Raw genomic sequence first — 72,089 nt, 5'->3', positions numbered from 1 at the left:
ATCTATTTAGCTCAAAAGATATAAATGAAGCACATAGAGTATTCTAATAAATTCCAAACAAGTGGGCTTCTCCCAAAATGTGTGTACAGCAAGGATAATTGTGGTAAACTAGAAATCAAAGACTAATATCATACAAGACGCTCCAAGCAAAACACATATCATGTGGTGAATAAAAATATAGCTCCAAGTAAAGTTACCGATAGACAAAGACGAAAGAGGGGATGCCTTTCGGGGCATTCCAAAGCTTAGGCTTTTGGTTATCCTTTAATATCTTGGGGTGCCATGGGCATCCCCAATCTTAGGCTCTTGCCACTCCTTATTCCATAGTCCATCAAATCTTTACCCAAAACTTGAAAACTTCACAACACAAAACTCAACAGGAAATCTCATAAGCTCCATTAGTGCAAGAAAAAAACCCACCACATAAGGTACTGTAATGAACTCTTTATTTATTTATATTGGTGCTAAACCTACTGTATTCCAACTTCTCTCTGGTTGATACCACTTAATACTAGCCATAGATGCATCAAAATAAGCAAACAACACACGAAAAACATAATCTGTCAAAAACAGAACAGTCTGTAGCAATATGTAACTCTCAAATACTTCTGGAACTCTAAAAATCCTTCCAAAATAGGAAGTCCTGGGCAATTTGTCTATTGATCGACAGCTAAAATAATCAATGCAAAAGCACATTTCTGTGAATTACTAAAATTATTTTCGTGCTCGCAAAGTTTCTGTTTTCAGCAAAATCAAATTAACTATCACCATAGGTTATCCTATAGGTTCTACTTGGCACAAACACTAATTAAAACATGAAAACACATCCAAACAGAAGGTAGATGGAAAATTTATTACTAAACAGAAGCAAAAACAAAAACTAAAATAAAATTGGGTTGCCTCCCAACTAGCGCTATCGTTTAACGCCCCTAGCTAGGCATAAAAGCGAGGATAGATCTAAGTAGTGTCATCTTTGGCACTCAATTCATAAGTAGCTCGCATGATAGATTCATAAGTAATTTAAATTTCTTTCTTCGAAAGTGCTGCATGCCTTTCCTTAATGGAAACTGGAATCTAATATTCCCTTCCTTCTTATCAATAATCGCACCAATCGTTCTAAGGAAAGGTCTACCAAGAATAATAGGACATGAAAGATTGCAATCTATGTCAAGAACGATAAAATCTATGGGCACATAGTTCCTATTTGCAACAATAAGAACATCATTGATTCTTCCCATAGGCTTCTTAATGGTAGAATCCACAAGGTGCAAATTTAAAGAGCAATCATCAAGATCATGGAAACCTAGAATATCGCATAAGGTTTTCGGAATCGTGGAAACACTAGCACCCAAATCACATAAAGCATAACACCCATGATCTTTAATTTTAATCTTTATAGTAGGTTCCCACTCATCATTAAGTTTTCTAGGTATAGAAACTTCCAAATTAAGTTTTTCATCATAAGATTGCATCAAGGCATCAACAATATGTTTGGTAAAAGCTTTATTTTGACTATAAGCATGAGGAGAATTCAACACGGATTGCAACAAGGAAATACAATCTACTAAAGAACAATTATCATAATTAAATTCCTTGAAATCCAAGATAGTGGGTTCAATGCTATTTAAAGTCTTGACCTCTCCAATCCCACTTTTACCAAATTTAGCATCAAGATCTAAAAACTCCAAATCATTGGGACGCCTTTTAACTAAAGTTGACTCATCTCCAGTCCCATCATTATTAAGATTCATATTGCAAAAAAAATATTTAATAGGGGACACATCAATAACCTTTAGATCTTCATCATTATTTTCATGGAAACTAGAAGAACACGCTTTTACAAAGCAATCTTTCTTAGCACGCAATCTAGCGGTTCTTTCTTTGCACTCATCAATGGAAATTCTCATAGCTTTGAGAGACTCATTGATATCATGCTTAGGAGGAGTAGATCTAAGTTTCAAAGAATCAACATCAAGCGAAAGTCTATCAACGTTCCTAGCCAAATCATTGACTTTAAGCAATTTTTCTTCAAGCAAAGCATTAAAATTCTTTTGAGAGATCATAAATTCTTTAACACTATTCTCAAAATCAGAGGGCATCTTATTATAATTACCATAAGAATTAATGTAGTAATTTCCATAATTATTAGGGGAATTACTAGGGAACGGTCTAGGATTAAAGTTTCCTCTATAAGCATTGTTACCAAAATTATTCCTACCAACAAAATTCACATCCATAGATTCATTATTATTCTCAATCAAAGTAGACAAAGGCATATCATTGGGATCAATAGGAGCACTCTTAGTAGAAAACAATTTCATAAGTTCATCCATCTTTCCACTCAAAAACATTAATTTCTTCTATAGCATGCACTTTTTTACTAGTAGATCTTTCGGTGTGCCATTGAGAATAATTAGCCATAATATTATCAAGGAGTTTAGTAGCTTCTCCTAAGGTGATCTCCATAAAAGTGCCTCCCACGGCCGAATCTAAAAGATTTCTAGAAGCAAAATTCAATCTGGCATAAAATTTTTGTATGATCATCCATAAATTCAAACCATGAGTAGGGCAATTGTGAATCATCAATTTCATTCTTTCCAAAGATTGGGCAACATGCTCATGATCAAGTTGTTTAAAATTCATAACATCGTTCCTAAGAGAGATAATTTTAGCGGGAGGAAAATACTTAGAGATAAAAGCATCTTTGCACTTATTCCATGAATCAATACTATTCTTAGGCAAAGACGAAAACCAAACTTTAGCACGATCTCTAAGTGAAAACGGAAATAACTTCAATTTAACAATATCATTATTTGTATCTTTCTTCTTTTGCATCTCACATAAATCAACAAAGTTGTTTAGATGGGTAGCGGCATCTTCACTAGGAATGCCGGAGAATTGATCTTTCATAACAAGATTCAGCAAAGCAACATTGATTTCACAAGACTCAACATCATTAAGAGGAGCAATCAGAGTACTAAGGAAATCATTATTATTGGTATTGGAAAAGTCACACAATTTGGTATTATTTGCGCCATCACGACAAGCAATCCAACACACAAGCAAACAAAAAGGCAAGCGAGAGATTGGAGATTGGGAAAGAGAGGGCGAATAAAACGACAAGGGTGAAGTGGGGGAGAGGAAAAAGAGAGGCAAATGGCAAATAATGTAATGCGAGGGAGATGAGTTTGTGATGGGTACTTGGTATGTCTTGACTTGAGCGAAGACCTCCCCGGCAACGGCGCCAGAAATCCTTCTTGCTACGTCTTGAGCTTGCGTTGGTTTTCCTTGAAGAGGAAAGGGTGATGCAGCAATAGTAGCGTAAGTATTTCCCTCAGTTTTTGAGAACCAAGGTATCAATCCAGTAGGAGGCTCCTCACAAGTCCCACACACCTACACAAACAAAGAAGAACTCGCAACCAACGCAATAAAGGGGATGTTAATCCCTTCATGGCCACTTGCGAAAGTGAGATCTGATAGAGATAATATTATAAGATAAATATATTTTTGGTATTTTATGATATAGGTTGGAAAAGTAAAGATGCAACTAAAAGTAGATTGAAAGCTTATATGATAAGATATAGACCCGGGCCCGTAGGTTTCACTAGTGGCTTCTCTCAAGATAGCATAAGTATTACGGTGGGTGAACAAATTACTGTCGAGCAATTCATACAAAAGCGAATAATTATGAGATTATCTAGGCATGATCATGTATATAGGCATCATGTCCGTGACAAGTAGACCGACTCCTGCCTGCATCTACTACTATTACTCCACACATTGACCACTATCCAGCATGCATCTAGAGTATTAAGTTCATAAAGAACAGAGTAACGCATTAAGAAAGATGACATGATGTAGAGGGATAAACTCATGCAATATGATATAAACCCCATCTTTTTATCCTCGATGGCAACAATACAATACGTGCCTTGCTGCCCATGTTGTCACTGGGAAAGGGCACCACAAGATTGAACCCAAAGCTAAGCACTTCTTCCATTGCAAGAAAGATCAATCTAGTAGGCCAAACCAAACTGATGATTCGAAGAGACTTACAAAGATAACTTAATCACACATAAAAGAATTCAGAGGAGATTCAAATATTTCTCATAGATAAACTTGATCATAAACCCACAATTCATTGGATCTCGACAAACACACTGCAAAAAGAGTTACATCAAATAGATCTCCAAGAAGATCAAGGAGAACTTTGTATTGAGATTCAAAGAGAGAGAATAAGCCATCTAGCTAATAACTATGGACCTGAAGGTCTGTGGTAAACTACTCACAACTCATCGGAAGGGCCTTGGAGATGATGTAGAGGCCCTCCATGGTCGATTCCCCCTCCGGCGGAGCGCCAGCAAAGGCTCCAAGATGGGATCTCGCAGATACAGAAGGTTACGGCAGTGGAAATAGTTTTTCGTTGTGCTCCCCGATGGTTTCAGGGTACGTGGGTATATATAGGAGGAAGAAGTAGGTCGGTGGACGCTCGAGGGGCCCACGAGGGTGGGGGGCGCCCACCTGTAGGGGGCACGACGGGCACCCTTGTGGCCGCCTCGCTTGTTTCTTGACTTCCACTCCAAGTCCTCTGGATCACTTTTGTTCCAAAAAGATCGCTCCCGAAGGTTTCATTCCGTTTGGACTCCGTTTGATATTCCTTTTCTTCGAAACACGGAAATAATAAAAAAAACAGCAATTTGGGCTGCGCCTCCGGTTAGTAGGTTAGTCCCAAAAATGATATAAAGTGTAAAGTAAAGCCCATAAACATCCAAAACAGGTAATATAATAGCATGGAACAATCAAAAATTATAGATACGTTGGAGACGTATCACTTAGCCTGGGGCTCAGCGGAAGAGCTGACAGGACTTCAGACCTGCGTCCGAAATATGATAAGCAAGAAAATCAAGCTCGTCAACGTAGTCCAGGTTATGCTCCTCCGCCGGATCCTTCCATGTCAGAGACGGGTTTACAATCTGTGGGAGTTTGACCCGGCCGAACACCATACGCTGCAAGAGCTCTTCGGCACGACGCACGAAGACGTCTGGAAGGTGCTCTTCAAGGCCACCAAGGTACCACCGCCCATAACCGAAGATCCCGGACTCAGTGCAAAGCGCCCAGCCAATCTGGTAAGTTTTCATACTTTGCAAGATATGCCCTTTACCAGCACATGCGCGGGAGGTATCTAAACCTCCATGACGTTTTACAGGCCTGGGTAGCAATAGCGGAGCAGATTGACTGTCCAGCTCCGCTACCTGAAGATCCAGAATCGCCTCTTCTGACGAAGATGCTGTTTCCGGCGCCCTATGAGGTGCCGGAGAAGAAGGCCAAGAAGAAGGCTGCGGGGACTAGAGAAGGTCTCCGCTGCAAGGTTATGTCGGGCGTGACGTCCGACGACGTCGAGACGCCCTCCTCCTCTAAAGACAAGGAGGAAGAAGAGGAAATCCCTCCGCCCCCACCTGGGGAGGAAGAAGAGGAAGGCCGCCCGCATGGGGAGGCCGAGGTGTCCAAGAAGGGGAAGACCCTCCTCCCAGACCATTCCACCACCGCCACCAATAGAGTCGAGGAGTGGGAGCCCAGGGACAAGCCCCTAGCTAAGTCGTAAGTATCCGGACACAATAGTATTTCCGGTATGTTTGTTTTATTGCTTCTTATCTTGCCAGACATGCACCTGCAGTCCGGCCAAGTCCAGCATCGATATATCCTCTTCGGAGGGGTCTCTGGGCCCGTCGGCGATGAACACCGATTCACTCCCGACAGCCTCCTCCCCCAGGCCCGCGGACGACACCGAGGTGTTGTCCCAAAGGATACCGGGCCAAGGGGAGACAGTTTTGGAGACGCCCCCAGGCGAAATTCCAGTCGTCGGGAACATGGGGGGAAGACCCCCATGGACTCCAATAATGGGGGCCGCAGCGAGTTTGGCCCTCAGCCGAATACGGCTCCGGTAACCCAAGTGGTTCCGAATCAGGAAGGCAACCTCTCTCTAAGGGGGACGAGCTGCCTGTATCGGCGACCTCTGTCCATCCAAAGGCACCGGACAACTTGCTGGAAGCGCTTCGCGGCGCTTCCATTGATGAAGGACACTGTACTCTTATGAGTACGGTGATTGAGAAGGTCCGGTCCGCCAAAAGCGGATTGACCGAAGCCTGTGCTAGCCTCCTAACAGGCTTTGAGGTAAGTAATAAAATTGTAAGAAAATATCACAATATAGACAGTAGCCCCTGATGCTCTGTTTCGTGTTCGAAAAGAAAGGCCGAACAGAGGATCAAATAACATTCGCAGGAGTCTAACAAAAGATGTCTATGTGAATAAGCAGGCATCGATGCTGGCTGCTGCCGCTCGTACTGCGGAGGTCTCCGGACTGAAGCGGGACCTGGACCGGACCGAGGGAGAGCTCGGCCTCGTGAAGAGGCAGCTCAAGGGAAGTTGATGTATGCAATACCCCGTCTGTATATTTATAAAGGAAAATGGTTTCTACTGATAGAAGCGTCATGAATTTTGGTAGGGGCCATGACTGAAGTGGCGGCCCTCAAAAAGGCGCTGGCCGAGGCCGAAGACGAAGCGGCCAAGGAGGGCGCTGAGCGCGAGAAGCAAGAGGTTCGTGTCAACGAGGTCCAGCAAGAGCTCCAGGATTTCATCCAGAAATACGAGTCCTTGGAGCGTGACTCTAAGACTCAAGAGTCCGAGCTTGCGAAGGCCCTCCAGAGTGCGCAAGATGCCGAAGCCGAAGCCCAAAAGGCCCTCCAGGAGATTCAGGCGTCCAAGAAGATTGCGGCGGGTAAGGCATTTGTTATGCAAAGCAAGCATGTGAAGGAGACTTTCCTTTTACTTACCCGAATTTGGAGCTCTCCAGGAGCGTTCGCAGATCTACTGCGTAGCATATCTGATGCCGCAGAGTTCTAACGAGCCGAGGAAGGGAGCTCGACGGAGAAGTTGTTCTGGTCTCAATATCTTGGGACAGAACATCTTATGCCTTCAGCAACCAGCTGAAGCAACTGGTCGAGCTGCACAAGGCAGCCGAACTGGGCTTGAAGGACCTCATTGTCCGGTTGTGGCCTGTCGAGCCTATGCCCAGCAGCTACTTCGGTCTCATGAAGCGGCTTGTGAGTGACTACCCACGGCTTGAAGTCATAAAGCGGTCAGTTTTCATTGAAGGTGCACGCATGGGCCTTTGCCCGCGCAAAAGTGCACTGGGCGAAGATGGACGCTGAAAAGCTGATGACCGAGGGGCCACCAAAGGGCAAGGAGCACCGCCGGCCCGAAAATTACTATGACAGTGTCCTGAAGGGCTCCCGCCTTGTGGCGGAGCAATGTTCTAAGGATGTAATCTTTGGGTGAGAAAAAATACACTCATTTTATCCTGTAATATGAAACAACTTCATTTGCGCAATATAACGCTTGTTGATTTAAAATTTTACCTCCTGTGCGGCCGCTTACAAAATCTGAGAGTTGGCCAGTCGTCGGCTTCTGTCCCCAGGTAACTAGTACAGGGGTGTTCAGGCTAAATCTAACGACTCTTTATCCAAAATTTTGGTCCTTTAAGGAGGTGTTTAGCGCAACAAACAAGGCAATCAGACTATACAGCTTTATCACTCTCACTTAGCCATAGAAGTTCTATAATTTTAAATTTCGGCATAGCCCCTGGTATTCGGAAGGCCGAACTTGGGGCGCTATACACGCCTAAATTGGACAAGGACTGATTCCTCACCTGAAGCGGAAAAAATCTTTAAGGATTTGAAACCTCTCGAACAGTGACCAGCTCTCGCTGCATCATGACAGTTAGTTTTCGGCCTTCTCTACTGAGGTGCTCGTCCGGAAGAACCGGGACACAATCGCAGTAGTTCTCCCTTTACTACCCTAGCCGATATAGTGGAACGTAGGGTAGCAAGCACAGGAGCCGGGCAACCCAACTATTGACCCAAGACATGATTCGGAGTTGATGCATGTCGGAGTAATGGGCCACGGGTAGGTTGACCCGGGACCCATGATCTTTCAAGACATCAGGGCAGGCCACGCCCCTCCAGCCGCGTCCCAGCTGGCGACCTCCAGAGAGGCCGAGTCCCAGCTGGCGATCTTCCAAGAAGCCAAGTCCCAGCTGGCGATCTTCCAAGAAGCCGAGAGCCTAATCCCAGATGACGACTTCAAGGCAAGCCGACTCCAAGATGGCGACCTCCAGGAGTGCCGACTACGGGAGTCGGCCCACGACACTCCACGAAGCCCGATGCGGGGTACGGTCGCGACGTGGCCGTCCCTCCCTGCCTACGAGGGACCGGCATGGCTACAGTGAGCCGTATCGCCGGGCGATCTCCGGCGAGGCGCGGCACTGTTGCCATGCCTGCCCTGACCTCAGCCATAGTGTGCGATGCACTGTGCCCACGACGCCGGCCCGTACGGCCCGACGGCCGCGGGGCCGCCTGTCAGTGGGTGAACCAAGGGCGGCCAGAGCGCCCGAAGACGGCCCTGTGGGAGTCGGCCTCCCTGGAGTCGGCCGTCTCCTCTCCAGGGCCCCACAAGCCATAAACCAGATTGGACGGGGAGTGGCGACAGTGACCGCCTGATAGACGGCGGCACTGTTGCCACGACCCGGTGACCAAGCCTGCGTCATCAGGAGCGCCGCACAGTGTCTGGCTTGTCCGCGGGACCCACCAGTCGGCGGGCCCCAGAAGCCGGCAGGAAGGATGGCGACATAAGAGACAGACGGCTGGGACCCACGCTCAGTTGGATTACCATTGTACCCCTGGGGGGTAGGCCTATATAAACCCCCCGGGGCACCCATGCAAAGGGTTCAGACCTTGATAGAGATAGACACATAGCCCAAGGAGGAGAGAACTAGCCTCGCTCTCTCCTGCCTCCCGATACAGCTCTAGGAGCACCATTGTAGTCATCTTGATATAGTGACCATGCGGAGACCCCGCAGAGTAGCAGTAGGGGTGTTATCTCCCCGGAGAGCCCCGAAGCTGGTTAAGATTCGCCGGCGAGCATGTCTACGCCTTATCCCGTTTCCAGGCACCGGCGACGTTCTACTCGCCCCCACCATGATAAGCCATCCTTTGGCATATGTCGCACCCAACCCCCGATATTTGGCGCCCACCGTGGGGCGAGGTGCACCGTCGTCCGGAGATCTGTTCTGGACGGGAACCCTCTTCCTCCCTGGCGAGCGCAGCCAGCCAGGCTCGCCAGATGGAGTCTGCATCGACACGCTGCGCGGCGCTGAGGCCGCGTGCGCCGCGAGCGGCCTCGCCGAGCTTATCAACGAGGTGCGCCTCTCCGACGAACCTGCATCTGACGCAGGCACGGGTGGCTCTGAGAGCCTTCTCGCGGGTCTCCTCGACCAACTCCATGTCGCCGACGAGCCTGTCGTAGATTTGGAGTCCGTAGGCTCCACCGACCCGATGCTGGTCGACTCCGACGCCGTGTCGCTTGACATCTTCCCCACCAACGTGGTGGTCTACGACGAGCCGCTTCCGTGCGAGGAGAGCGGTGGAAGCGCCGTCACGGAGGTGCTCGTCATCAGCCACGGCGAGCACTCCGGCGAAGAAGCCCAGGACCCGCTGCCAGCGGCCCTGCAAGACCTGACCGCGCCCATTCCAGAGGACGCGGATGCCGAGACGCTGGAGACGCTCCGCCTTCAGATCATCGAAGGTGCCAAGAAGCTGGCAAGCATGAGGCGCTTGTCAGAGGCATACCAGCGCGAGATGGATCGCGCCGTAGGCGGCTCGCCGGCTCCAACTGGGCCGAGCCATCTAGGTGCGGTTCGGCAGCGCGGCGCGGCCATCGCCGACTTGCTCGGGGCAAAACGCCCCGTGTACGCCACCCCAGTGGAGAACATTCGTGCCGCCCAAGTGGCTACTGACGAACTGAAGAACTTCGAGGGCGAAGAGCGCCGTGTGATGATGGAGCGAGTCCAGCAGCTCCTTGATGCGGTTGTTGTGCAAAACGCGGCTGGTGGCCGCGCAGATGCACCGCAGCAGCCGAACGACAACTTGCCTCCCCGCCGAGATCAAGGCGCGACCTCCCGAACGCCGACTGGCGGAGTCCGCGGAAGGAAAGAAAAGGAGCCGGCTGTCAGTCACAGTCGGACTCATATCACCATCGAGCGCGACCAAGACGGCCGCCCGAGAGCAGTAGAGCGGCGGGACGACTACCTGCTTCCCCCGCCCAGAAGAGAGCGGCGAGTTTCCCCACCGCCTGTTGAGCACCCGACTCTCGGAGGTCGCCTTGGCCGCCGAGAGGGAGTCGGAGAGAATGACGCCTGCCATCGGATCGACCGACTCCACCGATCCCTGGCGCTGGAAGAAGAAGACGAGTTGGGTCCGCCTTGCTTCGGGCCCCGCATCAGAGACGAGCCCTTCCCCAAAGGGTTCACGCTCCCCCGAGACACGCCCAAGTACACCGGCTCCGTGAAGCCGGAAGACTGGCTGATAGACTACTCCACAGCCGTCAACATAGCAAACGGCAACAAGCGAGTTGCCGTGGCGTACGTTCCTCTCATGCTCCAGGGCCCGGCCCGGACATGGCTGAACAGCCTGAAGCCCCGCAGCATCAATAGCTGGGTCGACTTCACCGAAGCCTTCATCCGCAACTTCACAAGCACGTACAAGCGACCTCCCAAGCCACGCCAACTCTCCTTGTGCGTGCAAGGCCCTGAAGAATCAACACGCGACTACCTCACGCGCTGGGGCGAGCTTCAAAACTCCTACGAGGGCGTGCACGAGGTGCAGGACATCGAGTACTTCACCGCCGGGTGCCGAGAGGGCACCCTCCTCAAGCATAAACTCCTCTGCGACGAGCCAGAAACCCTCGACGAACTGCTAGTCATAGCAGACAAATACGCCACGGCCGACTCTTCCATGAAGACAGAGATTCAAGTCAACGCAACTGGCAAGGTGACTCCCCAGGCTCCCAGAACTCCGGCTGGAGACGCCAGTCGGCGACAACAACAGAATGACAACAAACGCAAGGCCTAGCAGCCGACTTCCAACAGTCAGCAGGTCACGGCAGTCGAAGATCAGCAGCCGGAAGGGCAGCCTCCGGCCAAGCGGCAGAAGGGCGGCAAATCCAATTGGTTGCCAGCCTTCTCCTATGAGCAGACTTTGGATGGTCCTTGCAAGTTCCACAGCGGCGCGAAGCCGTCAAACCACACCACCAGAAAGTGCCACTGGCTCACCAGGATCGCCAAGGGAGACGGCCTCACTCCTCCACCGCCTGCTGGGCCGCCGCCTTCGCTGCCGCCCCAGCAGCCGGCGGCCCGGCCAGTCGGCGCAGTGCAGGACGAGTTCCCCGAAGAGCATGGAGCCTACATAGTGTTCACCAGTGTGGCAGATGACCGGCGCAGCAGGCGCCAACAGCAACAAGAAGTAAATGCAGTAGGAACAGATACTCCAGAGTTCATGCATTGGTCTGAGAGGCCTATCAGTTGGAGTCGAGCGGATCACCCAGAGGTGATGCCGAGTCCGGGCTCTTATGCCCTGGTCCTAGGTGCGACCTTGGCCACAGATAAGCAGGCCGCCCGTTTTTCGCGGGTCCTGATAGATGGAGGCAGCAGCATAAACATCCTATACAAGGGCACCATGGAGAAGCTAGGAATCAAGTGAAGACAGATGCAGAGCAGCCGCACCGTGTTCCACGGAATTGTACCCGGCCTCTCCTGCTCACCGATTGGCAAGATCCTGATAGACGTCCTCTTCGGAGACAAAGATCACTTCCACAGAGAGCCGGTCTGGTTCGAAGTGGTGGACTTGGAGAGCCCGTACCATGCTCTGCTTGGTCGACCTGCCTTAGCCAAGTTCATGGCGGTTCCCCACTACGCCTACCTCAAGATGAAGATGCCGAGTTCCAAAGGGATTCTGACCATAGCCGGCGACTACAAGAAGTCGTCCGCCTGCGCGGCCGAGAGCAGTCGGCTGGCCGAGTCCCTGGTGATCGCGGCCGAGAAGCGGCTCCTTGACCGAGTCGTGGCGATGGCCGGAAAGCGGCCAGAGATGTCGCCCGACCCCAAGGAGTCGGAGGCAGAAGGATCATTCAAGCCGGCCAAAGAGACCAAGAAGATACCCTTGGACCCAGAGCACCCAGAAAGGTATGCCGTCATGGGCACAGGCCTTGACGGCAAATAGGAAGGCGAGCTCGTCGATTTCCTCCGTGAGAATCGGGACATCTTTGCATGGTCCCCCAAGGACATGCCGGGTGTACCGACGGAATTCGCCGAGCACAAGCTACACGTCAGGCCAGATATGAAGCCCATCAGGCAGCCCTTGCGCCGCCTGTCAGAAGAGAAAAGAAGAGTTGTTGGAGAAGAGATAGCCCGGCTCTTGGTAGCCGGTTTCATCATGGAAGTGTTTTTTCCAAAGTGGCTGGCAAACCCGGTTTTGGTACTGAAGAAGAACAAGCAATGGCGAATGTGCATCGACTACAGAAGCCTAAACAAAGCCTGCCCAAAGGACCCGTTTGCTCTGCCAAGAATTGATCAGGTGATAGACTCCACAGCCGGATGCGAGCTGCTGAGTTTCCTAGACGCATACTCAGGATATCACCAGATCAAGCTGAACCCAGCGGATAGACTAAAGACCGCATTCATCACACCGTTTGGAGCCTTCTGCTACCTGACAATGACGTTCGGCTTGAGGAATGCTGGAGCCACCTTTCAGCGTTGCATGCAGAAGTGCCTCCTCAAGCAACTCGGCAGGAACGCCCACGTATATGTGGATCATGTGGTGGTGAAGATGGAGAAGCGCGGGACGCTGCTGGAAGACCTCAAGGAGACCTTTGCCAATCTGCGCCGGTTCCAGATCAAGCTCAACCCTGAGAAGTGCATTTTCGGAGTACCAGCCGGCCAGCTCCTTGGCTTCCTGGTCTCCGAACGCGGCATAGAGTGCAACCCCGTGAAGATCAAGGCCATCGAGAGAATGGAAGTACCCAGTCGACTGTTGGATGTGCAGAAGTTCACCGGCTGCCTGGCGTCCATCAGCCGATTTATCAGTCGGCTGGGCGAGAAAGCTCTGCCCTTGTATCAACTGATGAAGAAGACCACCTTTTTTGAGTGGAACCACAAGGCGGATGAGTCATTTCTCCAGTTGAAGAAGATGTTGACTACTCCCCCCGTGTTGGCGGCTCCGACTCCCAAAGAGCCCATGCTCTTGTACATCGCCGCCGCCAGCCGAGTAGTCAGCACAGTCATTGTAGTCGAGCGCAAGGAGGAAGGCAAGGCGCTCCCTGTCCAGAGACCGGTATATTACCTGAGCGAGGTACTGTCGACCTCCAAGCAGAACTACCCTTACTACCAGAAGATGTGCTACGGCGTGCATTTTGCCGCCAAGAAGCTGAAACCCTACTTTCAAGAGCATCCAATCACTATGGTTTGCACCGCTCCACTCGCCGAGATCATTGGAAGCCGAGATGCCTCCGGCCGAGTGGCCAAATGGGCTATAGATCTAGCTCCTTACACCATCTACTACCAGCCCCGCACCGCCATCAAGTCGCAGGCGCTGGCTGACTTCCTCGTCGACTGGGCCGAAACCCAGTACCTGCCGCCAGCGCCTGACTCCACCCATTGGCGGATGCATTTCGATGGTTCCAAGATGCGCACCGGCCTGGGAGCCGGCGTCATCCTCACCTCCCCTAAGGGCGACAAGCTCAAGTATGTGCTGCAGATCCACTTCGCCGCCTCCAACAACGTTGCCGAATATGATGCGCTCATTCATGGGCTCCGGCTTGCCAAAGAGCTCGGCATTCGCCAGATCCTGTGTTATGGCGACTCCGACTTGGTGGTTCAGCAATCATCCGGCGACTGGGACGCCAAAGACGCAAACATGGCGATCTACCGTTTCCTGGTGCAGCAACTCAGGGGATACTTCGAGGGGTGCGAATTCCTTCATGTGCCAAGAAATGACAATGATCAAGCAGATGCCTTGGCACGAGTCGGCTCCACTCGCCAAGCGATACCTTCCGGCGTCGCCCTTCAGCGCCTCCTCAAGCCGTCTATCAAGCCTTCACTAGAGTCAGACTCCATCTTTGTGCCGGCTCCTCCAGAAGTAGTCGGATCCGACTCCAAAGCCCCAGCAGGCAGCCCCAAGAAAACCACGGTTGAAACCGGCCCGGGAACTTTAGAGCCCAGCCCGGGGACTGCTCCAGCCGGCCCAGGGACTTTAGAGCCCGGCCCGGGGACTATGCCAATCGGCCCGGGGACTTCGGAACCCGGCCCGGGAGCTATGCCAGTCGGCCCAGAGACTTCGTCAATCCAGCAAACGGCCACGGACTCCAGCCCGCCGCCTCCCAGCCCAGCCACCCTTGTCCAAGTCGCTGTGGTAACAGTTGAAGAGATAGCAGCACCTTCATGGGCGCAGCCCATCCTCAAATTTCTAGTGAACAAAGAGTTGCCAACAGATGAGATCCTGGCTCGGCAAGTGCAGCGCCGAGGGGCAGCATACACCATAGTCAACAGAGAGCTAGTCAGACGCAGTGTCACCAGAGTCTACCAGCGCTGCGTAGAATCAGAACAAGGCCAAGCAATTCTCAGAGACATCCATCAGGGCGAGTGCGGCCACCATGCGGCTTCAAGGGCACTCGTCGCCAAAGCCTTTCGGCACAGTTTCTTTTGGCCGACTGCCCTGGAAGAAGCTAAAGAGCTAGTCCAAAAATGCAAGGGGTGCCAGATGTTCCGCTCCAAACCACTTCAGCCGGCTTCCGCGCTGAAGACAATCCCCATCGCCTGGCCCTTTGCAGTTTGGGGCCTGGACATGGTAGGACCATTCAAGACGGCCCGAGGCGGCCTAACTCATCTGCTTGTCGCGGTGGACAAGTTCACCAAGTGGGTGGAAGCAAAGCCCATCAAGAAGTTGAACGGGCCGACTGCAGTAACCTTCATCACCGACATCATGGTGCGGTACGGCATACCGCACAGCATCATCACCGACAACGGCACAAACTTTGCCAAAGGCGCCTTGGCTCGTTTCTGCGCGATGCAGGGCATCCGACTGGACTTAGCGTCCGTTGCCCATCCATAGTCAAACGGCCAGGTGGAACGAGCCAATGGCCTCATCCTGTCCGGCATCAAGCCTCGACTGGTTGAACCACTCGAGCGTTCGGCCGGCTGTTGGGTCGAGGACCTGCCAGCCGCCCTCTGGAGTCTGCGCACAACTCCAAACAAGTCAACCGGCTTCACGCCTTTCTTCCTCGTCTATGGTGCCGAAGCCGTCATCCCAACGGATATAGAGTTCGACTCTCCACGAGTCACCATGTACACCAAAGAGGAAGCTGAAGAAGCACGCCAAGACGGCGTTGATCTGCTGGAAGAGGGCCGACTGTTGGCACTCAGTCGGTCCAGCATCTACCAGCAGAGTCTGCACCGATATTACAACCGCAAGGTCAAGCCAAGATCATTCCAAGAGGGCGACCTTGTGCTCCGGCTGATTCAGAGAACAGCCGGCCAGCACAAGTTGTCGGCACCTTGGGAGGGTCCCTTCATCATCAGCAAGGTGCTAGGGAACGACGCCTACTATCTGATCGACGCTTAGAAGCCTCGATCACGCAAGAGGGACGACTCCGGCAAAGAAATAGAGCGCCCGTGGAACGCAAATCTTCTTTGAAGATTTTACAGTTGATGCAGTATGTATCACACTACCCCCTTTGTATTAAAAGTACTAAGACCTTAGGCCCCCCGAGGCGAGCTTGGGGACTGCCTTTTTGTTATCTGTATGATAAGATTCACGCTTCCGAACATGCTACTGCTTTTTATCATACCGTCTGGCACCGGGTCCGACTAGTCGGCCCAGGGACTTGCCGTCTTGTGCTATGAAATGCTTCCTGCAGTCGGACAAGTAATGTGTTGCGCTCAAGCCGTCTCCTGTCAAAAGCCGCAGGTCGCAGAGCGACTGCTGGCAGGCAGAGAACAAGCAAGAACGAGCGCGCACATGAAAAAATGGCTAAGGACCTAAAAGCTTATGCATAGCTCAAGCCGGCTACCAGCCTCCCCCCCCCCCACAGAGCCGACTCATGAGCAGTCGGCTCGTCGTCTCAGCTTTTATCAATGACAGCCGACTCTCGGATAGCCGGCCTGTTGCTTTCTAGCCAACTTGCTAAAGAAACTCTAAACGGCTAAGTACTTGCCTTCCTAACGTAGCCAAGCACTTGACCCAGCGACAGACCGCAGAGCGGCTGTCCAGCCGGCAAGGCAGCAACTAAAGGAAGACGGCAAAGGAAAAATTCTAAGGAGCAATAAGCAAGGAAAGGTGGAAATCAGATAAATATTTACATAGGCCCTCGGCCGAATATTCGAATAGAAATTCAGGATACACCCCGCGGGTGGAATTGTTCGAACCTAACAAGTCTTTCAAGAGATTACCAAAGACAGATAAACAGAAGTGGAAAAAGCAGTCTAGGAGGCGGCCTCCGGGGCCAGAGAGTCGGAGGTGACGGCGGCGGCGGGTGCCGGGGCAGTCGGCTGGGCAGTCTCAGTTCGGTCGCCTCTGGCAGCAGTCGCCTTGTCTCCGCGCGGCTCGTTGCTGGAGGCGCGGTCGGGCAGAGGCTGGCCGCCTGATTCGTCTTCTGGCGCCTCCTCCTCGCCTCCGTCCTCCGCCTCGTCCTCCTCCTCGGTGCTGGAGTCGATCACCTCCGCCGAGTCTTCGCCATACTCCGGGTTCATCCCGAACCAGTCCGGCGGCCCGCTCGGGCACGGAGACGTTGGTATCCGTGTACTCGGCGATGGCCGCCGCGCGCTCGACAAGGGCGCCCTCTACGGCCTCCAGCTCGGCCTGGGCCTCTGACCGGAACGCGGCCAGGCAGTCCAGGTCCAGCCCCGGATACCACGCCTTGACGAACTCCAAGGCCCGGCGCGCTCCGGCCCGGGCCGAGGAGCCCTTCCAAGCCTCAAGATGGCCGGCGGCGACTTCCAGCCAGGCGGCGGTCCGACTGGCGGTGCACAGAGCCAGCATGTCGGGCCACAGGGCGGCAACCGCTTGGGCGCCGGCACATTGAAGCCGGCGTAGCAGCCGGTGAGCCGGACGAAGACGAGCTTCAATGCTTAGGAGCTGCTCGTCGATAGTTCGGGGGGCATTAGCGGCGATCTCCTCGCCCTTCGCCCTTCGCGCCTCCCGAGCAGCCTCGATGGCCAGAGGGACTGCCTGTGAATAACCAGGAAAGAAGTCTGCCAAGACAAAAGAGAAGAAAGCCGGAAAAAAATCAGAAGCCGGCCTGACACATAGTCGGAAGCCCAAAGAAATGAAAGAGACTTACCATCGACGATGTCCTCAATCTCGTGGTAGCCAGAGGTCAGCATTGCCTCCCTATCAGTCCAGGCGGAGCGCTCGACCTCGAACTCGGCCATGAGGGCGGCCTCCCGCGACTTGGCCTCGTCCTGCGCCTTCTGGAGCAGCTCCTTTTGCTCGGCCAGCTGCGTTGCCAGCAGATCGCGCTCTTTGGCGAGCCTATTGCACTCCTCTTCCTTGGCATGCCGAGCAGTGTTGGCCTCGCCGTGCTGCTCCTGGAGGGCGGCATTGGCGCCTGAAGAACGAAGAAAGAGATAAGAAAGTCATCAGTAAATTAGATCGCCGGGGAGATCCGGCCCGACTGCTCAACAGTCGGCCCGAATCTCGGGGACTACAGCCCGCGGGTGCGCCAGCGCGCCCCCGCGAAGAAGGAAGAAAAGAGCTCACCCCGGCTTTCCGCCAAGTCGGTGGTCCGCTTGTTCAGCTCCTCGACATTGCGGTTGAAGGCAGTGGCGCGGAGGTTATGATACTCCTACAAAAAGCCGACAAAGGCAAAAGTTAGTATTCGGAACTCGCCGGAGGGAGTCCCGAACCGCCTGCTCAGCAGCCGGCTCGGAACTCAGGGACTACACCCAGTGGGTGCGCTGGCGCGCCCCCACAGAGAAGGACAAGAATCAAAAAAGAAGAAAGAGACATACTCGGACGGATGTCCGCGCGGCCAGATGCGCTCTGGTGCAGAGTTGGAGGGCGTCGCTTTCCGCGCGCAGCTTCGCCTGGACGTCCAGGAGGGCTTGGTTCAGCGGGCCGGTGCCGCCTCCGCGCAACCACCCGGTGGGCGCGGCACTAGAGGCCTCGATGTCCAGACTCGCCGAGCTGGCTGCGCGAGTCTCCCGAGCTCGCGGCGCCGAGCTCGTCCTCTCAAGCCGGCGGCGCGCCGGCGCGGCGACTTGAAGAAGCAGCTACGCCTCGGCCTCATCCGAGATTGGCGGATCCAATGGGCCCACCGGCTGTTTGCCATGCGGCCTCCCAGACGGTGGCGGAGGCGACGGAGGCGGCGCGAGGGTGTCCGAGCCCGAAGCATCGCCGCCTTCCTCCGTGAGGGGGTTCTCGGCACCGACCTCCCCGGTCTGCCCCGTGAACTCCGGAGCCGGCGGCGCCGACGACAACGGAGGGACGAGCATCGCCGATCGGTGACGCGCGACCTCCTCTGCACGCCGCCTCGTTGCTGTGGTGTTTTCGGCCTCCTCCAGCTTCTTCTGGGCGTTGGCGGCCGCCTTCTCGGCCTGCGCCTTCTCCAGGCGGTCGGCCTCCTCCTCGTCGCGCTACTCCCGTGCGTTTCGCTCCATCGCCTCCCGAAGGTCGGCAGCGGGATCGACCCGCCGGGTGTTGGCGGACGTCTCTGCCAACCCCATGACAGAGGGGACGGCGACTCTCTCGAGGGAGAGGGGGGCTCTGGAGAAGAATGGAGGGAAAATCAAAGAAGACTCAGACAAGATCCAACAAGAAAATAAAAGAGCGTAAAGACTTACGCGGAAACTAACGGCGGCCTTCTCACTTCCATTCGGAAGCGGTTGGCCTTCGCCGCCGCCTCCTCCCGTTTGGTCGCAGCGGCCGCCCCCTTGAACTTCTTCGGCTTGCCCCCAGGCACGCTCGGCCCGGCGAGACGCCTCTTCGCGCCGCCTTGACCGGAGTGGCCGGCCCTCGGCTGGGGGCGTGGGACGACTTCCACGTCGGCGTCGTCTTCAGGCCAGTCGGCGAAGGTGGCCGAGGGCCTGAAGCTGTCATCTGCCCCGTCTCCGCCGCCTTCGGCATCAGCCTCCACCGCCGCCGCCCCCAGGTCGGGGTCGTCGACGTTGCTAGCCTCGCGGTCGGGGACGTAGTCGCGGGGCTCTCTCATGGCGCCGGCTGCGGGCTCCATGAGGGGGTTCTGCCCAGAAGGAAACAACAAAGATTAGAAGCCGGAGTCGGCTGCAAAAAGACCATACTGCATGAAAATGCGACTTACCACTGGAGGGGGGTTGTCGCGCGAGTACGGCTCCTTGCCGAACTGCCAGTCCTCCTTGAACTCGCAGTGTGCGATGTGGTTCACCAAGTTAGCCACCTCTCTGCGAGGCATCTCCTTGGTGCACAGTCGGCTCGGGTCGTGGCAGCCGCTCATCTGGCAGATGAGGTGAGGCCGGCCTTGGAGTGGGAGGACGTGGCGCGCCACGAAGGTGGCCAGAAGGTCGGATCCGACAAGGCCCTCCGACTACAGCAGAACTCGGAGTCGCGCTATGGCGGCGGCTCCGGAGGGAGTCAGCGATTTGGACCGGTGAGACCAGCTGGGGAGCCTCCCAGTTAGGGGGGCCGGGTTGAAGGGCGGCAAGTTGACCCAGTCATCGTCGGTGGAGAGTTTCTTCACGTAGAAGTAGGAGCACTGCCACATCTTCACCGACTTTATCAGCGAGATGGGAGGGAAAGGATTGTCGGCCGTCGAGCGCCGCACCGCGATGTAGGTGCCGCACTGAGCTGGCGTGCCGGCGGCCTGTGTGCCAAGCTTCGAAGAAAAGAATTCTCCCCACAACTCGAGGGTGGGGAGAACACCGAGGAAGCCTTCGCACAGAGTGGCGAAGGCGGAAAGCAGCACCACCGCATTCAGGGTGAGATGGTGCGGCTGAAGATTGTGGAACTCCAGGAACGAGCGGAAGAAACCGCTCGCCGGCAGCCCCAACCCGCGCATGAGGTGCGAGCGGAAGACGAGCCGCTCGCCCTCCTCCGGCGCAGGCCGGATCTCTCCCTCCGGCGCGGGACGGGCGCGCACGAGGTCCGCGCTGGGGAGACGGCGGGTCCGGCGGAGGAACTCGATATGTTCCGCCTCCACATCCGAGCCATCCCACACGCCGGAGCGCGAGGCAAGGGGCGCGGCGGAGGAAGAACTCATCGCCGGGGTGAGAGGTGCTCTTGCTCGCGGCGGAGGAAGAACTCATCGCCGGGGTGAGAGGTGCTCTTGCTCGCGGCGGAGGAAGAAGAGAAGCCAGGAGAGTGGGGGAGAGGATGCGGGTGCAGTGCCGCCCCACTCCTCCCCGCCTATTTATAGCCCTACGGGCTAAGGAGCCGAGGGGGCGGGCGTGGGATTAACTGCTCACGAAGCCCACGCCGCCCCACGATTTACCCCACGAAGTTACTGCGCGCAGTAATGGCATGGGGAAGCCAACTGTTCACGACCGCAGCGGATCCGCTCGGAAGCCGAGGCGCGGTAGTGGCGGGCCCCGCCTAGCGGCCCGTCCCGTCGCGCGCGTGGGTGAGCAGACTATCCTCCCCACGTGGCACCGCGCGATAGGACCGCCTCGATAGCAGCAGGGAAGCGTATCCGATACGCCGCCTAGTTTCCCGCGGCGACTTACATACGGTGGCCCCTCGCTGAACAAGTCCGACTTCGGCGAGTCGGCCTGAAGAGGACAACGGCCGAGTCTCAGAGTCGGCGCTGGGAAGCTTGAAACTGTTGAAGCCCCACGAGGCAGCGTTCGCAGGGCTTCACCAGCTTCGGGGACTACTGTCGGAGTAATGGGCCACGGGTAGGCTGACCCGGGACCCAGGATCTTTCAAGACATCGGGGCAGGCCACGCCCCTCCAGCCGCGTCCCAGCTGGCAACCTCCAGAGAGGCCGAGTCCCAGCTGGCGATCTTCCAAGAAGCCGAGTCCTAGCTGGCGATCTTCCAAGAAGCCGAGTCCCAGCTGGTGATCTTCCAAGAAGCCGAGTTTCAGCTGGCGATCTCCGGAGGAGCCGAATCCCAGATGACGACTTCAAGGCAAGCCGACTCCAAGATGGCGACCTCCAGGAGTGCCGGCTACGGGAGTCGGCCGACGACACTCCACGAAGCCCGATGCGGGGTACGGTCGCGACGTGGCCGTCCCTCCCTGCCTACGAGGGACCGGCATGGCTACAGTGAGCCGTATCGCCGGGTGATCTCCGGCGAGGCGCGGCACTGTTGCCATGCCTGCCCTAACCTCAGCCACAGTGCGCGATGCACTGTGCCCACGACGCCGGCCCGTACGGCCCGACGGCCGCGGGGCCGCCTGACAGTGGGTGAACCAAGGGGGGCCAGAGCGCCCAAAGACGGCCCTGTGGGAGTCGGCCTCCCTGGAGTCGGCTGTCTCCTCTCCAGGGCCCCACAAGCCATAAACCAGATTGGACGGGGAGTGGCGACAATGACCGCCTGATAGACGGCGGCACTGTTGCCACGACCCGATGACCAGCCTGCGTCATCAGGAGCGCTGCACAGTGTCTGGCCTGTCTGCGGGACCCACCAGTCGGCTGGCCCCAGAAGCCGGCAGGAAGGACGACGACATAAGAGACAGACGGCTGGGACCCACGCTCAGTCGGATTACCATTGTACCCCCGGGGGGTAGGCCTATATAAACCCCCCGGGGCACCCATGCAAAGGGTTCGGACCTTGATAGAGATAGACACATAGCCCAGGGAGGAGAGAACTAGCCTCGCTCTCTCCTGCCTCCCGATACAGCTCTAGGAGCACCATTGTAGTCATCTTGATATAGTGACCATGCGGAGACCCCGCAGAGCAGCAGTAGGGGTGTTATCTCCCCGGAGAGCCCCGAAGCTGGGTAAGATTCGCCGGCGTGCATGTCTATGCCTTATCCCGTTTCCAGGCACCGGCGACGTTCTACTCGCCCCCACCATGATAAGCCATCCTTTGGCATATGTCGCACCCAACCCCCAACAATGCATATAATGCTATAAGTTCTGGGTGCCGCACTGTCGAAAGTGTTCGGACTTTCTTGCCTTGTTATGGGGTACACTGAAGCCCCTGGCGAACTGAACATACCAGAATGTACGGGTGCGATTTGTAATAAATAAGTAGTCAAGGAGAAAGAGAAAGAGATGTAGTAAAAAGATGATGTTGTACATTATTTTCCATTGTTATTTGAATGATACGTCAAGGCGTATGCATACAAGTAGTGCGATAAGCAGAACAGGACTATTTGGCATGTCCTAACCAAGAGCGAGTTGCGTGTGGGTATGTAAAACAGGTATAGCGATCGTTATCTGAGACCACCTGGGGATTCCCTTGTACGTCAAAGCTCCTTGCCTCCTTGGTGTTTCCGTCCCATGATGGGTCCGATAATCAGGTTATCGGAAGAGCCTCAAGAAGATAGGGACCTGAAAGAAAGAAAAGAGTGAAGGTATGCAGACCTTGGGGCGGTTGAGCCGCAGTGTGGACCACATTCTAGTTGTGCCTCCGTCTTTGCCCATGGTATTTTAAGTGTGTAATTATGTATGCGCGGCACAAATTTCACCGCTTGACTAGGACTAGGACGGAGGCCGAATTGCTAGGCGAGCATTGGACGGGTCAGATGATCCTGTTGCAGATTACTTCAGACTCGCTTGACGGTGTCCGGGGGCTTTATTCCTGAATTGGAGGTCTGCCTATGGAGGCTGCTCTGTACTTCTGCTGCGAGGGCCGCAGTGTGCTCCTCCGTACGGAGAGAGCGCTCTGTGTTTCCATTGACTGTTATAACCCCGCGAGGTCCGGGCATCTTGAGCTTGAGGTAGGCATAGTGCGGCACCGCATTGAATCTAGCGAATGCGGTTCGTCCGAGCAGTGCATGATAGCCACTGCGGAAGGGGACGATATCGAAGATTAACTCCTCGCTTCGGAAGTTGTCCGGAGATCCGAAGACTACTTCCAGTGTGATTGAGCCCATGCAACAGGCCTCTACACCTGGTATGACACCTTTGAAGGTGGTTTTGGTGGGTTTGATCCTTGAGGGGTCGATACCCATTTTGCGCACTGTATCCTGATAGAGCAGGCTCAGGCTGCTGCCATCGTCCATGAGGACTCGTGTAAGGTGGAATCCGTCAATGATAGGGTCAAGGACCAGTGCGGCTGAGCCGCCATGGCGGATACTTGTCGGATGGTCCCTGCGATCGAAGGTGATCAGACAGGAAGACCATGGGTTGAATTTTGGGGCGACTGGCTCCATCACGTAGATGTCCCGTGCACGCTTCCGCTCCCGCTTGGGAATATGGGTGGCATATACCATATTCATGGTTTTTACTTGGGGAGGAAATTTCTTCTGTCCTCCTGTGTTCGGTGGCCGGGGCTCCTCGTCGTCATCACTATGCGGCCCCTTTTCCTTGTTTTCGGCATTCAACTTGCTGGCCTATTTAAATACCCAATGTTCTCTGTTGGTATGGTTGGCTGGTTTATCGGGGGTGCCGTGGATTTGACATGAGCGATCGAGTATGCAGTCTAGACTAGACGGGCCCGGATTGTTCCTTTTAAATGGCTTTTTCCACTGACCAGACTTGGAGCCACTCAATCCAGCATTGACGGCCGTGTCTTCGGTGTTATCGCCATTATTGCGACGCTTGTGTCTGTTGCGCCGGGGCTTGCCGTTGCTATCTGTGGCGTCTGAGGTGCCAGGATTTCTTGATGTGCCGTTGATACGAGCCAACCAGCTATCCTCACCCGCACAAAAGCAGGTCATGAGTGTCGTGAGGGCTGCCATGGACTTCGGCTTCTCTTGGACGAGGTGTCGGGCAAGCCACTCATCACGGATGTTATGCTTAAAGGCCGCTAGGGCTTCAGCATCCGGACAGTCGATGATTCGGTTCTTTTTAGTTAAGAACCTAGTCCAAAATTTCCTGGCTGACTCTCCGGGCTGTTAGGTTATGTGACTTGAGTCATCAACATCAGGTGGTCGCACATAGGTGCCCTGGAAGTTGTCCAGGAATGCGTCTTCTAGGTTCTCCCAACTACCCATGTAGTTTGCTGGCAGACTATTCATCCAATGCCGAGCCGGTCCCTTGAGTTTTAGTGGGAGGTACTTGATGGCATGTAGATCATCGCCGCCGGCCATGTGAATGTGGAGAAGGAAATCTTCAATCCATACCGCGGGGTCCGTTGTCCCATCATATGGTTCGATGTTCACGGGTTTGAACCCTTTTGGGAATTCATGCTCCATTACTTCGTCAGTGAAGCATAGGAGGAGTGCGGCGCCTCTATGCCGGGCTACATCACGATGCAGTTCAGATGAGTCTGGTCTGTTGTATTCGGCCCGGCCAGATTTGTATTTAGTATATCCAGCGTGGCGGTCATTGTCACGCGTTGGGGCGCGCCCCCATGATCCGTAGATCAATCTTGACTGTCCTGCTTTGTTTTCCAATTCGTCTCGCAGGTCCCGCGTGTAGCCCCGGGCCTTTGTGTCTTTATTTGTTTGGCGACGAGGTGTGGGCTGGTGTTCGGGCTGATACGCCACTTTGTCTCGGCCACGAGGTGGCCGGTCAGCCGCATCTTATGCTGGTAGTATAGGCTCTAGTGCCTCATCCTCGAATTGAGGTAACAACCTGCGCCTCGGGTAACTTTTGGTTGGGCGCTTGAGTCCATATTCCTCGGCTGCCAGGACCTCAGTCCATCTGTTAGTAAGCAGATCTTGGTCAGCTTGAAGCTGCTATTGTTTTTTCTTCAGGCTCTTTGCAGTGGCTATAAGCCGGCGCCTGAAGCGCTCCTGCTCGACGGGATCCTCAGGCATGATAAATTCTTCATTGCCGAGGCTCACCTCGTCTTCAGAGAGGGGCATGTAATTGTCATCCTCCGAGTCTCCATCCATTGCCTGTTCATCAGGGCTAGCTTGCCCATCCTCCCATCCGGCTTGCTCGAAGCTTGGCTGGGCGGGATTGTTTTCATCTTCGGCATCATCCGAAGTGTTATTGTCTCTTGTGCCGGTATCGCTATTTTTGCTATGGCGGGGTTTAGAGCGGCGCCGCTAACACTGGTGCTTAGATTGCTTCTCGAGAGGGTCACCCTCCGTTGCATCCTTTTGATCTTCGTTGTTGGTGTCAAAACCGGTGGATCTCGGGTAGGGGGTCGCGATCTATGCGTCAAGGCTGATGGTAACAAGAAGTAAGGGACACAGGTGTTTACCCAGGTTCGGGCCCTCTCGATGGAGGTAAAACCCTACTTCCTGCTTGATTAATATTGATGATATGGGTAGTACAAGAGTAGATCTACCACGAGATCGTAGAGGCTAAAATCCTAGGAGCTAGCCTATGATGGTATGAATGTAATTGTGATCGGCCTTCTAAGGACCAACCTCTCTGGTTTATATAGACACCGGAGAGGGCTAGGGTTTACATGGAGTCGGTTACAAGGAAGGAAGTATAATATCCGGATCGCCAAGCTTGCCTTCCACACCAAGGAAAGTCCCATCCGGACACGGGCCGAAGTCTTGAGTCTTGTATCTTCACGCTTCAATAGTCCGGACATTGTACACAGTCCGGCTGTCCGGATACCCCCTTATCCAGGACTCCCTCAGTAGCCCCTGAACCAGGCTTCAATGACGATGAGTCCGACGCGCAGTATTGTCTTCGGCATTGCAAGGCGGGTTCCTCCTCCGAATACTCCAAAGTAATCATCGAACACTCAAATCATGTCCGGATCTGAAAAAATGATCTTCGCATACCACCATAGAGAGAATGATATTTCACAAATGCAATCTGCTGACAACCTTTCCTGATGACGTGACACGTTATTATGATCGGATCCATTATTCGAACCGTTTCCACACAACCAGCAACAACGCATATCACAAGGCGGTTTCTGTGACACGTCTTGTCAAAGCAGAGATCGTGTCCCCTTATTACGGGATTCTCATCAATACGGGTATGGGTAATCTAACCGTGCCATTAACCGTGGCGCTCGGGAAACAAGCGATTCCCAATGGGCAAGTGGGGAGGCGCACCGCTTCCGGCGCCTCTATAAAGGGATAAGATTCCCCCATTCTCATCCACGCCTTCTTCCTCCTTTGCCCACTCTTGCCCCCTCGAGCTCCAGCGCCCAAGCCCAAGTCTTCCCCACACAACTAAACATGTCCGGAGCAGGAGGCAAGTGGGTGGCTTCTACCGTCAAGGAGAAGCACATCACCAATCTTCGGGCGGCCGGATACTTGGCCGCGGACATAGTGCACCATCTACCAGACGCCGGGCAGGTCATTCCGACCCCAGGACCCCACGAGAGGGTCGTATTCATCGCCCACTTCGTTCGTGTACTGGGATTTCCACTCCATCCCTTCGTCCACGGGCTTATGTTCTACTACGGGCTGGATTTTCACGATCTGGCCCCGAATTTTGTCCTCAACATCTCGGTGTTCATCGTCGTGTGCGAGGCTTTCCTCCGTGTTCGGCCTCACTTCGGCCTATGGCTGCAAACCTTCTGCGTGAAGCCGAAGGTGGTAAGAGGCCAACAGGCGGAGTGCGGAGGGGCCATGGTGGGCAGAATGCCCAACGTCACATGGCTCTACGGCTCCTTTGCGGAGACCGTAAAAGGATGGCAATCGGGGTGGTTCTACATCACCAAGCTGCGCGGTGCCAACTAGGCAGCGGCCCCCGAGTTTCGATCCGGAGCCCCCATGCGGCTTACCTCCTGGGAGAGGAAGGGCCTATCCTGGGGCGATTCCACGGAGCGGGCCGAACCCCAAACATGCGTCAAAAGCATGAAGGACAAGAACATCAAGCTTGTCAATGTGGTCCAGGTCATGCTTGTTCGCCGAATCTTGCCCTGCCAGAGACGGGCAGTCAATCTGTGGGAGTTCATCCCCACCGAGCATTGGACGCTCCAGAGGCTCTACGACATGATGCACAAAGGCGCATGGAAGGAGCTGTTCAAGGCCTCCGAAGTGCCTCCTCCGACATCCGAGGACCGTGAGCTTCATGCCGCGCTGGCCCCTAGTCCGGTGAGTTCTTAGACCGACAGTGGACACAGTTTTTCCTGATACACTTGTGGGAGTGCCTTGAGTAGTTATATATATTTATTTCAGGATTACGTGGAGATGGCGGAGCAGGTTTACTGCCCGGCTCCGCTGCCAGAAGACCCAGTAGATGTTCTCTTGACAGAGATGCTGGTCCCGGCACCGTACAAGGTGCCGGAGAAGAAGGCCGAGGAGAAGGCCCCGGGGATCCGAAAGGGTCTCCGGCGTAAGGTTGTGCCAGAAGCCTCATCTGAAGACGACGAGGCGGACTCCTCCCACGAAGGGGAGGAGGAAGAAGAAGAAGACGCCCCGTCCGAAAAGGATGAGGGGTCTGGGGAGGCGGACCCGGGGGTCCGAAAAGGTCCTCGGCGCAGGGCCGTCATTCCCCTGTCGTCCGATGAGGACGAGTCGGATTCCTCCCGCGGAGGCGGGGGGAATCAGGAAGAAATCCTACCTTCCCCCACCGGGTGGAGAAGAAGAGAAAAGCCGCCCCAGGAGGGGAGGCTACGGTGTCCAAGAAGGGGAAGGAGCCCCTTCCGGACTAGTCCGCCATTACCGCTCTCAGCGAGGAGGGGTGGTTGCCCAGGGGGAAGCCCCTAGCGCGATCGTAAGTGTTCACCCTCTATCATGATTTCACTTCATAGTTTTTGTATGTATAATGCCGAACATATGTGCAGTCCGGCAAAGGGTCACCCTGAGGTATCCTCCTCCTGGTCCCTGAGCAATTCGGAGATGAATTCGCTCCCGACGGCCACCACTTCTCAACCCGCGGATGACACGGAGGTGTTGTCCCAAAGGCTCCCAGAGCTGGGGGAGGTGACTCTGGAGACGCCCCGAGGCAGGGTCCCAGACGTCGGACACGCGGGGTTCAAGATCCCCGCGGATCGTGTCGACAAGAGCCACGGCCAGCCGGGCTCTCAGCCGAACACAATTCCGGAACCTTCAGTGGTTCCGGACTCAGGCAGGCGACCCCTCGCTAAGGAGGGCGAGCCTTCTGTGTCGCGGACTTCCGTTGCGCATGAGGCGCCGGACGGTCTTCCGGAAGCGCTTTGCGGTGCTTCCCTAGACGAAGGGCACCGTACTCTTATGAGTGCGATGATTCGGAAGGTTTCGTCCGCCAAGAGGGGACTAACCAAAGCTTGCACCAGCCTCCTAACAGGCTTCGAGGTAAGTAGTAAATATGTGCAAAATTGTCACCCGATAGGTAGTAGCCCCTGATACTCTGTTTGGCGTTCGGAAGGAAAAGCCGAGCAGAGGGTCAATTAAATTCTGCAGGAGTCTAATCATGAGTGTTATTTTGAATAAGCAGGCTGTGCTGCTTGCTGCTGCTGCCCGTGCTGCCGAGGTTGCCGAACTGAAGCAGGACCTGGAGCAGGCGCAAGGAGAGCTCGACCTCATGAAGAGGCATCTCGAAGAGAACAAGGGTAAGTAATCCCTGTTCTTATATTTTTAAGGATAGGCAGAATTGGTGGGTCTAACAACTAACTGTCGTGACCGTGTAACAGGGGCGCCTGCCGAGGTGGCGGACCTGAAGAAGGCGCTGTCCGAGGCCGAAGACAAGGAGGCCTCGGAATGTAAGGAGCGTGAAAAAGCAAAGTGCTAGGGTAGGTGAGGTACAGCAGGAGCTCCAAGACCTCGGCAAGAAATGCGAGTCCGTGGAGCATGATCTGAAGGCCAAAGAGGTCGAGCTTGCGAAGGGCCTTATGAGCTTAAAAGACGCCAAGGCCGAAGCCGAGAAAGCATAGCAGGAGATCCAGGAGGCCAAGAAGATAGCAGCGGGTAAGAAGTTCTTAATGCAAAGCAAACATGTGGAGGAGGCGTTTCTTTTACTTACTCGAATTCGGAGCTCTCCAGGGGCATTTGCAGATCTGCCACGCAGCGTATCAGACGCTGCGGAGTTCTACCGTGCCCTGGAGGGGAACTCAACGGAGAAGTTGTTCTGGTCCCAGTATGCTGGGGCCGAACACCCGATGCCTCTGAGTGACCAACTGAAGCAGTTGGTCGAACTCCACAGGGCGGCCGAAATGGCTATGAAGGGATTCATAGTCCGGATGTGGCATGGTGAGCTCATGCCCAGTAGCTACTTTGGCCTGATCAAGCGGATGATGGATGCCTGCCCGCGGCTTGAGGTGATCAACCGATCCGTGTGCATCGAGGGTGCCCGCCGGGCCCTTGCCCGCGTCAAAGTGCATTGGGGCAAGATGGATGCGGAGAAGCTGGTCAAGGATGGACCACCGGAGGGCAAGGCGCATCGCCATCCCGAGCTATACTATGATGGCGTTATGAAGGGTGCTCGCCTTGTGGCTGACGAATGTACCAAGGACACCATTTTTGAATGAATTCGCTTCTGTCATGGTTGTATTTTAAGGACGAAGTTACTTGCGCTATGTAGCGCTTTTGTTATTTAAAATATTACCTTCTGTGCGGCTGTTTATAAAATCCTGAAAGTAGGCCAGTCGTCGGCTTCTGCCCCCCCCCCCCCACGACTAGCACTGGGGTGTTCGTGGAAATCCCGGACACTCTTTATCCAAATGTTTGGTCCCTTAAGGGGGTGTCCAGCGCAGCAAATGAGGCAATCGGACTATGCGGCTTTATAACTTTCACTTATCCATAGAAGTCTACAATTTTAAATTTCAGCGAAGCCCCTAGAATCCGGAAGGCCGAATTGGGGCGCTATACACGCCTTGATCGGACAAAGCCGATTTATCGCCTAAAGAGGAAAATCTTTAACGATTTTATTACCTCTCGAACAGCGACCAGCTCTCGCCACATCATGCCGGTCTGTTTTCGGCTTTCTCTACTGAGGTGCTCGTCCGGAAGAACCGGGACACAATCATAGTAGTTCTCCCTGCGCTACCTCAGCCGATATAACGGAACGTAAGGCACCAAAACAAGGGAGCTGGGCTATCCCAACTGTAGAACCAAGACATGATTCGGAGCTGATGCATATAGTGCTATAAGTTCGGGGTGCCGCACTATTGAAAGTGTTCGGACTTTTAGTTGCCATATTACAGGTCGTCATAAGAAGCCCCTGGCAAACTGGTACCAACGTGTACGGATGTAATACCAAATAAACATTTATAAGAGAAAAATACTCAAATAATGATGATAAGCTGACGCTATATATGATCTCCATTTGACGAAAGATATGTTTAAGCGTATGTTTACAATGGTTGTATTAGGCAGAGTTAAAAATAGGACTATTTGACATGTCCTATCCAGGGGCAAGCCATGTGCAGATAGATGAAGCAGGTATAAAGATCGTAAACAGATTCCACCTGGGTATTTCCTTCGGCACACATCGTCTGTTGCCTCCTGGGGTGTCTCTTTCATATGAGTTCGGCAATTCGTCTCTTCTGAGGGTGCTGCACTAACGCGGTGTATTGAAAGGTAAAAGGAAAAGAGTATGAAGGTTTTTAGCGGTTACCCGCATTGTCGACCGAGTCGTTGATGCGCCTCCGCCTATGCCCAAGGTATCTTGAGTGTGTAATTGTGTACGCGTGGCACGAATGCTACTTTGGAGGGGTTGAGTGGAGGCCGGACTACTAATCATGATCTTGACGTTCGTGTTGATCCTGTTGCGGGGTGCTCCGGACTCGTTCGACAGTGCTCGGAGTTGTCGCTGGATTGGTATGTCGGAGGAGGCCGCATTGTACTTCTGCTGCGAGGGCTGTCGTATGCTCTTCTGTTCGAAGGGAGAGGTCCATATTTTTGTTTACAGTGATGACCCCACATGGTCCCCGCATCTTGAGCTTGAGATATGCGTAGTGCGGCACCGCATTGAATCTTGCGAATGCGGTTCGTCCGAGCAGTGTGTGGTAGCCACTGCGGAAAGGGACGATGTCGAAGATCAGCTCTTCGCTCCTGAAGTTGTCTGGGGATCCGAAGACCACTTCCAATGTTATAGAACTCGTGCAGCGGGCCTCTACTCCAGGAATAACACCTTTAAAGGTGGTTTTGGTGGGCTTGATCCTTGAAGGATCAATGCCCATCTTGCGCACTTTGTCCTGATAAAGCAGGTTCAGGGTGCTGCCACCGTCCATAAGGACACGCGTGAGGTGGAATCCGTCGATGATTGGGCCTAAGACCAATGCGGCTGAGCCGCCGTGACGGATGCTGGTAGGGTGATCCCTACGGTCAAAGGTGATTGGACAAGCTGACCATGGGTTGAACTTGGGGGCGACTGGCTCCATCACATAGACGTCCTGTAGTGCCCGCTTCCGTTCCTGCATGGGGATGTGGGTGGCGTAGATCATATTGACCATTTTCACCTGGGGGGGGGGATTTCTTCTGCCCCCCCCCCCCTGTATTCAGACGCAGGGGCTCATCGTCATCGTCGCTGTGCAGCCTCTTGTCCTTGTTTTCGGCGTTTATCTTGCCGGCCTGTTTGAACACCCAGCTGTCTCTATTGGTATGGTTGGCTGGTTTGTCCAGTGTGCCATGAATTTGGCAGAAGCGCTCTAGTATGCGGTCCAGACTGGACAGTCCCTGATTATTTCTTTTGAACGGCTTTTTCCGCTGTCCAGATTTAGGTCCGCTGAATCCGGCATTGACTGTCGTGTCTTCCGTGTTGTCGCCATTGTTCCATCTCTTAGGTCTGTTGCACCGTGGCTTGCCGTTAGCATCGCGGCCGTCCGGAGTGCCGGAATGTGGTGTGGTGCAGCTACGAGCCAACCAGCTATCCTCACCCGTACAAAAACGGGTCATTAGGGTTGTGAGAGCTGCCATAGACTTGGGTTTTTCCTGGCCGAGGTGTCGAGCGAGCCACTCGTCACGGATATTATGCTTAAAAGCCGCCAGGGATATTTGGTTCTTTTTAGTGAGGAACCGAGTCCAGAATTTCCGGGCTGACTCTCCGGGCTGTTGAGTAATGTGGCTCAGGTCATCAGCGTCCGGTGGTTGCACATATGTGCCCTGGAAGTTGTCAAGGAATGCATCTTCCAGGTTTTCTCAACTGCCAATGGAATTTGCTGGCAGGCTATTTAACCAGTGTCGGGCTGGTCCTTTGAGCTTAAGGGGGAGATACTTGATGGCGTGTAGATCATCTCCGCGGGCCATGTGAATGTGGAGAAGAAAATCTTTGACCCATACTGCGAGGTCTGTTGTGCCATCGTATGATTCGATGTTTACGGGTTTGAACCCTTCTGGGAATTCATGATCCATTACTTTGTCCGTGAAGCAAAGGGGGTGTGCGGCGCCTCTGTGCCGGGCTATGTGGCTACACAGGTCGAATTGGTCTGGGTTGCTATGTTCGGCCCAGCCAGATTTGTTGATGATGTATCCGGCGTGACGGTCATCGTCGCACGCTGGGGCGCGCCCCCTTGATCCGTAGATCGATCTTGGTTGTCCTGCTTTATTGTCCAGAATATCTTGCAGGTCATGCCTGTTGCCCTGAGCCGTAGTGTATCAGCATGGGGGTGCGGGCTGGTATCCGGTTTTGTCCCGGCCACGGGGTGGCCGGTCAGCCATTTGGCGTTCGAGTCCATATTCCTCGGCTGCCAGGACTTTGGTCCATCTATCTATGAGCAGATCTTGATCAGCTTGTAGTTGCTGCTGTTGCTTCTTCAGGCTCCTTGCAGTGGCTATAAGCCTACGCTTGAAGCGCTCCTGCTCCACGGGATCCTCAGGTACGCCGAACTCATCGTCGCCGAGGCTGATCTCGTCTTCGGAGGGGGGCATGTAATTGTCCTCCTCCGGGTATGCGTCTGTCGCTTGTTCTTCTGGGGTGACCTGCTCGTCTTCCTGTTCGGCCTGCTCAAAGGCGGGCTGATCAGGGTCGTATTCTTCTTCGGCGCCATCCGAATTATTTTCGCCTCCGGGGCCGGTGTTTCTATGGCGGGGCTTGGAGCGGCACCAACGACGCCCATTCTTTGATTTTCTTCCCGAGGGGTTGTCCTCCGTTGCCTCATCGCCATTAGTTTCCTTCGGAGTGTCCACCATATATATATCATATGAGGAGGTGGCTGTCCACCGCCCGGTGAGCGGTGGCTCATGTGATTCTCCTATATCGTTGTCCATACCGTCGATGTCTTCGGAGTCGAAGTCAAGCACGTCAGTTAGATCATCGATCGTGGCAATGAAGTGGGTGGTGGGTGGGAAACGAATTCCGTCGTTGTCTGCTTCCCACTCGAGCTAGAATAGTTCAGCCCGGAGTCTCCTGACAAGGAGAGAGACTTCAATAAGTCCGGCATGTCGCCAAAGGGCGAGTGCTGAAAAACGTCCGCCGCGGTGAACTCCATCACCGGAGCCCAATCGGGATCGGCGGGCTCGGGGGCGCGCGGACTGGAACCTGCATCCAGGTATGAATCCGGGGGTCCGGAGTCACAGGTTCCCTCACGGGTGAAACCTGTGTTCGGCTCCATCGCCGATGGAGGTACGGCCTGAGGGGCGGGGTCTAGCCCTCCGTCCTTAGGCGAAGCAACCTGTCCCGGATTTATATCCGAGGTTTCTGCCGGGACGATATCCCGAGCGACGTCTGACAGCAGGTCTAAGCCGTGCTCATCGCGAGTGTTTGGCGCTGGCCCGAATCCGTCGAAGTTCAAGTCTCCACGGATATCCGTCGTGTAGTTCAGGTTTCCGAACCTTATTTGATGGTCGGGGGCATAGCTATCGATCTGCTCCAAGCGGCCAAGCGAATTGGCCCGCTGTGCGAAGCCGCCGAACACGAAGATCTGTCCGGGGAGGAAAGTCTCACCCTGGGCAGCGTCGTTAATGACGATTGAAGGAGCCATCGAGCCTGACGGCGACGTCACAGAGGAACTCTCAATGAAAGCACCAATGTCGGTGTCAAAACCGGCGGATCTCAGGTAGGGGGTCCCGATCTGTGCGTCAAGGCTGATGGTAACAAGAAGTAAGGGACACAGGTGTTGACCCAGGTTCGGGCCCTCTCGATGGAGGTAAAACCCTACTTCCTGCTTGATTAATATTGATGATATGGGTAGTACAAGAGTAGATCTACCACGAGATCGTAGAGGCTAAACCCTAGGAGCTAGCCTATGATGGTATGAATGTAATTGTGATCGGCCTTCTAAGGACCAACCTCTCCGGTTTATATAGACACCGAGAGGGCTAGGGTTTACATGGAGTCGGTTACAAGGAAGGAAATATAATATCCGGATCGCGAAGCTTGCCTTCCACGCCAAGGAAAGTCCCATGCGGACACGGGCCGAAGTCTCGAGTCTTATATCTTCACGCTTCAATAGTCCGGACGTTGTACACAGTCCAGCTGTCCGGATACCCCCTTATCCAGGACTCCCTCACTCGCCATCGTTTTCTTTGGGTGTGTCCACCATATATATATCATATGATGAGGTGGTTGTCCAGCGCCCTATGGGCGGTGGTTCCTGTTCTTCTCCGGCATCGTCGTCCGTACCGTCGATGTCTTCGGAGTCAAAATCAAGCATGTCGGTTAAGTCGTCGACAGTGGCTATTAAGTGGCTGGTGGGTGGGTAACGAATTCCTTCATCGTCCGCTTCCCACTCAAGCCGGACATAGTTCGGCCAAGAGTCTCCTGACAGGGAGAGAGATTTTAATGAGTTTAGCACGTCGCCCAAGGGCGAGTGCTGAAAGATATCCGCGGAGCTAAACTCCATGATCGGTGCCTAGTCAGGTCTGATGGGCACGGATGCACGTGGTTCGGAGCCTATGGCCGGAAATGAGTCCGAGGGTCCGAAGACACAGACCTCCTTCCGAACACGAAGATCTGTCCGGGGAGGAAAGTCTCACCCTGGGCAGCGTCGTTAATGACGATTGAAGGAGCCATCGAGCCTGACGGCGACGTCACAGAGGAACTCTCAATGAAAGCACCAATGTCGGTGTCAAAACCGGCGGATCTCAGGTAGGGGGTCCCGATCTGTGCGTCAAGGCTGATGGTAACAAGAAGTAAGGGACACAGGTGTTTACCCAGGTTCGGGCCCTCTCGATGGAGGTAAAACCCTACTTCCTGCTTGATTAATATTGATGATATGGGTAGTACAAGAGTAGATCTACCATGAGATCGTAGAGGCTAAAACCCTAGGAGCTAGCCTATGATGGTATGAATGTAATTGTGATCGACCTTCTAAGGACCAACCTCTCCGGTTTATATAGACACCGAGAGGGCTAGGGTTTACATGGAGTCGGTTACAAGGAAGGAAATATAATATCCGGATCTCCAAGCTTACCTTCCACGCCAAGGAAAGTCCTATGCGGACACGGGCCGAAGTCTCGAGTCTTATATCTTCACGCTTCAATAGTCCAGACGTTGTACACAGTCCGGCTGTCCGGATACCCCATTATCCAGGACTCCCTCACTCGCCATCGTTTTCTTTGGGTGTGTCCACCATATATATATCATATGATGAGGTGGTTGTCCAGCGCCCTATGGGCGGTGGTTCCTGTTCTTCTCCGGCATCGTCGTCCGTATCGTCGATGTCTTCGGAGTCAAAATCAAGCATGTCGGTTAAGTCGTCGACAGTGGCTATTAAGTGGCTGGTGGGTGGGTAACGAATTCCTTCATCGTCCGCTTCCCACTCAAGCCGGACATAGTTCGGCCAAGAGTCTCCTGACAGGGAGAGAGATTTTAATGAGTTTAGCACGTCTCCCAAGGGCGAGTGCTGAAAGATATCCGCGGAGCTAAACTCCATGATCGGTGCCCAGTCAGGTCTGATGGGCACGGATGCACGTGGTTCGGAGCCTATGGCCGGAAATGAGTCCGAGGGTCCGAAGACACAGACCTCCTTGGAAGTGAGATATGTGTTCGGCTCAATCACCGCTGAGTGTGCGTCCTTCATGGCGGGGTTCATACACCCATCCTCGGATGGCACGATCTGCTCTGGATTTAAGGCCGGGGCAGCTGTAGGTGTGATCTCCTGAACAATGTCCGATGGCAGATCTAAGTCATGCTCATCGTGACTGTAGGGCGCACCTATGATGGGCTCGAATCCGTCGAAGATCAAGTCTCTGCGGATGTCGGCAGTGTAGTTCAGGCTTCCAAACCTAACCTGATGGCCAGGGGCGTAGCTATCGATCTGCTCCAGATGGCCAAGTGAGTTGGCCCGTAGTGCGAAGCTGCCGAATACGAAGATCTGTCTGGGGAGGAAAACCTCACCCTGGATCGCGTTGTTGTAGACGATTGCGGGAGCCATCAAGCCTTATGGTGACGACACAGTGGAACTCTCAATGAAAGCACCAATGTCGGTGTCAAAACCGGCGGATCTCAGGTAGGGGGTCCCGAACTGTGCGTCTAAGGCTAATGGTAACAGGAGGCGGGGGACACAATGTTTACCTAGGTTCGAGCCCTCTCTATGGAGGTAATACCCTACTTCCTGCTTGATTGATCTTGATGATATGAGTATTACAAGAGTTGATCTACCACGAGATCGTAGAGGCTAACCCTAGAAGCTAGCTTATGATTATGATTGTCCTCGTCCTACGGACTAAACCCTCCGGTTTATATAGACACCGGAGGGGGCTAGGGTTACACAGAGTCGGTTACAGAGAAGGAAATCTACATATCCGAATTGCCAAGCTTGCCTTCCACGCAAAGGATAGTCCCACCCGGACAAGGGACGAAGTCTTCAATCTTGCACCTTCATAGTCCAACAGTCCGGCATAAGCATATAGTCCGGCTGTCCGAAGACCCCTAATCCGGGACTCCCTCACTGGGGTTTGTGGAGTTCCTGATAGCGAGCAAATATAGCTAACAAATTTCCCGCCTGATGTACTCCATGTGCCCACCAATTTGGTGGCCCCCTCGTAATCTGGAATGCAGGGTGTTCCATCTCAAAGGAAAAAAAAATGAAATTTTCCATCCGCGAAAAACACAAATGATCATGCAAAACATTTACATTTGTCATCCTCAGCAAAATGTTCCCTGGTTAGGCCAGCCCAAAAAATAAGCTTGGGATAGGGCCTCATAGTCTTCCTCGTGGCCCCCTCCTTAGAACATCTACAACCAAACTTAGCAAATCTGGCCCCATAAAGGTCCACGAACCCCCTGGTAGCGGCATACATGATGCTACAATGGGCAGGCAGCGGTGTTCGGACCGGCGCCCGGAGGTATTGGAACCGGTGCATAGGATGCTGGTACCGGCCACCGTGGGTGTTGGAACTGGCTACTACGAATTCTACAAGCTGCTCACCGGTGGTATTAGAACCGGCCTTGTGGGGAGCTACAACCGGCAAATTTCAGCGCTACAATGAGCACCATCAGATGCTGGAACCAACCGATTGTTTTGCTACAACCATGAGGAGGTGGCGCCGCTACGATGAACTATGGTGCCGAGATGGCTACAACCGACAACGGTAGAAGCTGGAACCGGTAAAAGAAATTGTTACAATTGATGACAGTGATGCTGGGGCGACGACGGGGGTGGCATCGTGATTGTTGCGACCAGCAACCATAAAAGCTACGAAAGGTGAGTTGTTTTGCTACAATGGTGGAGGGTGGAAGTGATGACCAGTAGAGGACGATCATGTGAGTGGTGCGCACCCGGTCGACGGCCAGTCGGTGCTCTCGGTGCTGCAATCGCTGGCGGCCGAGGCTGCGAGGCGGGGATGTCCGTCCGTAGCAGGAGCTGCATGCAACCACGACCGAGCCATGGCCTGTTGCAGGGGCAAACAACAACGGCAATAGACACCTTTGTGCCGCTGGAGACGGGGGAGGGGGATTTATTTCCCCTTCACCATGGGGTCTGCACGTAGTGCTAGAGGAGGAACAGGTCGAGACCGGGAGGGATGGCACGTAGATTATATTTGAATCCAACGGTTCACGAGCGACCGGCCTGGTGCTGGCGCCCGTCGACCGTCGCCTAGCACTGGCCTCTCGTTGAAGCTGTCCGTTGAAGTTGCCGCTGAACTTGGGTGGGAGTCCGACTCGGCCGCAACCTTCCCCGTACCATCCTACGCGAACTCGGAAACTCTCTCCACCTCAGGCCTTGTTCGGTTGAGGCGGTTTTGGAAGGGGATTGGCAGGGATTGAGGGGGATTAGATCCCCTACAAGCCAAAATCCCCTCTAATCCACTCCAATCCTCTTGAGAGGAGGTTTAAACGAACAAGGCCTCAAAGAGCTATTGACGATCCGTACGAACTCAGGAGCTCTCATAGATCCATAATATAGCACGTACGGGTTGTCGTGTTGACGGTGCGCAATGGAGGACACGAGGCCGAGCAAACGGACGCGCACCCCCGCGGCGGCGTGCGGCTGGTCGGACCTCCCGTCGGAGATCGGCGGCGCCATCCTTGGCCGCGAGCCGTCCATGTCCGACCGCGCCCGCTTCCGCTCCGTCTGCCGGCAGTGGCGCCTCGCGGCCCAGCAGCACTGGCGGCTCCTCCCGCCGGCGCTCCCGTGGCTCACCACCTCCCTCAAGTGCGTCTTCGTGGGCTTCCCGGACGGCGCCCGCCACAGCCTCCCCGTCCACGTCCACGCCAGCTCCTGGGATGCCTTCGACCGGTGGCTCCTCTGCCGCGTCGTCCCCAACCCCGCTGACGACGATGACGGCGGCGCCGGCTCGGAGCACCTCCTCCTCAGGAACCCGCTGTTGTCAGAAGAGACGAGCATGGTGCTCCCGTCCATCGGCGGGGAACATGGGGTACGCAAGCTCGTCGTGTGCTCGAACGACCTCGTCGCCGCCATCGCCTACGTCGACCGCCTCCGCACCATCGCCTTCTGCCGGCCGGGGTCATGGCTCTTCCTTTCCACTGCTAGCTAGTTTGTGATCCATCCACCGATGATGCAAGCTCTTATGCTTACACACTGAAGTTACTTTCAGATTATTATTTTTCGAGACCGGAGGGGAAGAATCCCTCGGTTTATTTTTACAGAAGAATTAGGTGAGTACGCGCTGGTATTGCGAGCACGGAGGCTCGAACCCAGGCGGGCAGGCATGCATCAGCCCATGCCTACCATCCCGGCTATGCCGTGGTTCTCACTTTCAGATTTTGTCAAATGGCATTTTGCAGTGATATGCGCAATTAAGAGCAACTCCAATGTGCCACCCAAACGGACGGCGATTTTGTCCGTTTTTCGTCCGTTTGAGTCGGCCCGGCTTTCGTGTTTGGGTCGGCGCTTGCGCCCGACGCTGGCCCGGCCCATTTTGACAGCGCGCGGAAAAAAAACATAAATATTTTGCAAATGGAAAAAATATTAATTAAACATTAAAGCCGGCCATGAAGGCCGGCGAGAGTCCACGCGTCCAAATTACATTAATTAGACATTAAAGACTAAACTAAGAGGGCAGCGCGCTGCCCTAGGCGTCCTCGTCGTCGGCGTCGGGGCCGCTGAGGTCGATCAGCGTCGGCGCAGGGCCGACCCAGGGAAACGTTGTGTTCCAGACGACGGCGATGTCGGCCGCCGTGGGTTGTGCCACCGTGGCATGTGCCTGGCGCGCCTCCTCCTCTGCGTCGCGCTCCAGCTACTCGAGGTACTTGCCCTTGTGGCACTCCTCAGCCAGTCGTCGCTCGCGCTAGTGCTCGAGGTACGTCACCTCCTGCGCCAGCGTCACCCGCATCCAGATCGGCGGGGCACTCACCCACTCGCTCACTACTCCCGTCCAGGAGTAGCGCTCGATAGGGGTCGGCTCCGGCTCAGCCTTGACTGGGGACGGTGGGGCCAGCGGCGGCACGGCGAAATCGCCGGCCGCGGAGAGTGCCATGGCCTCCGCCATGCGGGCCTGGTATGCCTCATCTTCCTCCTCCTCATACGCCGGCCTGCGCCGCACGTCCTCCCCGCTCTCCCGAAGGACAGCCGCCATGGCCGCCTGGTAGGCGGCCTCCGCCTCCTGGTCCTTGTCGCGAACGATGATGGGCGGCGGCAGGGAGCCATGGGAGACTTGGCGGATGCAGCGCCGCCTGGCCTCGTCGTGCTCGAAGGCAAATCAACACGCCCAATAGGGCGAGTCGGCATCGTAGGCGGAGTCGCGGCGCTGCTCCGCCATCAGCAGTGCCTGCCGGCGCCGCCGACACTGGGATCCTCTCCGGATCCAAGTGTCAGTCATGTGGTAGGGTGACATCGGGGTAGGGGAGAGGGACGCGATGCTGCCAGTGCCACTCCGCCTGGTGCACTGGCATGCTCACGTGCTGCCTCGGCCGGCGGGAAGACGCCGGTGGAGGCGGGGGGACGGAAGGCGGGGGACTTGCCCTTGGCTTTGCCGCTCACATTGCCGGAGAAGAAGCCCATCGTGGCTAGGTGGCTAGGGTTGCCGCTGACGGGGGAGCAGTGGGTGGCGAGATGGGAGGGGTGGCTTCTGGAAGCGGATGAGGACGCCCTCCCCCCCCCCCCCCCCCCCCCCCCCCCCCCCCCCGCGCGCACGCTCGGCTAAAAAAATGCTGACTGTCGTCGCCGACGCGTGTGTCCGAGGCCATAAATTAAGCTGACCAAAGTGACCACGGGTAGTTGGACGGCCGCCAGGTGGGGTCGTGGCGAACACCGAGAAGGCGTGCTTCACGTCCGCACGGACGCATTTGCGGCCCAAATTTGGGTCGCAAATGCGTCGGCGCGGACGCAAAGGGACGCGTTTTTGTCTGGGTCGGCGCGTTGGGCCTTCACTTTGGTCCGCGTCGATCCAAACGGACGCAGGCGGACGATTTGAATCGGTGCGTTGGAGTTGCTCTTAATATTGATGATAATCAGCAAATTTTTTTGCGGCAAGGATCAGATTTACTATAAAAAAGTTCATCGAAGATACAAAGCATCTTCGGAAGTGTACGAAGTACTTGTTGTTCCCCCAAGCACACCTATACTTGCGATCCTCCTTCAGGTTCCATGTTGGCTGAACTGTATCAAAGAGGGTGTGCGGTGTTGGTCGGTGGAGCGAGTAGAGCCTCGCGATTACCGTCCATATGGGTGCTCTTGTGCTTTCACCACCCCTGGCTCCTTTAGGTGATTAGGTCTACCATGATTAGACCATCCACTTCCTCTTTGTCCTCCCCTTCCACAACGTCCTTTGGCCCTTCTAGATCTGTCTACTACGCCTCCTCCCTTACCAGCATCTCCTCCGTCGGCGCCGCCATCTTACTGTTCACAGCCACCGTCGGGTCACGAATCGACGTTTGCACCACCGCGAACACACTGGCATTACCGTTTACTGGCTTCGAGTGGTCACTCCTTGAGCACCCCCACCAGCGTTCAAAATCTTCCGTAGGCATCACCGACGGTGAGAGCGAACGGTCCACAGACTTTGCCATGGCTTTCTGCATGTTGTATCGGAAAACATGCCAGGAACTCGGCGGTGCGCAATCTGGTGTCTCGTCTATGGCGTGATGCTTATCCAAATGGTCCGTGTGATGCAACTTACACACGGCTTGCGGTGGAAGAGTACTTCCCGGATTGGTGTTCCGCATGTAGATGCGATATTATCCGAGACACGACCTCTTCTAGGCGAGTTCTCCCACTCGACGACTGCCACACAGTCCTTTTCTCCGTTCTTCTCGCAGACGGCCGGACTGTGCCGCAACAAGGCCACCCCACAGCCTACGGACGCGTGTGGCAACAACGCTATCGTGCACGACCGATCAGGGACGCGGCGACGGCTGCCGCATCGCCAAACCCTAGGCGTGAAGCGTTACCCAGACTAAAAAATGAAGAGCTCTAGCGAGTGATTTTCGGAGCCGACGTGTCTGCTCTCCACTGCGCTAAGATCCGTGCATCACATTGCGCGGCCAGTGAGGCATTCGAGCGGGGCAGCGAGATTTCTGACGTTTGCTGGTTGCATTTCCCTTAAATAAAATTTCAAGACCCAAAATAGCATAAATTTCCACGAAAATCAAACATATGCATGTTTGACCAGGATTCTAGAACAAAATATCAACATCAGCAATACAAAATAAATAAAATATGACAATACATTTCATGATGGAACTAATTATACAAGTTGGTATTTAAAAAAAAACTTGATACAAAATGCAAGTTTAACTGTTGAACAAAATCTACACTTTAGAGAATCTATAGGTAGGCGCCCCAAATCTGTCTCAAACATCCGGGCAGGCAGACGATCACAAAAAAAGACCCACACGGATCCTCAAACCGGCCTCAAAAGACCGGACTGTCCGACGCCCCTTATATCCAGCCAAAATATAGGTCGGATATGGGCGGCCCGGGCGCGTCCACCACGTTGGAGCTGACAAGCCCGGCCCAACACTGATCCCACGTCTGTCCCACAAAAAACCCGAATCCGGCTCCTCGCTCGGAACCCTAGCTCACTCACGCTCTTCTCTTGCTCCGTCCTCTCCTATTCCCGCTCCTATTCCGATCCAATCCGTCGCAATGTCGAGCTCCGGCAGCCACTCCGGCTTCAACCTCGACGTTGACAAGGAGATGGCTCTCTGCATTGCATTGGAGTGGTCCAAGGTGGACACCTGGGGAAGCTCCGGATCTGCAGCGTCGCCGCAGCCCCTGCACCGGCGCAATACGGACGCCGGAGCTGGCCCCTCATGGCCTGCGCACAGCTCCGCCAGGGTAGCGCAGCCCGCTCCGCACCCATGCCGTCCCCTTCTCCTACCGTTCGCTGCTTTGCACGGAACAACGATATGTGATACTGCCCGCGCCGCCTGTTGGAAATATGCTCTAGAGGCAATAATAAATTAGTTATTATTATTATATTTCCTTGTCCATGATAATCGTTTATTATCTATGCTATAATTGTATTGATAGGAAACTCAGATACATGTGTGGGTACATAGACAACACCATGTCCCTAGTAAGCCTCTAGTTGACTAGCCCGTTGATCAATAGATGGTTACAGTTTCCTGACCATGGACATTGGATGTCGTTGATAACGGGATCACATCATTAGGAGAATATGTGATGGACAAGACCCAATCCTAAGCCTAGCACAAAGATCGTGTAGTTCGTATGCTAAAGCTTTTCTAATGTCAAGTATCATTTCCTTAGACCATGAGATTGTGCAACTCCCGGATACCGTAGAAATGCTTTGGGTGTACCAAACGTCACAACGTAATTGGGTGGCTATAAAGGTGCACTATGGGTATCTCCTAAAGTGTCTGTTGGGTTGGCACGAATCGAGACTGGGATTTGTCCCTCCGTGTGACGGAGAGGTATCTCTAGGCCCACTCGGTAGGACATCATCATAATGTGCACAATGTGACCAAGGAGTTGATCACGGGATGATGTGTTACGGAATGAGTAAAGAGACTTGCCGGTAACGAGATTGAACAAGGTATCGGGATACCGATGATCGAATCTCGGGCAAGTACTATACTGGTAGACAGAGGGAATTGAATACGGGATTGATTAAATCCTCGACATCGTGGTTCATCCGATGAGATCATCATGGAACATGTGGGAGCCAACATGGGTATCCAGATCCCGTTGTTGGTTATTGGCCGGAGAGTTGTCTCGGTCATGTCTGCATGGTTCCCGAACCCGTAGGGTCTACACACTTAAGGTTCGGTGACACTAGGGTTGTAGAGATATTAGTATGCGGTAACCCGAAAGTTGTTCGGAGTCCCGGATGAGATCCTGGATGTCACGAGGAGTTCCGGAGTGGTCCGGAGGTAAAGATTTATATATAGGAAGTCCAGTTTCGGCCACCGAGAAAGTTTCGGGGGTCATCGGTATTGTACCGGGACCACCGGAAGGGTCCCGGGGGTCCACCGGGTGGGGCCACCTATCCCGGAGGGCCCCATGGGCTGAAGGGGCGTGGGAACCAGCCCCTGGTGGGCTGGTGCGCCCCTCTTTGGGCCTCCCATGCGCCTAGGGTTAGAAACCCTAAGGGGTGGGGGCGCCTCCACTTGGCTTGGAGACCAAGCCACCCCTAGGGCAGCCGCCCCCCTCCCTAGATGGGATCTACAAGGGGCCGACATCCCCCCTAGGCCCCTATATATAGTGTAGGTGAGGGAGGCCAGCCGCACCTGAGTCCCTGGCGCCTCCATCCCTCCCGTGACACCTCTTCCTCCCTGTTTGCGTTTGGCGAAGCCCTGCCGGGATCCCGCTACTTCCACCACCATGTCGTCATGCTGCTGGATCTCCATCAACCTCTCCTCCCCTTGCTGGATCAAGAAGGAGGAGATGTCTCTCCCAACCGTATGTGTGTTGAACGCGGAGGTGCCGTCCGTTCGGCGCTAGGATCATCGGTGATTTGGATCACGACGACTATGAATCCATCAACCCCGTTCACTTGAACGCTTCCGCTTAGCGATCTACAAGGATATGTAGATGCACTCCCCTTCCCCTCGTTGCTATATTACTCCATAGATTGATCTTGGTGATGCGTAGAAAATTTTAAATTTCTTCTACGATCCCCAATAGTGGCATCATGAGCTAGGTCTATGCGTAGTTTCTATGCACGAGTAGAACACAAATCAGTTGTGGGCGTCGATATTGTCAATTTACTTGCCGTTACTAGTCTTATCTTGATTCGGTGGCATAGTGGGATGAAGCGGCCCGGACCGACCTTACACGTACGCTTACGTGAGACAGGTTCCACCGACTGACATGCACTTGTTGCATAAAGATGGCTAGCGGGTGCCAGTCTCTCCCACTTTAGTCGGATCGGATTCGATGAAAAGGGTCCTTATGAAGGGTAAAGCAATTGGCATATCACCGTTGTGGCTTTTGCGTAGGTAAGAAACGTTCTTGCTAGAAACCCATAGCAGCCACGTAAAACATGCAATAACAATTAGAGGACGTCTAACTTGTTTTTGCAGGGTATGCTATGTGATGTGATATGGCCAAAAGAATGTGATGAATGATATATGTGATGTATGAGATTGATCATGTTCTTGTAATAGGAATCACGACTTGCATGTCGATGAGTATGACAACCGGAAGAAGCCATAGGAGTTGTCTTAATTTATTGTATGACCTGCGTGTCATTGAAAACGCCATGTAATTACTTTACTTTATTGCTAAACCGTTAGCCATAGTAGTAGAAGTAATAGTTGGCGAGACAACTTCATGAAGACACGATGATGAAGATCATGGTGTCATGCCGGTGATGAAGGTGATCATGTCGTGCCTCAAGATGGAGATCAAAGGCGCAAGATGATATTGGCCATATCATGTCACTTTATGATTTGCATGTGATGTTTGTCATGTTTACATCTTATTTGCTTAGAACGACGGTAGCATAAATAAGATGACCCCTTATTAAAATTTCAAGAAAGTGTTCCCCTTAACTGTGCACTGTTGCAAAAGTTCGTTGTTTCGAAGCACCACGTGATGATCGGGTGTGATAGGTTCTAACGTTCACATACAACGGGTGTAAGCCAGATTTACACACGCAAAACACTTAGGTTGACTTGACGAGCCTACCATGTACAGACATGGCCTCAGAACACAAGAGACCGAAAGGTCGAACATGAGTCGTATAGTAGATACGATCAACATGGAGATGTTCACCGATGATGACTAGTCCGTCTCACGTGATGATCGGACACGACCTAGTTAACTCGGATCATGTATCACTTAGATGACTAGAGGGATGTCTATCTGGGTGGGAGTTCATAAGATGAACTTAATTATCCTGAACATAGTCAAAAGGTTTTTGCAAATTATGTCGTAGCTCGCACTTTAGTTCTACTGTTTTAGATGTGTTCCTAGAGAAAATTCAGTTGAAAGTTGATAGTAGCGATTATGCGGACTAGGTCCGTAAACTGAGGATTGTCCTCGTTGCTTCGTAGAAGGCTTATGTCCTTAATGCACCGCTCGGTGTGCTGAACCTCGAACGTCGTCTGTGGATGTTGCGAACATCTGACATACACGTTTTGATAACTATGTGATAGTTCAGTAATGTTAAGCGGTTTAGAGTTGAGGCACCAAAGGAGATTTCGAAACGTTGCGAAACATATGAGATGTTTCAAGAGCTGAAATTCGGATTTCAGGCGCATGCCCACGTCAAGAGGTATAAGACCTCCAGCGAGTTTCTTAGCCTGCAAACTAAGGGAGAAAAGCTCAATCGTTGAGCTTGTGCTCAGATTGTCTAAGTACCACAATCACTTGAATCGAGTGGGAGTTAATCTTCCAAATGAGATAGTGATGTTTCTCCAAAGTCATTTCCACCAAGCTACTAGAGCTTCGTGATGAACTATAACATATCAGGGATAGATATGATGATCCTTGAGCTATTCACGATGTTTGACACCGCGAAAGTAGAAGTCAAGTAGGAGCATCAATTGTTGATGGTTAGTTAAAACCACTAGTTTCAAGAAGGGCAAGGGCAAGAAAGGGATACTTCATGAAACGACAAATCAGTTGCTACTCGAGTGAAGAAACCCAAAGTTGAACCCAAGCCCGAGACTAAGTGCTTCTGTAATAAGAGGAACGGTCACTGAAGCAGAACCACCCTAGATACTTGGTAGATGAGAAGGCTGGCAAGGTTGACAGAAATATGTATTGGGCATACATTATATTAAATGTGTAATTTACTAGTACTCCTAGTTGAAGGAAATATGCCCTAGAGGCAATGATAAAGTTATTATTTATTTCCTCATATCATGATAAATGTTTATTATTCATGCTAGAATTGTATTAACCAGAAACATAATACATGTGTGAATACATAGACAAACATAACGTCACTAGTATGCCTCTACTTGACTAGCTCATTAATCAAAGATGGTTATGTTTCCTAACCATAGACATGTGTTGTCATTTGATTAACGGGATCACATCATTAGGAGAATGATGTGATTGACATGACCCATTCCGTTAGCCTAGCACTTGATCGTTTAGTATGTTGCTATTGCTTTCTTCATGACTTATACGTTTTCCTATAACTATGAGATTATGCAACTCCCGTTTACCGGAGGAACACTTTGTGTGCTACCAAACGTCACAACGTAACTGGGTGATTATAAAGGAGCTCTACAGGTGTCTCCAAAGGTACATGTTGGGTTGGCGTATTTCGAGATTAGGTTTTGTCACTCCAATTGTCGGAGAGGTATCTCTGGGCCCTCTCCGTAATGCACATCAGTATAAGCCTTGCAAGCAATGTAGCTAATGAGTTAGTTACGAAATGATGCATTACGTAACGAGTAAAGAGACTTGCCGGTAACGAGATTGAACTAGGTATTGGATACTGACGATCGAATCTCGGGCAAGTAACATACCGATGACAAAGGAAACAACGTATGTTGTTATGCGATTTGACCGATAAAGATCTTGGTAGAATATGTAGGAGCCAATATGAGCATCCAGGTTCCGCTACTGGTTATTGACCGAGAATAGTTCTAGGTCATGTCTACATAGTTCTCGAACCCGTAGGGTCCGCACGCTTAACGTTACGATGACAGTTTTATTATGAGTTTATAAGTTTTGATGTACCGAAGATTGTTCGGACTCCCGGATGTGATCACGGACATGACGAGGAGTCTCGAAACGGTCGAGACATAAAGATTGATATATTGAAAGCCTATATTTGGATATCGGAATGGTTCCGGGTGAAATCGGGATTTTACCGGAACACTGAGGGTTTACCGGAACCCTCCCGGGGGTTAATGGGCCTTAGTGGGCCAAGAGGGAGAAGAGGAGGGCCAGCCAGGGCAGGCCGCGCGCCCCCTCCCCCCTAGTCCGAATAGGACAAGGAAGGGGGGGCGGCGCCCCCCTTTCCTCTTTCCCCTCCCCCCTTTCCTTCTCCACAAAGGCAAGAGGGGGGAGTCCTGCTCCCGGTGGGAGTAGGACTCCTCCAGGCACACCCCTAGGGGGCCGGCCGCACCTTCCCCCTTCCTCCTTTATATACGGGGGCAGGGGGGCACCCTAGAAGACACAAGTTGATCTACGTGATCGTTCCTTAGCCGTGTGCGGTGCCCCCCTCCACCATATTCCACCTCGGTCATATCGTTGCGGTGCTTAGGCGAAGCCCTGCGTCGGTAGAACTCATCATCGTCACCACGCTGTCGTGCTGACGGAACTCATCCCCGACACTTTTCTGGATCGGAGTCTGGGGATCGTCATCGAGCTGAACATGTGCTGAACTCGGAGGTGCCGTACATTCGGTGCTTGGATCGGTCGGATCGTGAAGACGTACGACTACATCAACCGCGTTGTCATAACGCTTCCGCTTATGGTCTACGAGGGTACGTGGAGAACACTCTCCCCTCTCGTTGCTATGCATCACCATGATCTTGCGTGTGCGTAGGAAATTTTTTGAAATTACTACGTTCCCCAACAGTGGCATCCGAGCCAGGTTTTATGCGTAGATGTCATATGAACGAGTAGAACACAAGTGAGTTGTGGGCGATACATGTCATACTGCTTACCAGCATGTCATACTTTGGTTCAGCGGTATTGTGAGATGAAGCGGCTCAGACCAACATTACGCGTACGCTTACGCGAGACTGGTTTCACCGTTACGGGCACTCGTGCTTAAAGGTGACTGGCGGGTGTCTGTCTCTCTCACTTTAGCTGAATCGACTGTGGCTACGCCCGGTCCTTGCGAAGGTTAAAACAGCACTAACTTGACGAACTATCGTTGTGGTTTTGATGCGTAGGTAAGAACGGTTCTTGCTCAGCCCATAGCAGCCACGTAAAATTTGCAACAACAAAGTAGAGGACGTCTAACTTGTTTTTGCAGGGCATGTTGTGATGTGATATGGTCAAGACGTGATGCTATATTTTATTGTATGAGATGATCATGTTTTGTAACCGAAGTTATCGGCAACTGGCAGGAGCCATATAATTGTCGCTTTATTGTATGAAATGCAAACACCCTGTAATTGCTTTAATTTATCACTAAGCGGTAGCGATAGTCATAGAAGGAATAGATGGCGTAACGACAACGATGCTACGATGGAGATCAAGGTGTCGCACCGGTGACGATGGTGATCACGACGGTGCTTCAGAGATGGAGATCACAAGCACAAGATGATGATGGCCATATCATATCACTTATATTGATTGCATGTGATGTTTATCCTTTATGCATCTTATCTTGCTTTGATTAACGGTAGCATTTTAAGATGATCTCTCACTAAAATTATCAAGAAGTGTTCTCCCTGGGTATGCACCGTTGCGAAAGTTCTTCGTGCTGAGACACCACGTGATGATCGGGTGTGATGGGCTCTACGTTCAAATACAACGGGTGCAAAACAGTTGCACACGTGGAATACTCAGGTTAAACTTGACGAGCCTAGCATATAACAGATATGGCCTCGGAACACGGAGACCGAAAGGTCGAACGTGAATCATATAGTAGATATGATCAACATAGTGATGTTCACCATTAAAACTACTCCACCTCATGTGACGATCGGACATGGTTTAGTTGATTTGGATCACGTGATCACTTAGATGACTAGAGAGATGTCTGTCTAAGTGGGAGTTCTTAAGTAATATGATTAATTGAACTTAAATTTATCATGAACTTAGTACCTGATAGTATTTTTCTTGTCTATGTTTGTTGTAGATAGATGGCTCGTGCTGTTGTTCCGTTGAATTTTAATGCGTTCCTTGAGAAAGCAAAGTTGAAAGATGATGGTAGCAATTACACGGACTGGGTCTATAACCTGAGGATTATCCTCATTGCTGCACAGAAGCATTATGTCCTGGAAGCACCGCTAGGTGCCAGGCCTGCTGCTGATGCAACTGACGACATTAAGAACGTCTAGCAGAGCAAAGCTGATGACTACTCGATAGTTCAGTGTGCCATGCTTTACGGCTTAGAACCGGGTCTTCAACGACGTTTTGAATGTCATGGAGCATATGAGATGTTCCAGGAGTTGAAGTTAATATTTCAAGCAAATGCCCGGATTGAGAGATATGAAGTCTCCAATAAGTTCTATAGCTGCAAGATGGAGGAGAATAGTTCTGTCAGTGAACACATACTCAAAATGTCTGGGTATAATAATCACTTGATTCAACTGGGAGTTAATCTTCCTAATGATAGTGTCATTGACAGAATTTTTCAATCACTGCCACCAAGCTACAAGAGCTTCGTGATGAACTATAATATGCAAGGGATGGACAAGACTATTCCCGAGCTCTTCGCAATGCTAAAAGCTGCGGAGGTAGAAATCAAGAAGGAGCATCAAGTGTTGATGGTCAACAAGACCACCAGTTTCAAGAAAAGGGGCAAAGGGAAGAAGAAGGGGAACTTCAAGAAGAACAGCAAACAAGTTGCTGTTCAAGAGAAGAAACCCAAGTCTGATCCTAAGCCTGAGACTGAGTGCTTGTACTGCAAGTAGACTGGACATTGGAAGCGGAACTGCCCCAAGTATTTGGCGGATAAGAAGGATGGCAAAGTGAACAAAGGTATATGTGATATACATGTTATTGATGTGTACCTAACTAGAGCTCGTAGTAGTACCTGGGTATTTGATACTGGTTCTATTGCTAATATTTGCAACTCGAAACAGGGACTACGGATTAAGCGAACATTGGCTAAGGACGAGGTGACGATGCACGTGGGAAATGGTTCCAAAGTCGATGTGATCGTGGTCGGCATGCTACCTCTACATCTACCATCGGGATTAGTTTTAGACCTAAATAATTGTTATTTGGTGCCAGCGTTGAGCATGAACATTATATCTGGATCTTGTTTGATGCGAGACGGTTATTCATTTAAATCAGAGAATAATGGTTGTTCTATTTATATGAGTAATATCTTTTATGGTCATGCAGCCTTGAAGAGTGGTCTACTTTTATTGTATCTCAATAGTAGTGATACACATATTCATAGTGTTGAAGCCAAAAGATGCAGAATTGATAATGATAGTGCAACTTATTTGTGGCACTGCCATTTAGGTCATATCGGTATAAAGCGCATGAAGAAACTCCATATTGATGGACTTTTGGAATCACTTGATTATGAATTACTTGGTACTTGTGAACCGTGCCTCATGGGCAAGATGACTAAAACGCCGTTCTCCGGAACTATGGAGCGAGCAACTGATTTGTTGGAAATCATACATACTGATGTTTGCGATCCAATGAATATTGAGGCTCGCGGCGGGTATCGTTATTTTCTCACCTTGACAGATGATTTGAGCAGATATGGGTATATCCACTTAATGAAACACAAGTCTGAAACATTTGAAAAGTTCAAAGAATTTCAGAGTGAAGTGGAAAATCATCGTAACAAGAAAATAAAATTTCTACGATCTGATCGTGGAGGAGAATATTTGAGTTACGAGTTTGGTTTACATTTGAAATAATGCGGAATAGTTTCGCAACTCACGCCACCCGGAACACCACAATGAAATGGTGTGTCCGAACATCGTAATCGAACTTTACTAGATATGGTGCGATCTATGATGTCTCTTACTGATTTACCGCTATTGTTTTGGGGTTATGCTTTAGAGACGGCCGCATTCACCTTAAATAGGGCACCATCAAAATCTGTTGAGACGACGCCTCATGAACTGTGGTTTGACAAGAAACCAAAGTTGTCGTTTCTTAAAGTTTGGGGCTGCGATGCGTATGTGAAGAAACTTCAACCAGATAAGCTCGAACCCAAATCGGAGAAATGTGTCTTCATAGGATACCCAAAAGAGACTGTTGGGTACACCTTCTATCACAGATCTGAGGGCAAGATTTTTGTTGCTAAATTCAGATCCTTTCCAGAGAAGGAGTTTCTCTCGAAAGAAGTGAGTGGGAGGAAAGTAGAACTTGATGAGGTAACTGTACCTGCTCCCTTATTGGAAAGTAGTCCATCACAAGAATCGGTTCCTGTGACAACTACACCAATTAGTGAGGAAGCTAATGATATTGATCATGAAACTTCAGATCAAGTTTCTACTGAACCTCGTAGGTCTACTAGAGTAAGATCCGCACCAGAGTGGTACGGTAATCCTATTCTGGAAGTCATGTTACTTGACCATGACGAACCTACGAACTATGAGGAAGCGATGATGAGCCCAGATTCCGCAAGATGGCTAGAAGCCATGAAATCTGAGATGGGATCCATGTATGAGAACAAAGTATGGACTTTGGTTGACTTGCCCGATGATCGGCAAGCCATTGAGAATAAATGGATCTTTAATAAGAAGACTGACGCTGATGGTAATGTAACTGTCTATAAAGCTTGACTTGTTGCGGAAGGTTTTCGACAAGTTCAAGGGGTTGACTACGATGAGACTTTCTCACCCGTAGCGATGCTTAAGTCTGTCCGAATCATGTTAGCAATTGCTGCATTTTATGATTATGAAATTTGGCAAATGGATGTCAAATCTGCATTCTTGAATGGATTTCTGGAAGAAGAGTTGTATATGATGCAACCAGAAGGTTTTGTTGATCCAAAAGGTGCTAACAAAGTGTGCAAGCTCCAGCGATCCATTTATGGACTGGTGCAAGCATCTCGGAGTTGGAATAAACGCTTTGATAGTGTGATCAAAGCATATGGTTTTATAAAGACTTTTGGAGAAGCCTGTATTTACAAGAAAGTGAGTGGGAGCTCTGTAGCATTTCTGATATTATATGTAGATGACATATTATTAATTGGAAATGATATAGAATTTCTGGATGGCATAAAGGGATACTTGAATAAAAGTTTTTCTATGAAAGACCTCGGTGAAGCTGCTTACATATTGGGCATCAAGTTTTATAGAGATAGATCAAGATGCTTAATAGGACTTTCACAAAGCACATACCTTGATAAAGTTTTGAAAAAGTTCAAAATGGATCAGGCAAAGAAAGGGTTCTTGCCTGTATTACAAGGTGTGAAGTTGAGTCAGACTCAATGCCCGACCACAGCAGAAGATAGAGAGAAAATGAAAGATGTTCCCTATGCTTCAACCATAGGCTATCATGTATGCAATGCTGTGTACCAGACCTGACGTATGCTTAGCAATAATCTTAGCAGGGAGGTACCAAAGTAATCCAGGAGTGGATCACTGGACAGCGGTCAAGAACATCCTGAAATACCTGAAAAGGACTAAGGATATGTTTCTCGTATATGGAGGTGACAAAGAGCTATTCGTAAATGGTTACGTCGATGCAAGCCTTGACACTGATCTGGACGATTCTAAATCGCAAACCGGATACGTGTTTTTATTAAACGGTGGAGCTGTAAGTTGGTGCAGTTCTAAACAAAGCGTCGTGGCAGGATCTACATGTGAAGCGGAGTACATAGCTGCTTCGGAAGCAGCAAATGAAGGAATCTAGATTAAGGAGTTCATTTCCGATCTAGGTGTCATACCTAGTGCATCGAGACCAATGAAGATCTTCTGTGACAATACAGGTGCAACTACCTTGGCAAAGGAATCCAGATTTCACAAGAGGACCAACCACATCAAGAGACGCTTCAATTCCATCCGGGACCAAGTCCAGGTGGGAGACATAGAGATTTGCAAGATACGTATGGATCTGAATGTTGCAGACCCGTTGACTAAGCCTCTTCCACGAGCAAAACATGATCAACACCAAGACTCCATGGGTGTTGGAATCATTACTGTGTAATCTGGATTATTGACTCTAGTGCAAGTGGGAGACTGAAGGAAATATGCCCTAGAGGCAATAATAAAGTTATTATTTATTTCCTCATATCATGATAAATGTTTATTATTCATGCTAGAATTGTATTAACCGGAAACATAATACATGTGTGAATACATAGACAAACATAACGTCACTAGTATGCCTCTACTTGACTAGCTCATTACTCAAAGATGGTTATGTTTCCTAACCATAGACATGGGTTGTCATTTGATTAACGGGATCACATCATTAGGAGAATGATGTGATTGACATGACCCATTCCGTTAGCCTAGCACTTGATCGTTTAGTATGTTGCTATTGCTTTCTTCATGACTTATACATGTTCCTGTAACTATGAGATTATGCAACTCCCGTTTACCGGAGGAACACTTTGTGTGCTACCAAACGTCACAATGTAACTGGGTGATTATAAAGGAGCTCTACAGGTGTCTCCAAAGGTACATGTTGGGTTGGCGTATTTCGAGATTAGGTTTTGTCACTCCGATTGTCGGAGAGGTATCTCTGGGCCCTCTCCGTAATGCACATCACTATAAGCCTTGCAAGCAATGTAGCTAATGAGTTAGTTACGAAATGATGCATTATGTAACGAGTAAAGAGACTTGCCGGTGACGAGATTGAACTAGGTATTGGATACTGACGATCGAATCTCGGGCAAGTAACATACCGATGACAAAGGGAACAACGTATGTTGTTATGCGGTTTGACCGATAAAGATCTTGGTAGAATATGTAGGAGCCAATATGAGCATCCAGGTTCTGCTATTGGTTATTGACCGAGAATAGTTCTAGGTCATGTCTACATAGTTCTCGAACCTGTAGGGTCCGCATGCTTAACGTTACGATGACAGTTTTATTATGAGTTTATAAGTTTTGATGTACCAAAGATTGTTCGGAGTCCTGGATGTGATCACGGACATGATGAGGAGTCTCCAAATGGTCGAGACATAAAGATTGATATATTGGAAGCCTATATTTGGATATCGGAATGGTTCCGGGTGAAATCGGGATTTTACCGGAACACCGGGGGTTTACCGGAACCCTCCCGGGGGTTACTGGGCCTTAGTGGGCCAAGAGGGAGAAGAGGAGGGCCGTCTAGGGCAGGCCGCGCGCCCCCTCCCGCCTAGTCCTAATAGGACAAGGAAGAGGGGGGCGGCGCCCCCCTTTCCTCTTTCCCCTCCCCCCTTTCCTTCTCCACCAAGGCAAGAGGGGGGAGTCCTACTCCCAGTGGGAGTAGGACTCCTCCAGGCGCACCCCTAGGGGGCCGGCCGCACCTCCCCCTTCCCTCCTTTATATACGGGGGTAGGGGCACCCTAGAAGACACAAGTTGATCTACGTGATCATTCCTTAGCCATGTGCGGTGCCCCCCTCCACCATATTCCACCTCGGTCATATCGTTGCGGTGCTTAGGCGAAGCCCTGCATCGGTAGAACATCATCATCATCACCACGTCGTCGTGCTGACGGAACTCATCCCCGACACTTTGCTGGATCGGAGTCCGGGGATCGTCATCGAGCTGAACGTGTGATGAACTCGGAGGTGCCGTACGTTCGGTGCTTGGATTGGTCGGATCGTGAAGACGTACGACTACATCAACCGCGTTGTCATAACGCTTCCGCTTACGGTCTACGAGGGTACGTGGACAACACTCTCCCCTCTTGTTGCTATGCATCACCATGATCTTGCGTGTGCATAGGAATTTTTTTGAAATTACTACGTTCCCCAACACTAGTAGCAGCAGGGTATTAGATACCGGTTCGGTTGCTAAGTGTTAGTAACTCGAAATAAAAGGCTACAGAATAAACAGAGACTAGCTAAAGGTGAGATGACGATGTGTGTTGGAAGTGTTTCCAAGGTTGATGTGATCAAGCATCGCATGCTCCCTCTATCATCGAGATTGGTGTTAAACCTAAATAATTGTTATTTGGTGTTTGCGTTGAGCATAAACATGATTGGATTATGTTTATCGCAATACGGTTATTCATTTAAGGAGAATAATGGTCACTCTGTTTATTTGAATAATACCTTCAACGGTCTTGCACCTAAAATGAATGGTTTATTGAATCTCGATCGTAGTGATATACATGTTCGTGCCAAAAGATATAAGATAGTAATGATAGTACTACATACTTGTGGCACTGCCACTTAAGTCATATTGGTGTAAAACGCATGAAGAAGCTCCATATTGATGGATCTTTGGACTCACTCGTGTTTGAAAAGATTGAGACATGTGAACCATGTCTATTGGTATATGCGCATGAAGAAACTCCATGCAGATGGACCGTTTGGACTCACTTGATTTTGAATCACTTGAGACATGCAAATCATACCACATGGGCAAGATGACTGAAAAGCCTCGTTTTCAGTAAAATGGAACAAGAAAGCAACTTGTTGGAAGTAATACATTTGATGTGTGTAGTCCAATGAGTGCTGAGGCACGCAGTGGATATCGTTATGTTATTACTTCACAGATGATTTGAGTAGATACTGAGTATATTCACTTGATGAAACACAAATCTGAATTGTTGAAAGGTTCAAGTAATTTCAGAGTGAAGTTGGAGATCGTTGTGACAGGAGGATAAAAATGTCTATGATATGATCATAGAGATGAGTATCTGAGTTACGAGTTTGGCATACAATTAAAAAATTGTGGAAATTGTTTCACAACCAATACCGCCCGGAACACCATAGTGTGATGGTGTGTCCGAACATCATAACTGCACCCTATTGGATATGGTGCATACCATGATGTCTCTTATCGAATTACCACTATCGTTTATGGGTTAGGCATTAGAGAGAACCACATTCACTTTAAATAGGGCACCACGTAATTCCGTTGAGATGACACCGTATGAACTATGGTTTAGAGAAACCTAAGCTGTCGTTTCTTAAAAGTTTGGGGCTGCGATGCTTATGTGAAAAGTTTTAGCCTAATAAGCTCGAACCCAAAGCGGATAAATGCATCTTCATAGGACACCCAAAACAGTTGGGTATACCTCCTGTCTCAGTTCCGGAAGCAAAAGGGATTGTTTCTAGAATCGGGTCCTTTCTCGAGGAAAAGTTTCTCTTGAAAGAATTGAGTGGGAGGATGGTGGAGACTTGATGAGGTTATTGAACCATCCCTTCAACTAGTGTGTAGCAGGGCACAGGAAGTTGTTCCTATGGCGCCTACACCAATTGAAGTGGAAGCTAATGATAGTGATCATGAAACTTCAGATCAAGTCACTACCAGACCTCATAGGTCGACAAGGATGCGTACTACTTCAGAGTGGTACTTAATCCTGTCTTGGAGGTCATGTTGCTAGTCAACAATGAACCTACGAGCTATGGAGAAGCGATGGTGGGCCCGGATTCCAAAAATGGCTCGAGGCCATAAAATCTGAGAGGATCCATGTGTAAAAACAAAGCATAGACTTTGGAAGAACTACTTGATGGTCGTAAGGCTATTGGGTACAGATGGATTTTAAAAGGAAGACGGACAATGATGGTAAGTATCACCATTAAAAAAGCTCGACTTGTCGTTAAGATGTTTTCCGACAAGTTCAAGGAGTTGACTACGATGAGGCTTTCTCACTCGTAGTGATGCTAAGAGTCTGTTGGAATTTTATTAGCAGTTACTGCATTATTTATGAAATCTTGCAGATAGGATGTCAAAACATTGTTTCCTTGACGATTTTCTTGAGGAAAGTTTGTATGAGATACAACCAGAAGGTTTTGTCAATCCTAAAAGATGCTAACAAGTATGCAAAGCTCCAATAGTCCTTCTAAGGACTGGAGTAAGCATCTCGGAGATGGAATATACACTTTGATGAGATGATCAAAGATTTTGGGTTTATATAAAGTTTATGAGAAACTTGTATTTCCAAAGAAGTGAGTGGGAGCACTATAGAATTTCTGATAAGTATATGTTGTAAACATATTGTTGATCAGAAATGATGTAGAATTTCTAGAAAGCATATAGGGTTATTTGAAAAGTGTTTTTCAATGGAAAACCTGGATTAGGCTGCTTGAACAATAAGCATCAAGATCTATGAGATAGATCAAAATGCTTAACAGTACTTTCAAATGAGCACATACCTTGACATGATCTTGAAGGTGTTCAAGATGGATCAGTCAAAGAAGGAGTTCTTTCCTGAGTTGTAAGGTATGAAGTTAAGACTTAAAGCTTGACCACGGCAGAAGAAAGAGAAAGGACGAATGCCGTCCCCTATGCCTTAGCCATAGGCTCTATACAGTATGTCATGCTTCGTACCGCACCTGATATGTGCCTTGCCACGTGTCTGGCAAGGGGGTACAAGAATGATCCAGGAATGGATCATTGGACAGCGGTCAAAATTGTCCTTGGAGTAATAAGGACATGTTTCTCGATTATGGAGGTGATAAAGAGTTCGGCGTAAAGGCTTACGTCCATGCAAGCTTTAACACCTATCCGAATGACTCTGAGTAGCAAACCGGATACGTATAGTGGAGCAACCATTTGGAATAGCTCCAAGTGGAGCGTGGAAGCAGCATTTACAATATGACCTAGAGATTTGTGAAGTACATACGGATCTGAATGTTGCAGACCCATTGACTAAAACCTCTCTCACAAGCAAAACATGATCAAACCCCAGAACTCATTGAGTCTTAATCACATGATGATGTGAACTAGTTTATTGATACTAGTAAACTCTTTGGATGTTGGTCACATGGCGATGTGACCTGTGAGTGTTAATCACATGGCGATGTGAACTAGATTATTGACTCTAGAGCAAGTGGGAGACTGTTGGAAATATGCTCTAGAGGCAATAATAAATTAGTTATTATTATTATATTTCCTTGTTCATGAAAATTGTTTATTATCCATGATATAATTGTATTGATAGGAAACTCAGATACATGTGTGGGTACATAGACAACACCATGTCCCTAGTAAGCCTCTAGTTGACTAGCTCGTTGATCAATAGATGGTTACGGTTTCCTGACCATGGACATTGGATGTCGTTGATAACGGGATCACATCATTAGGAGAATGATGTGATGGACAAGACCCAATCCTAAGACTAGCACAAAGATCGTGTAGTTCGTATGGTAAAGCTTTTCTAATGTCAAGTATCATTTCCTTAGACCATGAGATTGTGCAACTCCCGGATACCGTAGGAATGCTTTGGGTGTACCAAACGTCACAACGTAACTGGGTGGCTATAAAGGTTCACTACGGGTATCTCCGAAAGTGTCTGTTGGGTTGGCACGAATCGAGACTGGGATTTGTCACTCCGTGTGACGGAGAGGTATCTCTAGGCCCACTCGGTAGGACATCATCATAATGTGCACAATGTGACCAAGGAGTTGATCACGGGATGATGTGTTACGGAACGAGTAAAGAGACTTGCCGGTAACGAGATTGAACAAGGTATCAGGATACCGACGATCGAATCTCGGGCAAGTACTATACTGGTAGACAGAGGGAATTGAATACGGGATTGATTAAATCCTCGACATCATGGTTCATCCGATGAGATCATCATGGAACATGTGGGAGCCAACATGGGTATCCAGATCCCGCTGTTGGTTATTGGCCGGAGAGTTGTCTCGGTCATGTCTGCATGGTTCCCGAACCCGTAGGGTCTACACACTTAAGGTTCGGTGATACTAGGGTTGTAGAGATATTAGTATGCGGTAACCCGAAAGTTGTTCGGAGTCCCGGATGAGATCCCAGATGTCACGAGTGTTGGGGAACGTAGTAATTTCAAAAAAAATCCTACGCACACGCAAGATCATGGTGATGGTATAGCAACAAGAGGGGAGAGTGTATGTCCACGTACCCTCGTAGACCATAAGCGGAAGCGTTAGCACAACGCGGTTGATGTAGTCGTACGTCTTCACGATCCGACCGATCCAAGCACCGAACGTACGGGGCCTCCGAGTTCAGCACACGTTCAGCTCGATGACGATCTCCGGCCTCCGATCCAGCGAAGCTCCAGAGATGAGTTCCATCAGCACGACGGTGTGGTGACGATGATGATGTTCTACCGTCACAGGGCTTCGCCTAAACTCTGCGTCGATATGACCGAGGTGGAATATGGTGGAGGGGGGCACCGCACACGGCTAAGGAACGATCCGTAGATCAACTTGTGTGTCTATGGGGTGCCCCCCTGCCACCGTATATAAAGGAGCAAGGGGGGAGGCCGGCCGGCCCCTTGGGCGCGCCAAGGGAGGAGGAATCCTCCTCCTAGTAGGAGTAGGACTCCTCCTTTCCTACTCCTACTAGGAGGGGGAAGGAAGGGGGAGAGGGGGAAGGAAAGGGGGGGCGCCGCCCCCCCCCCCCTTCTTGTCCAATTCGGACCAGAGGGGGGAGGGGGCGCGCGGCCCATGCTGGCCGCCCCTCTCTCCTTTCCCCTAAGGCCCATGAGGCCCAATACTCTCCCGGGAGGTTCCGGTAACCCCCCCCCCAGCACTCCAGTTTTCTCTGAAATCACCCAGAACACTTCCGGTGTCCGAATATAGTCGTCCAATATATCAATCTTTATGTCTCGACCATTTCGAGACTCCTCGTCATGTCCGTGATCACACCCGGGACTCCGAACAATGTTTGGTATATCAAAACTTATAAACTCATAATAAACTGTCATCGTAACGTTAAGCGTGCGGACCCTACGGGTTCAAGAACTATGTAGACATGACCTAGAACCATTCTCGGTCAATAACCAATAGTGGGACCTGGATGCCCATATTGGTTCCTACATATTCTATGAAGATCTTTATCGGTCAAACCGCATAACAACATATGTTGTTCCCTTTGTCATCGGTATGTTACTTGCCCGAGATTTGATCGTCGGTATCCAATACCTAGTTCAATCTCATTACCGGCAAGTCTCTTTACTCGTTCCGTAATACATCATCTTATAACTAACTCATTATTTATAATGCTTGCAAGGCTTAGGTGATGAGTATTACCGAGAGGGCCCAGAGATACCTCTCCGACAATCGGAGTGACAAAACCTAATCTCGAATTATGCCAACCCAACATGTACCTTCGGAAACACCTGTAGAGCACCTTTATAATCACCCAGTTACGTTGTGACGTTTGGTAGCACACAAAGTGTTCTTCCGGTAAATGGGAGTTGCACAATCTCATAGTTGCAGGAACTTTGTATAAGTCATGAAGAAAGCAATAGCAATATACTAAACGATCAAGTGCTAGGCTAACGGAATGGGTCATGTCAATCACGTCATTCTCCTAATGATGTGATCCCATTAATCAAATGACAACACATGTCTATGGTTAGGAAACATAACCATCTTTGATTAATGAGCTAGTCAAGTAGAGGCATACTAGTGACTATTTGTTTGTCTATGTATTCACACATGTATCATGTTTCCAGTTAATACAATTCTAGCATGAATAATAAACATTTATCATGATATGAGGAAATAAATAATAACTTTATTATTGCCTCTAGGGCATATTTCCTTCAGTCTCCCACTTGCACTAGAGTCAATAATCTAGATTACATAGTAATGATTCTAACACCCATGGAGTCTTGGTGCTGATCATGTTTTGCTCGTGAGAGAGGCTTAGTCAACGGGTCTGCAACATTCAGATCCGTATGTATCTTGCAAATCTCTATGTCTCCCACTTGGACTTGGTCCCGAATGGAATTGAAGCGTCTCTTGATGTGCTTGGTCCTCTTGTGAAATCTGGACTCCTTTGCCAAGGCAATTGCACCAGTATTGTCACAGAAGATCTTCATTGGTCCCAATGCACTAGGTATGACACCTAGATCGGAAATGAACTCCTTCATCCAGACTCCTTCATTTGCTGCTTCGGAAGCAGCTATGTACTCCGCTTCACATGTAGATCCCGCCACGACGCTTTGTTTATATCTGCACCAACTTACAGCTCCACCGTTTAATAAAAACACGTATCCAGTTTGCGATTTAGAATCGTCCGGATCAGTGTCAAAGCTTGCATCGACGTAACCATTTACGACTAGCTCTTTGTCACCTCCATATACGAGAAACATATCCTTAGTCCTTTTCAGGTATTTCAGGATGTTCTTGACCGCTGTCCAGTGATCCACTCCTGGATTACTTTGGTACCTTCCTGTCAAGGTTATTGCTAAGCATACGTCAGGTCTGGTACACAGCATTGCATACATGATAGAGCCTATGGCTGAAGCATAGGGAACATTTTTCATTTTCTCTCTATCTTCTGCTGTGGTCGGGCATTGAGTTTGACTCAACTTCACACCTTGTAGCACAGGCAAGAATCCTTTCTTTGCCTGATCCATTTTGAACTTTTTCAAAATTGTGTCAAGGTATGTGCTTTGTGGAAGTCCTATTAAGCGTCTTGATCTATCTCTATAGATCTTGATGCCCAATATGTAAGTAGCTTCACCGAGGTCTTTCATTGAAAAACTTTTATTCAAGTATCCCTTTATGCTATCCAGAAATACTATATCATTTCCAATTAATAATATGTCATCTACATATAAAATTAGAAATGCTACAGAGCTCCCACTCACTTTCTTGTAAATACAGGCTTCTCCAAAAGTCTGTATAAAAACATATGCTTTGATCACACTATCAAAGCGTTTATTCCAACTCCGAGATGCTTGCACCAGTCCATAAATGGAACGCTGGAGCTTGCACACTTTGTTAGCACCTTTTGGATCAACAAAACCTTCCGGTTGCATCATATACAACTCTTCTTCTAGAAATCCATTCAAGAATGCAGATTTGACATCCATTTGCCAAATTTCATAATCATGAAATGCAGCAATAGCTAACATGATTTGGACAGACTTAAGCATCGCTACGGGTGAGAAAGTCTCATTGTAGTCAACCCCCTGAACTTGTCGAAAACCTTTTGCAACAAGTCGAGCTTTATAGACAGTTACATTACCATCAGCGTCAATCTTCTTCTTAAAAATCCATTTATTCTCAATGGCTTGCCGATCATTGGGCAAGTCAACCAAAGTCCACACTTTGTTTTCATACATGGATCCCATCTCAGATTTCATGGCCTCTAGCCATTTTGCGGAATCTGGGCTCATCATCGCTTCCTCATAGTTCGTAGGTTCATCATGGTCAAGTAACATGACTTCCAGAGTAGGATTACCGTACCACTCTGGTGCGGATCTTACTCTGGTAGACCTACGAGGTTCGGTAGAAACTTGATCTGAAGTTTCATGATGATTATCATTAGCTTCCTCACTAATTGGTGTAGTTGTCACAGGAACCGGTTCTCGTGATGAATTACTTTCCAATAAGGGAGTAGATACAGTTATCAAATCAAGTTCTACTTTCCTCCCACTCACTTCTTTCGAGAGAAACTCCTTCTCTAGAAAGGATCCATTCTAAGCAACGAATGTCTTAACTTCGGATCTGTGATAGAAGGTGTACCCAATAGTCTCTTTTGGGTATCCTATGAAGACACATTTCTCCGATTTAGGTTTGAGCTTATCTGGTTGAAGTTTCTTCACATAAGCATCGCAGCCCCAAACTTTAAGAAACGACAACTTTGGTTTCTTGCTAAACCACAGTTCATAAGGCGTCATCTCAACGGATTTTGATGGTGCCCTATTTAACGTGAATGCGGCCGTCTCTAAAGCATAACCCCAAAACGATAGCGGTAAATCGGTAAGAGACATCATAGATCGCACCATATCAAGTAAAGTACGATTACGACGTTCGGACATACCATTTATTTGTGATGTTCCAGGTGGCGTGAGTTGCAAAACTATTCCGCATTGTTTCAAATGTAAACCAAACTCGTAACTCAAATATTCTCCTCCACGATCAAATCGTAGAAACTTTATTTTCTTGTTACGATGATTTTCCACTTCACTCTGAAATTCTTTGAACTTTTCAAATGTTCAGACTTGTGCTTCATTAAGTAGATATACCCATATCTGCTCAAATCATCTGTGAAGGTGAGAAAATAATGATATCCGCCACGAGCCTCAACATTCATCGGACCACATACATCTGTATGTATGATTTCCAACAAATCTGTTGCTCTCTCCATAGTACCGGAGAACGGTGTTTTAGTCATCTTGCCCATGAGGCACGGTTCGCAAGTACCAAGTGATTCATAATCAAGTGATTCCAAAAGTCCATCAGTATGGAGTTTCTTCATGCGCTTTACACCGATATGACCTAAACGGCAGTGCCACAAATAAGTTGCACTATCATTATCAACGCTGCATCTTTTGGCTTCAACATTATGAATATGTGTATCACTACTATCGAGATTCAATAAAAATAGACCACTCTTCAAGGGTGCATGACCATAAAAGATATTACTCATATAAATAGAACAACCATTATTCTCTGATTTAAATGAATAACCGTCTCGCATCAAACAAGATCCAGATATAATGTTCATGCTCAACGCTGGCACCAAATAACAGTTATTCAGGTCTAAAACTAATGCCGAAGGTAGATGTAGAGGTAGCGTGCCGACTGCGATCACATCGACTTTGGAACCATTTCCCACGCGCATCGTCACCTCATCCTTGGCCAGTGCTCGCTTATTCCGTAGTCCATGTTTCGAGTTGCAAATATTAGCAACAGAACCAGTATCAAATACCCAGGTGCTACTACGAGCTCTAGTTAGGTACACATCAATAACATGTATATCACATATACCTTTGTTCACTTTGCCATCCTTCTTATCCGCCAAATACTTGGGCAGTTCCGCTTCTAGTGACCAGTCTGCTTGCAGTAGAAGCACTCAGTTTCAGGCTTAGGTCCAGACTTGGGTTTCTTCTCTTGAGCAGCAACTTTCTTGCTATTCTTCTTGAAGTTCCCCTTCTTCTTCCCTTTGCCCTTTTTCTTGAAACTGATGGTCTTATTGACCATCAACACTTGATGCTCCTTATTGATTTCTACCTCCGCAGCTTTTAGCATTGCGAAGAGCTCGGGAATAGTCTTGTTCATCCCTTGCATATTATAGTTCATCACAAAGCTCTTGTAGCTTGGTGGCAGTGATTGGAGAATTCTGTCAATGACGCTATCATCCGGAAGATTAACTCCTAGTTGAATCAAGTGATTATTATACCCAGACATTTTGAGTATATGCTCACTAACAGAACTATTCTCCTCCATCTTGCAGCTGTAGAACTTATTGGAGACTTCATATCTCTCAATCCGGGCATTTGCTTGAAATATTAACTTCAACTCCTGGAACATCTCATATGCTCCATGACGTTCAAAACGTCGTTGAAGACCCGGTTCTAAGCCATAAAGCATGGTACACTGAACTATAGAGTAGTCATCAGCTTTGCTCTGCCAGACGTTCTTAACATCGTCAGTTGCATCAGCAGCAGGCCTGGCACCCAGCGGTGCTTCCAGGATGTAACTTTTCTGTGCAGCAATGAGGATAATCCTCAGGTTACGGACCCAGTCCGTGTAATTGCTACCATCATCTTTCAACTTTGCTTTCTAAAGGAACGCATTTAAAATTCAATGGAACAACAGCACGAGCCATCTATCTACAAACAAACATAGACAAGCAAAATACTATCAGGTACTAAGTTTATGATAAATTTAAGTTCAATTAATCATATTACTTAAGAACTCCCACTTAGACAGACATCTCTCTAGTCATCTAAGTGATCACGTGATCCAAATCAACTAAACCATAACCGATCATCACGTGAGATGGAGTAGTTTTCAATGGTGAACATCACTATGTTGATCATATCTACTATATGATTCACGCTCGACCTTTCGGTCGCCGTGTTCCGAGGCCATGTCTGCATATGCTAGGCTCGACAAGTTTAACCTGAGTATTCCGCGTGTGCAAAATTGGCTTGCACCCGTTGTAGATGGACGTAGAGCTTATCACACCCGATCATCACGTGGTGTCTGGGCACGACGAACTTTGGCAACGGTGCATACTCAGGGAGAACACTTCTTGATAATTTTAGTGAGAGATCATCTTAAAATGCTACCGTCAATCAAAGCAAGATAAGATGCATAAAGGATAAACATCACATGCAATCAATATAAGTGATATGATATGGCCATCATCATCTTGTGCTTGTGATCTCCATCTCCAAAGCACCGTCGTGATCACCATCGTCACCGGCGTGACACCTTGATCTCCATCGTAGCATCGTTGTCGTTACGCCATCTATTGCTTCTACGACTATCGCTACCGCTTAGTGATAAAGTAAAGCAATTACAGGGCGTTTGCATTTCATACAATAAAGCGACAACCATATGGCTCCTGCCAGTTGCCGATAACTTCGATTACAAAACATGATCATCTCATACAATAATATAGCATCACGTATTGACCATATCACATCACAACATGCCCTGCAAAAACAAGTTAGACATCCTGTACTTTGTTGTTGCAAATTTTACGTGGCTGCTACGGGCTTAGCAAGAACCGTTCTAACCTACGCATAAAAAACCACAATGATAGTTCGTCAAGTTGGTGCTGTTTTAACCTTCACAAGGACCAGGCGTAGCCATACTCGATTCAGCTAAAGTGAGAGAGACAGACACCCGCCAGCCACCTTTAAGCACGAGTGCTCGTAACGGTGAAACCAGTCTCGCGTAAGCGTATGCGTAATGTCGGTCCGGGCCGCTTCATCTCACAATACCGCCGAACCAAAGTATGACATGCTGGTAAGCAGTATGACTTGTATCGCCCACAACTCACTTGTGTTCTACTCATGCATATAACATCAACGCATAAAACCTAGGCTCGGATGCCACTGTTGGGGAACGTAGTAATTTCAACAATTTTCCTACACACACGCAAGATCATGGTGATGGTATAGCAATGAGAGGGGAGAGTGTATGTCCACGTACCCTCGTAGACCGTAAGCGGAAGCGTTAGCACAACGCGGTTGATGTAGTCGTACGTCTTCACGATCCGACCAATCCAAGCACCGAACGTACGGGGCCTCCGAGTTCAGCACACGTTCAGCTCGATGACGATCTCCGGCCTCCGATCCAGCAAAGCTCCGAAGATGAGTTCCGTCAGCACGACGGCGTGGTGACGATGATGATGTTTTACCGGCACAGGGCTTCGCCTAAACTCTGCGTCGATATGACCGAGGTGGAATATGGTGGAGGGGGGCACCGCACACGGCTAAGGAACGATCCGTAGATCAACTTGTGTGTCTATGGGGTGCCCCCCTGCCCCCGTATGTAAAGGAGCAAGGGGGGAGGCCGGCCGTCCCCTTGGGTGCGCCAAGGGAGGAGAAATCCTCCTCCTAGTAGGAGTAGGACTCCTCCTTTCCTACTCCTACTAGGAGGGGGAAGGAAGGGGGAGACGGGAAGGAAAGGGCCCCCCCCCTTCTAGTCCAATTCGGACCAGAGGGGGGAGGGGGCGCGCGGCCCATGCTGGCCGCCCCTCTCTCCTTTCCCCTAAGGCCCATGAGGCCCAATACTCTCCCGGGAGGTTCGGGTAACCCCCCCCCCCCCGGCACTCCGGTTTTCTCCGAAATCACCCGGAACACTTCCGGTGTCCGAATATAGTCGTCCAATATATCATCTTTATGTCTCGACCATTTCGAGACTCCTCGTCATGTCCATGATCACACCCGGGACTCCGAACAAACTTCGGTACATCAAAACTTATAAACTCATAATAAAACTGTCATCATAACATTAAGTGTGCGGACCCTACGGGTTCGAGAACTATGTAGACATGACCTAGAACCATTCTCGGTCAATAACCAATAGCGGGACCTGGATGCCCATATTGGTTCCTACATATTCTATGAAGATCTTTATCGGTCAAACAGCATAACAGCATACGTTGTTCCCTTTGTCATCGGTGTGTTACTTGCCCGAGATTTGATCGTCGGTATCCAATACCTAGTTCAATCTCGTTACTGGCAAGTCTCTTTACTCGTTCCGTAATACATCATCTTATAACCAACTCATTAGTTATAATGCTTGCAAGGCTTAGGTGATGAGTATTATCGAGAGGGCCCAGAGATACCTCTCCGACAATCGGAGTGACAAAACCTAATCTCGAATTATGCCAACCCAACATGTACCTTCGGAAACACCTGTAGAGCACCTTTATAATCACCCAGTTATGTTGTGACGTTTGGTAGCACACAAAGTGTTCTTCCGATAAACGGGAGTTGCACAATCTCATAGTTGCAGGAACTTTGTATAAGTCATGAAGAAAGCAATAGCAATATACTAAACGATCAAGTGCTAGGCTAACGGAATGGGTCATGTCAATCACATCATTCTCCTAATGATGTGATCCCATTAATCAAATGACAACACATGTCTATGGTTAGGAAACATAACCATCTTTGATTAATGAGCTAGTCAAGTAGAGGCATACTAGTGACTATCTGTTTGTCTATGTATTCACACATGTATCATGTTTCCGGTTAATACAATTCTAGCATGAATAATAAACATTTATCATGATATGAGGAAATAAATAATAACTTTATTATTGCCTCTAGGGCATATTTCCTTCAACGAGGAGTTCCAGACTGGTCCGGAGGTAAAGATTTATATATAGGAAGTCCAGTTTCGGCCACCGGGAAAGTTTCGGGGGTCATCGGTATTGTACCGGGACCACCGGAAGGGTCCCGGGGGTCCACCGGGTGGGGCCACCTATCCCGGAGGGCCCCATGGGCTGAAGGGGCGTGGGAACCAGCCCCTGGTGGGCTGGTGCGCCCCCCTTTGGGCCTCCCATGCGCCTAGGGTTAGAAACCCTAAGGGGTGGGGGCGCCTCCACTTGGCTTGGAGGCCAAGCCACCCCTAGGGCAGCCGCCCCCCTCCCTAGATGGGATCTACAAGGGGCCGACGCCCCCCCCCTAGGCCCCTATATATAGTGTTGGGGAGGGAGGGCAGCCGCACCTGAGTCCCTGGCGCCTCCCTCCCTCCCGTGACACCTCTTCCTCCCCGCTTGCGCTTGGCGAAGCCCTGCCGGGATCCCGCTACTTCCACCACCACGCCGTCGTGCTGCTGGATCTCCATCAACCTCTCCTCCCCTTGCTGGATCAAGAAGGAGGAGATGTCTCTCCCAACCGTATGTGTGTTGGTAGGACCTTGAAGTATGTCTAGAGGGGGGTGATTAGACTACTTGACCAATAAAAACTTAACCTTTTCCCAATTTTAGAGTTTGGCGGATTTTAGTTACTTTAGGACAAGTCAAGCAATCATCACACAATTCAAGCAAGCATGCAAAGAGTATATAGGCAGCGGAAATTAAAGCATGCAACTTGCAAGAAAGTAAAGGGAAGGGTTTGGAGGATTCAAACGCAATTGGAGACTAGGATGTTTTTGGCGTGGTTCCGATAGGTGGTGCTATCGTACATCCACGTTGATGGAGACTTCAACCCACGAAGGGTAACGGCTGCGCGAGTCCACGGAGGGCTCCACCCACGAAGGATCCACGAAGAAGCAACCTTGTCTATCCCACCATGGCCGTCGCCCACGAAGGACTTGCCTCACTAGCGGTAGATCTTCATGAAGTAGGCGATCTCCTTGCCCTTACAAACTCCTTGGTTCAACTCCACAATCTTGTCGGAGGCTCCCAAGTGACACCTAGCCAATCTAGGAGACACCACTCTCCAAGAAGTAACAAATGGTGCGTTGATGATGAACTCCTTGCTCTTGTGCTTCAAATGATAGTCTCCCCAACACTCAACTCTCTCTCATAGGTTCTGGATCTGGTGGAAAGAAGACTTGAGTGGAAAGCAACTTGGCGAAGGCTAGAGATCAAGATTCATATGGTAGGAATGGAATATCTTGGCCTCAACACATGAGTAGGTGGTTCTCTCTCAGAAATGGTAAGTTGGAAGTGTAGGTTCGTTCTGATGGCTCTCTCCACGAATGAAGAGGAGGTGGAGGGGTATATATAGCCTCCACACAAAATCTAACCATTACACACAATTTACCAAACTCGGTGGGACCGAATCGTTAAACTCGGTCGGACCGATTTAGTAAACCTAGTGACCGTTAGTGATTTTCGATGGGACTGACATGCATCTCGGTGAGACTGATTCGGTTAGGGTTAGGGCATAACGTAATCTCGGTAAGACCGATTACACAAACTCGGTGAGACCAATTTGGTAATAGGCTTTCGAGAGAGTTGGTCAGGTAAACTCGGTGGGACTGATTTGCTCTTTTCGGTGAGACCGAAATGTTACAAAAAGGAAACAGAGAGTTTACATTGCAATCTCGGTGGGACCGATCGCTCACTTCGGTTAGACCGAAACGTTATGAAGGGAAACAGAGAGATTACAATCCCATCTCGGTGAGACCGAGATCCCTATCGGTAAGACCGATTTGCTTAGGGTTTGTGGTAGTGGCTATGACTTTTGGAATCGGTGGCGCCGGATAGGAAGAATCGGTGTGACCGATTTTAGCTTTGGGTTTAGGTCATTTGTGGATGTGGGAAAGTAGTTGAGGGTTTTGGAGCATGTCACTAAGCACATGAAGCAAGAGGCTCATTAAGCAACACCTCATCCCTCCTTGACAGTATTGGCTTTTCCTATAGACTCAATGTGATCTTGGATCACTAAAATGTAAAATGAAGAGTCTTGAGCTTTTGAGCTTGAGCCAATCCTTTGTCCTTAGTATTTTGAGGGATCCACTTTCATCATCCATGCCATGCCATTCATTGAGCTTTCCTGAAATAATAGTCTTGGAGTAGCATTAGCTCAATGAGCTATATGTTGTTCTGAATTACCAAAACCACCTAGGGATAGTTGCACTTTCAATCTCCCCATTTTTGGCAATTGATGACAACATATAGATCAAAGCTTCGACAAATGATAATAAGATTGAATAACATCGTCGCTTTGAGAAGTATGTGATAAGCAAGAGCTCCCCCTAAATTTGTGCATTGGTTAAGATTTGCTTTGGACTGCAAATGCATAATGAATTAGGCTCATGGGTTACTCTTCCATGTCACATGGTGGAGCGCTCAAAATAATAAACATTGAATACATGCACTCATCACCAAGCATAGTGAATGATCACATAAGATAGATAGGATAATATCATCAAACATGCATAAGTGTAGCTTATGATCAAACACATGATCATCAATGTCTCACAAGCATATTATCTCAACCAAAAGCAAACAAAGTTTGAAAAAACCACCAAATAAAGCAAGAGAGAATAAAAGCAACACACTCTCTCTCGAAGCCTATGATCTATACATTTTTCTCCCCTTTGGCAACAAGTTACCAAAAAGTTCATAGAAAATGCATAGTGCTAGATCAACTCTCAGGCTTGATCTTCTGGTGGTGGTGTCCTTATAGCTCCTTGGACGAAGGCTTCAGTTGAAGTAGAGGGTGCTGGAGTGGATGCTGGAGCTGGTTGCACTGGAACTGTAGGTGTTGTAGCTGGTGCTGAAGTTGTTGCTCTAGTGTCTGTCACTGGCACTGCAACTGATCTCTGAGCTCTAGGCACTCTGGCAAAAGCATCAGTGGTTGTCTTGCCCTTCCTCTCCTGCATGTCATCCTGCAGCTGCTCTACAACTGACTGAATCTCAGTTACTTTAACATCAAAGTCATAGAATTTTTGTTCCATGATTCTTTCCAGGCTCTCCTGATTCTGAGTGAGGGTGGTCAGTCCTTTCTCAATCCTCAGTGTAGATGCTATCAAGTAACCAAGCTGCTCCTTTTTGGTTTTCAAGAAATATTCAGATGCCTCCTCTTGAGTTGGCATCTTGGCAGCCTTTTCCTTCTTTGCCTTCTCCTTCTTCTCCTGAGCTTGAACTGATTGTGGATCATCTTCATTCATGACAACCTCATTGTCCTCAAAGTTTGAATAAAGTGGAAAATGTTCCTTATCCAACTGATATTTCCCTGTGCCCATCTTTGAGTTGATCAATTCCTGAATCTGAGGTGCATATCCACAGCTCCTCTTCTGATCTGCTGCAGTCCTCTTGATTGTTTCAATAATTAGGCTCATGACTTTGAACTTCTATGGCACATCAAACACATGCAGCATGTTGATGGCATGCCCTCTGATCATGTTATGGTCACCAGACTTGGGCAACAAAGTGTGCCTCAGAATCCAATTGATGGTTGGCAACCCTGACAGTGGAAAGTGAATTGATCCAAACTTGTGAGTCTCTACTGCCTTGTCTGGAATCTCCTTGTACATGTGAGCCATTGAATTGTGACCCAACTTCTTCTTTGCATAAATGTCCAGGTCATCCTCATTTTCCTTAGGGGCATTTATCAGACTTGCCCATTCTTCAACAGTGGATTGGTACCTTGTACCTTCAGACATCCAAACAATTCTACCATCTGGGTAAAAATGTGTTGTGGAGTAGAACTGCATGATAAGCTCATCATTCCAGTTGGTGAACTTCTGTCCAACAAAACCAGCAACTCTACAAGCAACAAAGCTTTCTTGCACTCCAGGATAGTGCTGCTCATTGTCCTTGATGTAGGTCCAGTCGACCCACCTCATGTCACAAACTATGGGCTTCTTGTCCAATAGAATTGTTTCATAAAAGTCCTACTGTTCCTTTGTATGGAACCTGTAGTCAACAGCAGTTCTTCTTGAAGCATATGGATCTTCCATCCTCCACAGTCTCAGCCCTGAATCCTTCCTGATTCTCATGTCCTCAGCCACAAGATGGGCATCATTGTGGTCTGGTATCTTGGGCTTGAGCTTTCTTAGGACCTATCCTTCTTCATCTTCTTCTTCAGCAACATTGGGCACTGGGGCCTTGTTCTTCTCAGCAGCTGGAATACTCCTAGTATTCCTCTTTGGAACTTGCTTGGCCTTGGAGGCAACTTTGGGTGCTTCCTTGGGCTTGGATGTTGCAGCCC

Source organism: Triticum aestivum, chromosome 6B, assembly GCF_018294505.1.
Source record: "Triticum aestivum cultivar Chinese Spring chromosome 6B, IWGSC CS RefSeq v2.1, whole genome shotgun sequence".
NCBI lineage: Eukaryota > Viridiplantae > Streptophyta > Magnoliopsida > Poales > Poaceae > Triticum > Triticum aestivum.
The sequence above is the reverse complement of the archived record's forward strand: the minus strand, read 5'-3'. Positions refer to the sequence as shown.